General features: G+C 36.5%; 1 protein-coding gene, 1 long non-coding RNA gene and 1 gene segment (V, D, J or C); all 3 read left to right on the top strand.

Annotated features, from left to right (window-relative positions):
• The first annotated feature begins 28,642 nt into the window (after positions 1–28,642).
• Positions 28,643–31,835, top strand: LOC119263829. Its single transcript, XM_037540365.1, has 5 exons — positions 28,643–28,712; positions 28,933–29,271; positions 30,702–30,785; positions 31,402–31,442; positions 31,536–31,835. Exons 1-5 carry the CDS (start codon positions 28,643–28,645, stop codon positions 31,656–31,658), a joined length of 657 nt encoding a protein of 218 aa, XP_037396262.1. The 3' UTR covers positions 31,659–31,835.
• Positions 31,836–33,622: 1,787 nt separating this feature from the next.
• LOC108415510 lies at positions 33,623–34,127 on the top strand. The segment is given in 2 exon segments: positions 33,623–33,665; positions 33,769–34,127. Coding segments are annotated over 2 exon segments (402 nt in total).
• Positions 34,128–44,308: 10,181 nt separating this feature from the next.
• On the top strand, positions 44,309–45,199 carry LOC119263850. The gene is made up of 2 exons (XR_005130551.1): positions 44,309–44,368; positions 44,462–45,199. It is a non-coding gene; the product is annotated as an uncharacterized LOC119263850 (long non-coding RNA).
• Positions 45,200–72,089: the final 26,890 nt, after the last annotated feature.

Genomic DNA, 72,089 nt, shown 5'->3' with positions numbered 1-72,089 from the left:
AGAAAGGCACATACAGAACACTGAACTCTGCGGTCACCACCAGCCACAGGCTTCACTGTGACACGCAACACCCCCAATAAACTCACTCCCCAACACAGAACAACGCACAAAACATGTACTCATGTTCTAAACTAACAAACAACAACAACAAACAACAGAAAGAGTCTGTTTTCAGGAGGATGCACATCTACTGTGAGCCTGTGCATGTGGCCACCTGTATGGCCAAGCCTACAACATATAGGCTGATATAAACTATTCATTTATTACACAATATTTCCAGAATGTTTTAGGATTATTCTAGACTTGTATGCCTGTTGACTGAAGGATCTTGTAGTGTGATATAAAATTTAAGCAGTGCCAAACCATGTTATTCATTCTTTAACATGGCAAAGTGCATGAAGACACTCTCCATCACAGATACATGAAATTAAATTGAACATAAAATCGCGAAAGAAAAAAGATCACAGTTTCAAATTTTCATCACTGATGAACAACGGGAGCAAAAGTGACTAGATGTTTCAACTCCTCTGACATTGTAGGCCTACCTCTCTCTCTCCCTATCTCTATCTCTTTCCCTCCTTCTCTCTCTCTCTCTCTCTCTCTCTCTCTCTCTCTCTCTCTCTCCCCCCCTCTCTATCTCTATCTCTTACCCTCCCTCCCTCTACGTCTATCTCTCTCCCTCTGTCTCTGTCTATCTCTCACTTTCTTTCTCTCTCTCATTTAATCTGGAACTAGAGATGTTTTAAAGAGTCAAATGTGTTGACAGCATTAAGAAAATTAGTGGCATTAAACTGTATTGTGGTAACACATTAATAACACATTAAGAACACATAACTACTAAACTGATCTTTATTTCACTTGTAAATCATTACAGAACAAAAAAAAGGTATGGTGAAAATGGCTCCACTTAAAAAGCTGTCATGAAGACGTTTTCTGGAGATGTGCAGAACCCGCTGTGAGACACGTACACTGCCCAAGTGTGCATGATAATTCATTGAATTTTGTATGAATATTTATTTTTGATTGAAGGTGTGTACAATCTTGATCATTCATGTTCTTCAGAGCAGCCTCTGGATCGTGTAGTGATCTGGGGAAACTGTGACCACTGCAGTGATGAGTTTTCACTACAGTCACAAAACAAAATCCTCATTTTTTTTCATCAAAATGATACAATATGTGAAAAGTTCTGCTGCATCCAACTTGAGAACTAGACTTAGACTCCAACTTATACATGTGACTGAATCTGTTAAAAAAACAGTGATTCCAAACTTTTGAATGCTAATGTTTGTGTGAGAATGCAGCAAACATGATAAAGATAAAGTTTCTGACCTGCCTGTGTTTGAAATTTTTCAGAGAAACATAAATATTCATTCAAAGTGAAGACCACCGAACAGGTACTACACACAGCCATCATCACTTATAACATAACATGCACTAAATCAATGATATATAAGAGCTCTTGTTTAAACTCTCATGTCTGTTCCTGCAGGATGAAGATGCTGAGGAGCTGAATTATGCAGCCTTAATTTTCCAAAGGAAAACTCAAAGAGGAAGAGGGAAACAAGAACAGCCACAGGAAGACTCTGTATTCTGCAGTGAGGGGCTCCTCTGTTAAAGACAACAGAGTCACTCATTAACTGTAAGTCATTAATTCTCTTTTACTTATTTTTGATAGAAGCAAAGCTTAGAGAAATTCTACCTGCACTTTCAGTGTGGTGGAGGAGGTGGAGTCAGGTACCCTGATAAACATCAAAGTGACTGAAAGTAAAACTCCATGTCACGTGTTTGTGTTTCTCAACTTGCACATAAATAGAACATCTGCCTTCTTTAAAGACGCATAAACTAGTGATGCCTAGCAATAAATGACTATCAGTAATAGAAGGAATTTGATGAGACGGAGTGTCATTAGAATGTTTTTTTGTGTAGGAAAGAGCTGAATCATTACTGTTATAACTAATTTTATTCTTCCACATTTTTTATTATGACTTAATATTCACCTAAATTAAAGCTGTTGCCTTCTTTTAATTTTACTTTTGCTGAAATGCTTTTAGAAATATAATTTACTTCTGTATTTGTTTACAATTTGTCAATATATTTTGTACATTTTCTTATACACTGGTTATATATACTTATATATTCTTATGTATTCTGAGTCAGTTTTTAATGTCAGAAATGATTCTTTTTTAAATATTTTCTTTGTTATTATCCTTTCAAGGGAATCCCATGGATTTCAACTTAGTTCATTCATTACAATGTCAACAAAGTTAGATTTATTGTAATTTGTTACTCTGTGATTTCTCAGTACATCATTATGGAGGGTGGGGTGGGGGGACATTTGCTTAGGGCCCTCAAAAAGCTACAGTCAGCCCTGTGCATGACTAACCTCCTCCAGGGTCGGTTAAATTCATGTTTATTATCCTGTTTTTTCTCTGCTTTATTAAAGGGCTTGTATCCTACATTTTCTTGTATTGCATCTTTTACCCCATAATAAGTCCACTTATTACACATGTATGATTGTATGTAGTAAAAGCATCATAGTTTATTTTTACATGAGTATTTTCCAACTTCTCTTCATCCCTTAGAATTAAACAGGCTCTGCCTTTAGAATTGATATATGCAAATGATCTCTTTTCTAATTGGCTGCCCTGGTTTGCCCAGGTTAAAACACTCCTTATAACTTCAGTGTTAATGGACGGGGCTGATTAGGCAGATATGTGTGGGTAAATGTGTTGAGTTTTATTACATCACAAAAAAAGTGAACATGTATGGACTGTATGGGCTGGAGAGTGAAAGTGGAAACTTTAACTCTATGTATATACCAGATCAAACTGTTTAATCACAATAAAAGTGAGGCAAATTCAGTTTTCCATGATTTGGTCCCTAAGAATTAGAATAAAAAATATTTTTTTAAAGTGAGGTTTGGTGAAAGTTCTGGCAAAATCTAATATGAATGATAAAAATCAGAAACCTACTTAAGAGCTAAAAGCTCCCTCGTGTGGAAAGTCTTAGTTTGGATAACGAATTGACTGAGTAAGTAGGTGGGTAGGTGAGTGAGTGAGTGAGTGAGTGAGTGAGTGAGTGAGTGAGTGAGTGAGTGAGTGAGTGAGTGAGTGAGTGAGTGAGTGGGCGAGTGAGTGAGTGAGTGAGTGAGTGAGTGAGTGAGTGAGTGAGTGATTGAATTACACACGAGTTTCACAAGATGCTTCTGTAATCTTGTTTCTAAAAGTACAGCTCTATGTGCCTCCTGGTAATTCTTGTAGTATTAGAGCCATTTCATATGTTTATTATTATGTGTGTAAACTTCTATAAGGAAGTAAAATGCTGATAACTGAACTTGCTACTGACTCATGAGTGTGATCATCATTGTCTTGTGAATGTGATCAATAATTATTAATTACTGTGGTAAGGTTAGAAAGGAAAGCTGCCTCATTTGATTGTAATATGACCCTTCAATAGGTGAACATACTTTCTACAGGCTTCTCAGCCCAAGACTGTTTCCTGCTCCACCAGTCCCTGGTACTGGTACTTGAGTTACTCTGCAGTCAGAAGGTAAATGTACATCAAATGTATTTTCTGAAAAAAAAATCAGTGCTTCAAAAATGCTTGTGACTTTATTTATTTCATTTGTCTGCCTGTATAACATACCATAACAGCCAAAAAGACTTCTTAATTCATCATTTTTCATGTTACACCCACTTTGATCAGCAGAGGATAGTTTTGTTTTTGTTTTTTTTGCTAGTCACTTAATCTGTTGCCTTCTCTGTGGTCAAAGCTGAGAAACTTTATTGAAGATGGTATGAACCACCAAACAAAATGAACTTAAATAAGAATGAAATCAGACATTTTAAAACTCTTTCTAAATATGGACTCTGATCATCAAAGTCATGATAATAAATAAAAGTGATCTTATTAAACAAGAAACACAAGAGTTTACAGTGTCACATTTTTTACTAAAATGGTTAAAACAATATTTCTGTGATGCCTTTCTTGCCCTGCCTGCTTGAGATCAATGAAGTTTGATTGATGAGAATTTGTGAATGTGTGGCTGCAGGTGTGTTTACACATTTTTATTTCTCCTATTTTTAATCTGAGAGTTTAAAGTTCTTGTAAGTGGACTATAATTTTCAGTCCTCTAGTTTGTCATTAGAATGTGACAAAGCCTGTTGCTACCAGTATGAGGCAGTGTGAGCCCTGGCTGTGCTCTGGGTATCTATTGTGGTTTCATAGTTCTTTCTTCTCAGACTTCAGTGACTATATTGTATATAAGCACAGACATATAAGTTACAGCAACATTGTCTGACATACAGGACTCAGACTTGGTTATTCTAAAATACATACACTATATTGCCAAAAGTATTCACTCACCCATCGAAATCATTGAATTCAGGTGTTCCAATCACTTCCATGGCCACAGGTATATAAAACCAAGCACCCAGGCCTGGAGACTGCTTCTACAAATATTAGTGAAAGAATGTGTCGCTCTCAGGAGCTCAGTGAATTCCAGTGTGGTACCATGATAGGATGCCACCTGTGCAATAAATCCAGTTGTGAAATTTCCTCACTACTAAATATTCCACAGTCAACTGTCAGTGGTATTATAACAAAGTAGAAGCGACTGGGAATGACAGCAACTCAGCCACAAAGTGGTAGGCCATGTAAAATGACAGAGCGAGGTCAGCGGATGCTGAGGCACATAATGTGCAGAGGTCACCAACTTTCTGCAGTCAGTCGCTACAGATTTCCAAACTTCATGTGGCCTTCAGATTAGCTCAAAAACAGCACAGAGAGCTTCATGGAATGGGTTTCCATGGCCAAGCAGCTGCATCCAAGCCTTACATCACCAAGTGCAATGCGTCGAATGCAGTGGTGTAAAGCACTGCCACTGGACTCTAGAGCAGTGGAGACGTGTTCTTTGGAGTGACGAATCACGCTTCTCCGTCTGGTAATCCGATGGACGAGTCGGGGTTTGGCAGTTGCCAGGAGAACAGTACTTGTCTGCCTGCATTGTGCCAAGTGTAAAGTTTGGTGGAGGGGGGATTATGGTGTGTGGTTGTGTTTCAGGAGTTGGGCTCGGCCGCTTAGTTCCAGTGAAAGGAACTCTTAATGCTTCAGCAGAGCAAGAGATTTTGGACAATTTCATGCTCCTGACCTTGTTGGAACAGTTTGGAGACGACCCCTTCCTGTTCCAACATGACTGTGCACCAGTGCACAAAGCAAGGTCCATAAAGACATGGATGAGCGAGTTTGGTGTGGAAGAATTTGACTGGCCTGCACAGAGTCCTGACCTCAACCCCACAGAACACCTTTGGGATGAATTAGAGTGGAGACTGTGAGCCAGGCCTTCTCATAAAAACATCAGTGCGCTCCTGGAAGAATGCTCAAAAATTCCCATAAACACAAACCTAAACCTTGTGGAAAGTCTTCCCAGAAGAGTTGAAGCTGTTATAGCTGCAAAGGGTGGGCCGACATTACATGCCATACAGAATAAGAATGGGATTTCACTCAAGTTCATATGTGTGTGAAGAAAGATGACCGAATACTTCGGGAAATATAGTGTATTTCATTATCCTGGATATAATTTATATAATAATCTGCTCAGAAGTTTTTATAAATTGCTAAATGTATTTTTACTCATCCAGTACCGCAGCCAACATATTAGATATTAGAATATGTGAGATTATTGGAGTTAAATTGAGTTATTTTTATAATTTTGGTCCTGTTTTTTAAAATCCTACTTTTGATTTTTGTTGAATTCCACCTTTTTTTCAAACTTTCAAAGTAATTAAATTGTTGACATGTAAACAAAGTCTTTCAGGCTGGTTGATGTGAATTTGTTAACTGAAGAAAAAAATGTTGATCAGGACTTCATCTCACCCGATATTAATAAGTTGACTAATGTGTTTGTTTTCTCTTGTTTGGATTATTATAATGCATTATTTACTGGCATCTCCGAAAAGAGTTTAGACAAACTACAGAATGTACAGAATCAGCAGAAAGAGCTTTTACATCAACGGAGTAGAGTGGCAGCACTTTGCTTGCTTCATGCTCAGTAGAGAAAGTATTTTGAAGTCATTCAAATTTAAAACTGATAATGGAATTAGACTTCATCTTATATATAACTGCTACAAATATGTCTTAGAGCCCAGTGTGTACCACCTCACCATGAACGTATTTACAAAGATACATTTTGGTCCAAAACATTTTTTCAAAACTGTTCTTAAACACTTTTTCATTCATCATGTAATGTACATATTTATTAGTATTTCATGTGGTAACTTTCTGCTGGAGCTTTAAGAGGCTTTTAAAGGAACTTCTTGTAGCCAAACACGAGTAAAAAGAGCAGACAGGAAAAAGACCCTGTTACAGCCAATGAGCTCAGTCTCCTGAGCCCAGCCGGCTCATACAGTGTGCTGCTGTAGTTAATTACTTCCTTTCCAGTTTGTTTCAAGCAAGAACAGCTTCATATTAACACAATGGCTCTGATTTGGATGCTGATTTTGCATCTCTACATGATACGTTAGTTTAGGAGGTTTAGATCTTCATTTATTCTTATATTTTGGGTTTATTATTTACCGTATGTTGAAATATCATCTACTACTGTCTTTGTCAGCTGAGCTCTGATCTGATTCTATTTTATAGGTTCTGCTCAAACTGGGGATCTTTCTGAGGCATCATTTGTTTCAGCTGAGTCTGGTGAACCTGTTACTCTACACTGCAAATTTGTACAAAAGTTTCCTCTAAATAATTGGGTTTGGTACAAACAAAGATCAGGACAGGAACCTCAGGAAGTGGCAGTGAAGTTACCCTCTAGAGACCCCACTCTTTCATCAGACTCAAAAATCAGATTCAAAATAAACCAGCATTTTTCTCTGACTATTGAACAAACTACTAAAGATGATGAAGGAATGTACTTCTGTGGAAAAGGAGACAGGACCACCATTACATTTTCTAATGGTGTATTTTAGCTGTGACAGGTAACAAAATTAGTGTTTTAAAATTCCCATTATATATTTAAATCTTCATTCATGTACTTCTGTTTTAGACAATTAGATGAATCCAATTTACAGTGTATTGTATTGGTATCATCATCTTACTTACAGTAATAATACATGGTTTAAAACAGAGGTGCCCAGCCTGGTCCTGGAGATCTACCACTCTGCACAGTTTAGCCCAGCAGTAATCTAACACACCTGAACCAGGTAATGAAGGTGTTCAGGGACATATGAACACTAGAGCAAGTGCGGTGGATCTAAACCTCTGAGGATGGTAGATCACCAGAACCAGGGACGACCACGTACACTGATCAGTCCAAAAATCCATCTACAATATAACCATATTTAACAAGGTTAAGTCTTTAGTATTGAACAAGCTGATAGAGAAGCTCAACTGGGAAACCTAAATGGCTTTATTTTATTCATCAGGTCAACATCAGTTAAACACATCAGTGCTACAAACACCAGTACAGGGTTCAGTTTCTCCAGGAGAGTCAGTCACTCTGCAGTGCACAGTCCACTCTGAGATCAGAGCAGCAGATCTCCGAGTGCTCTGGTTCAGAGCTGCTGCAGGACAATCCTTTCCTGAAATCATTTACACTCATCAGAACAGCAGCAGCCGTCAGTGTGAGATCAGCTCTTCTACAAGTTGCTCTCTGTATGAGTTCTCTAAGAACATCCTCGACCAGCACCACACTGGAACTTACTACTGCGCTGTGGTGGCTTGTGGGAAGATCTTCTTTGGGAATGGAACATCAGTAGAACTGAGTAAGTGTCTTTTTTTAAAGGTTTTTCTACATTTCTTTTGTGAACTGAGTTTAGAGGTCAGTTTAAGTTCAATTTGCTATGCTGCTCTTCACCACTCTACTGTGGTGCAGTACCAGTATCTACAGTGGTTTGATTAATAACCAGCACACATCACCACAGCGTTTAAAATCCCACCAATAAAATTATAAATATTCTATTTTAGAAATCGTCATGTGGCAGAATATTATGGCAAAATTGGTTCTACTTCCAAATATAACATCAGCAGTAAGCCGAAATAAGGATTTATGCCAGACTATGTGGAATGCTTAAATACCGTAAACCGTCAGTTCCTTATGATCATCATCATCCACAGCATCCTTAGCTAATGGGGGATTTCAATAACCATAGTACCACTTTGCTAGCCCAGAAAGAGTCCTTTCTTTGAGGGAAGCTTTCAAGGCTGAACATGTCCTCAGCCACTAGGCAGAACATTTTTCCAGCATTCGAACACCACCAGTCCAGGCACCCCTTAGGTACAATGCAGCATCATCCAAGTGGGCAGCCCAGGCAGCCATGTAGCTGTGGTGTAATGTCACTTAGGCAGCCGGCCCAAGAGGCCTCATAGTTGGTCAAATTATGTTTCGTCCACAAAACATGTCATCTGTCCAGATGTGTTCAAACTTTTGCATATGACTTCAGCTATGAAGTATTATAGTGGGTAACATTACAGCCAGGGGTTTAAATCCCTGTTTGAGGAGTTAAGCTGGTATTTATGGCTGCTTTAGGAAACTCCAACACTTCTATGAATGTAAATATACAGTAGTGTCATGTTCTAATATCTTACAGCCTCTCCTGTGGATCCCACTGTGTTCTATCTGGGAGCAGCTTTGGGAATCTGTGTGATTGTGATCTGTGTTCAAGCCATTCGAAACTGCAGCGGCGAGTGTAGCTTAATCTGTCATATATGGTGTTATCATACTTTGTAAATAATGACTGATTAATGCATTTTAAACTGATCTTTTACAATAATGCCTTAAATTGCAAGATTTAGGAAACATTAACATACAGAATACATGTAAGGTCCTTTTTAAAAAACTATTAACAGAAGAACAGTATTGAATGTCTGACTGTATAACTGAACCTGCAGTTTTTATGTTCTCTTGCTTTTATTTTTTGTATGCTTGCTTTTATTTGCCTTTCTAGATGTGATATGAAAATATGAATGTAAAAGTATGAATAAATAAAGTTTATTATTACTATTAGTGGGCTTCATTCAATAGTATCTTCTTATGTTTTGTTCCTGAGAAAAGTCCTAAGATAAAGTTTCAAATAAGAAAACATTAATGACTGTCAGAATCTTGAGGGTTTTAAGAAGAAATTTCATCTTAAGATTGCTTAGTGAATGAGGCCCATTATATGAGCCCTAATAATGAAAATGAGTAAAATAATTATTCATTTTTTATTAATTAGGCTTGTGCAAACTGACTGTAACTAAAAGTGACCTGCACTGAGGTCATATTCTCTGATCTAAACTCTAAATATGACTTTGTGATCTTTCTATACTCCATCATAGGGAGAGATCACGATTTGTTGGTGGAGAACAAAGCTAGTCGGGTACTACATGTTCTCTCATCCACACTGACGCTGTTTAATTCTTATAGAGTTCTCTAATCTTCAGCCTTTAATATTTCATATTCATCTCTACAGGACTCTGCAGCTGTGGAGCTGAATTATGCAGCCAAAAGCCTGAGAATGAAGAGTGGACGCTCTGGACACAGTGTTTACTCTGAAGTCAGATACTTCTCAGTTACTGACCCCAACAATCACTAACTTCAGCAGAAGTGAAGTTTGGGGATGTTTTCTGTTACTGTCAGCTTTGTAATCTGTATCTGTTTATTTGTGTTTGTGCTGATTTCAGTCAGGATCTACAAACTTTTGCTTCACTTTGCTCTGTGCTCAAAACTGCATGGCTGAAAAAAAGCAGTCTGGTCTGGTATGAAGTGTCAGTTCTCTGAAGGAGCTGAATTAGAGCAGTTTTAGAGTCTGTGGTTACTCACAACTGTGGTTGAACGACTTAAAAAAAAACAGTCTAGTTTCAGGTCTCTGAAGGAACAGAATTTGTGGTCACTTTAGACATTTAAACGTGGCAAGCATGCGCTCAGATGGTGTCTGATATTGAGTTCATGAGGCTGTAGAAGACGTATTTCAGGCTGTGGTTGCTCTTCAGGCCTTTAGAGATTATGACTGATAACTTGAAACTGAATTCATGCTCCACCTGTTTATCTACGTTTAAAAACTTCTGTTAATAGTTTTCGATTTGTTTGTTGACTTTGACATATCGAAAAAAAAAAATTGCCATAGCTATTCACAAGTCAATGTTTTGTTATTTATTAGGTTTTTCAACGTGTTTAATTGAGCATATAAACAGTAATTGTTTATTAAAGTGTGCAGAAGTGTGTTCTCTGTAGAAAATCAACATTGTGATATTTACTTATTATTATTTTTACTTTACAAAGTATGACTTTTAGCAGCCAAATAAATACACTTCACATTTCAGGTGGTTGCAGGTTGCTTGCTGAATATAAATATAATCTTCTTATGATTTATTTGATTCTGAATAGGTAAACAGACTTGGTGACACAGAGAAAGCTCTAATTCTTCAAGAGGGCATATTTTAGTGTTTTTTGAAAGACAAGGTTGTTTAATTGTTTAAACCATCTTACAATGTCTAGACAACATACATTTTACATGAAAAAATATATTAAATCATTTTTTTCACTTTTTGTTTGAGGTCACAGGGCAGACATTTCAGCTTCTTACTGAGACTTGTTTTCTCCCCTTGGTAATGTAGAGTAAAAAGATGTGTGTGCTCATGGGCTTGTTTGTGCTCCACTGTAAGCACACTAGCACAGTGAGGAGTTTGTCATTATATCAAACCACACCACTCTTTTTTTTAAAGCTGATTTTCCAAGTGTGGCTCAGAGGACTCTTGGGCTGGTGGTCTGATGCAGCCTGACCGCTTCAGAGACCTGATTGAAGTGACGTCACAGCCTGGACTGGCTGCTTGATTGACAGGTCACTGCAGCTGTGGGGCTGCCTGGACTGCTAGTGTTTGGCTGCATGAGCAGCACCACGGCAGCACTAGAAGGCCTCTCAGGTTGGCTGCCTCAGCGGCGCTACATCACACCTACTTTGCTGCCTGGGCCAGCCACCTGGGTAATGCTGCATTGCACCTATGAGGCTGCCTTGACTGACGGTGTTTGGCTGCGGGAATATGCTAGCTCTTTGTAGCTAAGGACATTTTTGGTCTTTGAGGCTTTTGGCCTCCTGTGTGATGCAGTGTAGTTGCAGGACTAAGGACTCCTTCCATGCCAATGAAATGACTCTATACCATGGTCAGAGAAACCCCCACCCCCGCTACCTGTGGATACCATGAATTTGTGTGTGTGTGTGTGTGTGTGTGTGTGTGTGTGTTCTGTGTTGTGTATTTAGGTATTGCTGATTATGCATTTTGTTACTTTCTGAATGGAAAGCGTCTTGAGCATGGGAAAGGCACTATATAAATAAAAGTGATGATAATGATAATAAAGATATTTCATGATGAACTGATTTATATAAAAGTTGCCTGATATTTTTTTCTTTCTCTTATAAAGTTACTGCTTTAGAGATAAAGGGTTTTATTCAGACAACAAACATATCATTGCTGTTTCAATCCCCCACCATAGTATACATCTGTCTTTTATATTAGTACTGAATTACTGTCAGTATATTTCATAAACCTTATCATAATGATGAGCAGCAACATGATAGCGAGTTTGGTTTAGTGGTGTTAATTCTCATGTTGATAAATGCCTGGCTGGTGAAATTTGCCTGGTACTGGACCTTTTTTATTTATTAATGGCATTATTTTTAATACCATATTATGTATTAAATTATTTATCTGAGGTTTTCTAGTTTTTGGCTTTGCCATCTATACAAGGTAACATTACAATATTTATTAAGTAAAATATTAGTTATTTAGTTATTAAGCACTTAATGAAGATTTAAATAAATAAAATAGAACAAATTGAAAACAAAATGAATTGCAATCTAAGGCCAACCCTTACTCAAACAAAGGGAGACTGAATAAAAGAAAATGGCCATATGTTCTTTTACAATATATGAGAAATACATTGTCTACAAGGATGGAAGTAGTTGAAGGCAAGTAAATCTCTAACAGCACAACTGAAAACCAAAACAATCCTGCATTCTTTATTCTACAATGAAAACCTTCACAGGCAGATATTCTGAGCTGCTCATATATGACGGCTTCTCTATAGCGAGCTTATGACAGCTCCTGTTAAATATAAGACTATGACAACCAAAACTATTGATAAGAGCTCAAACAGAGCCCAGAGTACTTTTTATGGCCAAACAGATCAAGTCAAGCAGACAGAAAGACCCATGTGACTTTTACCAGCCAATGAGCTTCAGTATAAGACCCCAGGCTGCTAATGCAGTTTGGTGCTTTGGTTCCATCCTTGTCTACATATTTGCCTTCAGGTTATAGCTGTTGCTTTTTCAATGATGGTTCAAGCTGCGATTATCATCTTACTTCTCTACAAGATATGTAAGTTTCAAGAAGTTCAACGATAAAAAATATCCTTGTATTTATTATTGTTAATTCTGCTTGTTTTAAAATTAATCCACATTTTTTGAATTGACTGAAAGTAAACTTTGTTTTACAGACTCTGTTCCAGCAGTGAGAAATTCAGAGCCAGTAGTCATCTCAGCTGAGCCGGGTAAAGAGGTCACTATCACCTGCACATTTGTAGATGACTCTAGTGCAGGTGTTAGGATGTGGTACAAACAAAGACTGGAGCACGTTCCACTGGAAGTGGGATCAAAGCTTAAAGATAAGGACCCAGTAATGTCACCACGTTTCAATCAAACAAGATTTAAAATAGACAGTATAGTGAATGGCATTGCTCTCAGGATTGAAAATGTTACTAAAGAAGATGAAGGAATGTACTTCTGTGGGCTGGGCAGATGGAATGTGATGGACTTTTCTACTGCTACATTCTTGGCTGTAACAGGTGATATAATTGATTCATTGTTGTCAGTGTTGCGTTTATGTAAAATGTCTTTTTAATAAGTCATATTAACGCTTTGAGAATATTTAAAATCATATGAAGTCAGTATTAAATACATTGTTGGCATTGATAGTAGAAAATTTCTTACACTGTCTTTATTATGCTTTCCAGGACAGTCAGACATCTCAGTGCTCCAAACACCAGTACAGGGTTCAGTTTCTCCAGGAGAGTCAGTCACTCTGCAGTGCACAGTCCACTCTGAGATCAGAGCAGCAGATCTCCGAGTGCTCTGGTTCAGAACTGCTGCAGGACAATCCTTTCCTGAAATCATTTACACTCATCAGAACAGCAGCAGCCGTCAGTGTGAGATCAGCTCTTCTACAAACTGCTCTCTGTATGAGTTCTCTAAGAACATCAGCGACCACAACCATACTGGAACTTACTACTGTGCTGTGGCTGCTTGTGGGAAGATCATTTTTGGGCATGGAACATCAGTAGAACTGAGTAAGTGTTTTTTATTTTTTAAGTCTTTGTACATTTCTTTTGAGAACTGAGCTTAGAGGTCAGTTTAAGTTCAATTTGCTATGCTGCTCTTCACCACTCTACTGTGGTGCAGTACCAGCATCTACAGAGGTTTGAGTAATAACCAGCATGCATCACCACAGCGTTTAAAATCCCACCAATAAAAGAATAAATATTCTATTTTAGAAATCGTCATGTGGCAGAATATTATGGCAAAATTGGTTCTACTTCCAAATATAACATTAGCAGTAAGCCGAAATAGGGATTTATGCCAGACTATGTGGAATGCTTAAATACCGTAAACCCTCAGTTACTTATGATCATCATCATCCACAGCATCCTTAGCTAAGGGGGATTTCAATAACCATGGTACCACTTTGCTAGCCCAGAAAGAGTCCTTTCTTTGAGGGAAGCTTTCAAGGCTGAAAATGTCCTCAGCCACTAAGGCAGAAAATTTTTCCAGCATTCGAACACCACCAGTCCAGGCACCCCTTAGGTACAATGCAGCGTCATCCAAGTGGGCAGCCCAGGCAGCCATGTAGCTGTGGTGTAATGTTACTTAGGTAGCCGGCCCAAGAGGCCTCATAGTTGGTCAAATTATGTTTCGTCCCCAAAACATGTCATCTGTCCAGATGTGTTCAAACTTTTGCATATGACTTCAGCTATGAAGTGTTATAGTGGGTAACATTACAGCCAGGGGTTTAAATCCCTGTTTGAGGAGTTGAGCTGGTATTTATGGCTGCTTTAGGAAACTCCAACACTTCTATGAATGTAAATATACAGTAGTGTCATGTTCTAATATCTTACAGCCTCTCCTGTGGATCCCACTGTGTTCTATCTGGGAGCAGCTTTGGGAATCTGTGTGATTGTGATCTGTGTTCAAGCCATTCGAAACTGCAGTGGTGAGTGTAGCTTAATCTGTCATATATGGTGTTATCATACTTTGTAAATAATGACTGATTAATGCATTTTAAACTGATCTTTTACAATAATGCCTTAAATTGCAAGATTTAGGAAATATTAACATACAGAATACATGTAAAGTCCTTTTTTAAAAACTATTAATGGAATAACAGCATTGAATGTCTGACTGTATAACTGAACCTGCAGTTTTTATGTTCTCTTGCTTTTATTTTTTGTATGCTTGCTTTTATTTGCCTTTCTAGATGTGATATGAAAATATGAATACAAAAGTATGAAAAAATAATGTGCATTATTACTATTAGTGGGCTTCATTCAGAAGTATCTTCTTATGTTTTGTTCCTGAGAAAAGTCCTAAGATAAAGTTTCAAATAAGAAAACATTAATGACTGTCAGAATCTTGAGGGTTTTAAGAGGAAATTTCATCTTAAGATTGCTTAGTGAATGAGGCCCATTATATGAGCCCTAATAATGAAAATGAGTAAAATAATGATTCATTTTTTATTAATTAGGCTTGTGCAAACTGACTGTAACTAAAAGTAACCAGCACTGAGGTCATATTCTCTGATCTAAACTCTAAATATGACACTGTGATTTTTCTTTACTCCATCATAGGGAGAGATCGTGATTCGGTGGTGGAGAACAAAGCCAGTCAGGTACTACATGTTCTCTCATCCACACTGATGCTGTTTAATTCTTATAGAGTTCTCTAATCTTCAGCCTTTAATATTTCATATTCATCTCTACAGAACTCTGCAGCTGTGGGGCTGAGTTATGCAGCCAAACGCGTGAGAATGAAGAGTGGACGCTCTGGACACAGTGTTTACTCTGAAGTCAGATACTTCTCAGTTACTGACCCCAACAATCACTGACTCACTGGACTCTCTTCTCTTGTAGCAGCAGAAGTGAAGTTTGGGGATGTTTTCTGTTACTGTCAGCTTTGTAATCTGCATCTGTTTATTTGTGTTTGTGCTGATTTCAGTCAGGATCTACAATCATGTGCTTCACTTTGCTCTGAGATCAAAACTGCATGACTGAAAAAAAGCAGTCTGGTCTGGTATGAAGTGTCAGTTCTCTGAAGGAGCCGAGCGAGAGCAGTTGTAGAGTGTGTGTTCACTCAGACGTGTGACAAACACATTCATGAGCTCAGATGTCTGATATTGTTCGCTCTCAATGGAAATGTAGAAGACGTCTTTCAGGCTGTAGGGAGAACAGATCTATATACACAGTTACTGTTTATTTGCTTTGTTTAACATACTGGGAGAAAAGTAAAATAAAATGTGGCCTCCACAAAGTTATGGAAGTTAACCTAAGCAAATAAAGTCCAGTCTAGTTTGGTATGAACTGTCAGTCCTCTGAAGGAGCTGAGTGAGAGCAGTTTTAGAGTCTGTGGTTACTCACAACTGTGGTTGCACGACTGAAAAAAAACAGTCTAGTTTCAGATCTCTGAAGGAACAGAATTTGTGGTCACTTTAGACATTTAAACGTGGCAAGCATGCGCTCAGATGGTGTCTGATATTGAGTTCATGAGGCTGTAGAAGACGTATTTCAGGCTGTGGTTGCTCTTCAGGCCTTTAGAGATTATAATTGATAGCTTGAAAATGAATTCATGCTCCAGCTGTTTATCTACGTTTAAAAACTTCTGTTAATAGTGTTCGATTTATTTGTTGACTTTGACATATCGAAAAAAAAATGCCATAGCTATTCACAAGTCAATGTTTTGTTATTTATTAGGTTTTTCAACGTGTTTAATTGAGCATATAAACAGTAATTGTTTATTAAAGTGTGCAGAAGTGTGTTCTCTGTAGAAAATGAACATTGTGATATTTACTTATTATTATTTTTACTTTACAAAGTATGACTTTTAGCAGCCACATAAATACACTTCACATTTCAGGTGGTTGCAGGTTGCTTGCTGAATATAAATATAATCTTCTTATGATTTATTTGGTTCTGAATAGGTAAACAGACTTGGTGACACAGAGAAAGCTCTAATTCTTCAAGAGGGCATGTTTTAGTGTTTTTTGAAAGATGAGGTTGTTTAATTGTTTAATCCATCTTACAATGTCTAGACAATATACATTTTACATGAAAAAATATATTAAATCATTTTTTTCACTTTTTCTTTGAGGTCACAGGGCAGAGTTTCCAGCTTCTTACTGAGACTTGTTTTCTCCCCTTGGTAATGTAGAGTATAAAGATGTGTGTGTTCATGGGCTTGTTTGTGCTCCACTGTAAACACACTAGCGCAGTGGGGAGTTTGTCATCATATCAAACCACACCACTCTTTTTTTTTTAAAACTGATTTTCCAAGTGTGGCTCAGAGGACTCTTGGGCTGGTGGTCTGATGCAGCCTGACTGCTTCAGAGACCTGATTGAAGTGATGTCACAGCCTGGACTGGCTGCTTGATTGACAGATCACTGCAGCTGTGGGGCTGCCTGGACTGCTAGTGTTTGGCTGCATGATCAGCACTACCGCAGCACCAGAAGGCCTCTCAGGTTGGCTGCCTCAGCGATGCTACATCACACCTACTTTGCTGCCTGGGCCAGCCACCTGGGTAATGCTGCATTGCACCTATGAGGCTGCCTGGACTGACGGTGTTTGGCTGCGGGAATATGCTAGCTCTTTGTAGCAAAGGACATTTTTGGTCTTTGAGGCTTTTGGCCTCCTGTGTGATGCATCATAGTTGCAGGACTAAGGACTCTTCCCATGCCAATGAAATGACTCTATACCATGGTCAGTGAAACCCCCACCCCCGCTACCTGTGGGTACCATGAAGTTGTGCGTGTGTGTGTGTATGTGTGTGTGTGTGTTCTGTGTTGTGTATTTAGGTACTGCTGATTACGCATTTTGTTACTTTCTGATTGGAAAGCGTCTTGAGCATGGGAAAGGCACTATATAAATAAAAGTGATGATAATGATAATAAAGATATTTCATGATGACCTGATTGATATAAAAGTTGCCTGATATATTTTTTTCTTTCTCTTATAAAGTTACTGCTTTAGATATAAAGGGTTTTGTTTAGACAACAACCATATCATTCCTGTTTCAATCTCCCACCATAGCATACATCTCCTGTCTTTTATATTAGTACTGAATTACTGTCAGTATATTTCATAAACCTTATCATAATGATGAGCAGCAACATGATAGCGAGTTTGGTTTAGTGGTTTTAATTCTCATGTTGATAAATGCCTGGCTGGTGAAATTTGCCTGTTACTGGACCTTTTTTATTTAATAATGGCATTATTTTTAATACCATATAATGTATTAAATATTTTATCTCAGGTTTTCTAGTTTTTGGCTTTGCCATCTATACAAGGTGACATTACAATATTTATTAAGTAAAATATTAGTTATTTAGTTCTTAAGCACTTAATGAAGATTTAAATAAATAAAACAGAAAAAATTGAAAACAAAATGAATTGCAATCTAAGGCCAACCCTTACTCAAACAAAGGGAGACTGAATAAAAGAAAATGGCCATATGTTCTTTTGCAATATATGAGAAAGACATTGTCTACAAGGATGGAAGTAGTTAAAGGTGAGTAAATCTCTTTAACAGCACAACTGAAAACCTTCACAGGCAGATGTCCTGAGCTGCTCATATATGACTGCTTCTCTATAGAGAGCTTATGACAGCTGCTGTTAAATATAAGACTATGACAACCAAAACTATTGATAAGACCTCAAACAGAGCCCAGAGTATTTTTTATGGCCAAACAGATCAAGTCAAGCAGACAGAAAGACCCATGTGACTTTTACCAGCCAATGAGCTTCAGTATAAGACCCCAGGCTAATGCAGTTTTGTGCTTTGGTTCCATTCTTGCCTACATATTTGCCTTCAGGTTATAGCTGTTGCTTTTTCAATGATGGTTCAAGCTGCAATTATGCTTACATACCTTTATGTAAGCATACAAGATATGTAAGTTTCATGAAGTTCAATGATTAAAAATACCTTTGTATTTATTATTGTTAATTCCACTTGTTTTAAAATCAATCCACATTTTTTTAATTGACTGAAAGTAAACTTTGTTTTACAGACTCTGTTCCAACAGTGAGAAGTTCAGAGCCAGTAGTCATCTCAGCTGAGCCTGGTAAAGAGGTCACTATCACCTGCACATTTGTAAATGACTCTAGTGCAGGTGTTGGGATTTGGTACAAACAAAGACTGGAGCATGTTCCACTGGAAGTGGCATCAAAGTTTAAAGATAAGGACCCAGTAATGTCACCACGTTTCAAACAAACAAGATTTAAAATAGACAGTATAGTGAATGGCATTTCTCTCAGGATTGAAAATGTTACTAAAGAAGATGAAGGAATGTACTTCTGTGGGCTGGACAGACAGAATGCGATGGACTTTTCTACTGCTACATTCTTGGCTGTAACAGGTGATATAATTGATTTATTGTTGTCAGTGTTGCTTTTATGTAAAATGTCTTTTTTAATGAGTTATATGAACACTTTGAGAATATTTGAAATCATATGAAGCCAGTAGTAAATTTGTTGGCATTGATAGTAGAAAATTTCTACACTGTCTTTATTATGTTTTCTAGGACAGTCAGATATATCAGTGGTCCAAACTCCAGTACGGGGGTCAGGTTCTACAGGAGAGCCGGTCACTCTGCAGTGCACGGTCATGTCTGAGATCAGAGCAGCAGAACTCCAAGTGCTCTGGTTCAGAGCTGCTGCAGGACAATCCTTTCCTGAAATCATTTACACTCATCAGAACAGCAGCAGCCGTCAGTGTGAGATCAGCTCTTCTACAAGTTGCTCTCTGTATGAGTTCTCTAAGAACATCAGCGACCAGCACCACACTGGAACTTACTACTGCGCTGTGGAAGCGGTACTCAGTGGTACTCAGTAGAACTGAGTAAGTTGTTCTGTGTACTACTAGGCACTCATGTAGTGTGTATATACTTACAAACACTTTATATATCAACTTAAAATTTGTAAAGCAAATAAAAGGTTCATAAAAGAAATTGACAGTGGATTAGAGCTGTATAGATGTACATTCTACCAGAGATGTGGGCTTCAAAGTCAATGATATGTGTCTACATCAAAACTGAAAATATGACAGAAGCAGGTGTTGTAATCCATTTCATGAGACTATAAATCATAGAGCCTTGCTAAACTATAGCCATGAGTTTACAGTTTTGATCCCAAACTTTTGTTGCACCTTAAAGGAAAATTCTCCAGTTGTTGATCTTAGATGAAAATAAAGAAAACAAAGTCATTCAGAGCAGTTTAATGTGGCATGACTCACTTCAGAGACACTTAACTGAGCCATATTTCTTTACAGTGGTGGTGATAAAAACCAGGGACCAGGGACCATGAAATACAACGCAAAGTTCACTTATTATCCAAAATAAATATTTATACAGTACTGTGCAAATATCTTAGAATATCGAAGAATATATGAGCTTCTTGTGAATAAACAATACTACTTAAGATACATGCAAACAAGCATAAATATATTAAAAACCAACTAAAAAATGAACATTACTGTGTCTGGTCACAGATTTCTCATTGCCCCCAGTCATTTTGTAGTTTATATATAATATATATATATATATATATATATATATATATATATATATATATATATATATATATATATATATATATATATATATATATATATACATATATATATATACATTTAATAAATATATTTAATTCTGTCACCAGGGCATTTGATTTAACATATTGAGGTACTGATGAGCAAAATCTAAAATATTGGATGACAACTACAATTACTACTGGACTACTTCTAGGAGAAGTTTGGAAAGGGTTGAACAAACATACTGATAGCTGTATTAATGTTATTTGTATTTATTCTAATGTTAGTGTTTGTCCGAGTAGATGCTTGCTGACCAGATAAATAGCCTTTTAAATCAAATTTTCTCAGATGCTTAAAACTTTTGCACAGTACTGTATGTGATAGTCATGAAGGGAAAATAGAAGTGAAGATTCTTTATCATTATTTATTTATTTATTTATTTATTTATTTATTTATTTATTTATTTATGTACGGGGATCTATGTTGTAACCCTGCACATATTTCCCAACCATTAATGGAATTACAAAAAAATTATATTTCACATCAAAAAATATATCAGGCATTTCATGCAATAATCTTCTGTGACATTAAACATTTACAGTCTCTGGTTTCTATCACCACCACTGTGAACAATTCTGTATGTTTCTCTACAATACTCCACCCACTGCAGCAAACCCCTTACAATGTGTTTATGTATTTTTTAATGATGCAGATTTTATTTTAATGGTGGAATGCCCCTGTACTGAGAGAAAGATGCGTATAAGACCCAACTGAACTAGCAGACCCAACTCAGGTCTGTACTGTGAGAAATAAGTATACAGCAGCTTGAGGTACAGGACGATCAGGGAGGCAGAGAAAGAATATAAACTTCAAGCAGACACAAAACTAAAATGTCTTTGATCATGTTTAAAATCAACTTTCTCAACACATGTAAAATTACTTGGTCAAGATAAAAATGTTTACATGTTTTCATGGCTTGAACTGCTGTGTTCATGTAAACAGTATTTTAATAATTCCTGTCTGTAGATCCTGCAGGTCATATAGTTCCTGTAATGCTGACCCTGGCAGTTTTCTCAGCAGTGTGTGTGGCTGTAATCTGCGCTCAAACCATTTTAATCCATAAACTGAGAAAATCTGAATGCCGTGCTGGTGGTAAGAGTTCATTCTGAGATTCAGCTGAACATTTTAATAGAAGGAAAATAGAAAATATTGTTAATACTTATTAATACCTTTAGCCACATTAAACTGTATCTGAAAGTGACTAAAGTTTTATATCCTCTACAGAGAAAGCTCAAGAGGGGGCTGTGAATGAGAGGACCACCAGACAGGTACTCTTTATACACTTACTCTTTACTGCTATACGTTAGTTTCAACCAGCAATAAATCTGCCTATTTCTATTTTCATTATGCTCTGGCTTTCAACTGAACTCTCCAATAATTAGTCATCACAATGTAAAATAAATGCTTGAATAATGTAGCTATATGCAAAAGTTTGGGCACCCTGGTCAAATGATGTCTTTTGCTGATCTGTGTGACAATATGTTACACAAATAAGAAAACACTTAAATATGGAACTTGTATGCTACTTTTTTCCCAGTCTGTTAAATTTGTCAAATTAACAGTAAATGGGTATTAAAATGTGCAGACGTCTGTTCTGAAAATCAACAAAACATGTCATTTGACCGAGGACATCCAAGCTTTTGCACATATCTGTACTTTTAATGCAACTTATTTAGCATGAAGCACAAAATACCACCTAGGTTCTCATATTATTGGTATGAAATTTTCATCATTTCTTTCTTTTATGCTGAAGGTAGTGTCAGGTGAACTTTGGAGCTTATTGCTTTAGAGCTAATACGAGTTTAATAAGTCAATATAATAAGTTGTGTTCCATAAACTAGAAAGTAGAAAGTTTTGATCATTACTACTTAGAGGCTAAAAAACACAATGAGTTTTAATAATTTGTCAATTTCTGACTGAAATTCCAAAGTAAGTGTCATTTCACAGGCAGTTAACAGAGAAAAGTTACAACCAAATGTAGTAATAATTTACACAAATCTAGTTATTAAAATGTGATTAATGTCTAATTACACACTCAAGATCTAAGCCGTTTATCTTTCTGGGTCATGGGAGCTGCTGGAGCCTATCCCAGCTCTCAGTGAGCAAAAGGCTGGAAACACCCTGGACAGGTTGCCAGTCCATAACAAGGCAGACAGACACACACACACACACACACACACACACACAAAATGGCAATATTATGCTAATACGATGGTAGAACTAATTTGCATAAACAGATTAAGTAGATGTTATTATTTATAACTGTTTATGATTACAACAACTAAAGCCATTCAGTTTTTATATAATAGACCTCTCTGAATAAACTATGCCTTAATTTATTGAATAAAGAATGAGACTTTAATAATCCCCAATATTTAATCCTTAAACTAAAGTGTTGCCTTCACAATCAGGAGTTGACAGTCTGTCCTGTATTTGACAGACATTTTTCAGTTTCATGCTAGAGAACTTTCTTCTGTATTGTTTTAAGACAATTGTGTAAGTCAGTGAGTAAAAGTAGATGGTCTTTTGAAAAAAATAAGTCTGTCGTTCATCAGGCAACTTGAAATAACTCTGGAAATTCAGTGTTTTTTAAGAAGAGTTTTTATTTTTTTCTCCATAATTACATCATTGTTTCAGTAAACGATTGTATTTATTTCCTAGGAACAAAATCCTGAGAACCTGCATTACGCTGCCATCCACATCAAAGAGAAGAAAGCCAAAGGTGGGAGAGTGAAGAGAGAACAGCCTGAAGACGTTGTTTACTCTCACGTGAGAAGCTCCAATGCTGCTGCTCAGCGCTCACATCGCTAGTTTCCTAAGATGATCATGAGCGAACATTTGGACCTTTTCACACCTAAAATGAGCTCCAGTCTTTAATCTGTAGCTTTTATTTCTTGTTAGTGATTGTTCTGCTGATTGAAATTAAGTCACGGTTCTCTGAAGGATGATGTGAGAACTGAGCTTTAGAGCATGTGGTCACTATGATCACACAGACTGATGGGCTCTGATACTGCATTGTCTTCATGTGAATTTTTGATATTGGCCAGAAACTTATGCCTCAATTAATGCATGAAAGATGACAGTGATGTGCCAAAGTCTAAGCACCTCAGGTTAAATGACATGTTCAAACTTCTGCATACGACTGTAAGCTTGTAAGTGGTTTAGCTTCAGATAAGTAGCTGATGACCAATTGGTCATTCACTTTAAATTAATAGTTTGTTTTTCTACCCCAAGTGCTGTTTTAATCACAACTTTACATTAAAGACAACAATAATGTTTTGTGTGTAGTGTTTTAATAAGACATCCTGCTTGTTTAGAAAGGGAACCAATGATTTTCCTATGTATATATATATACATATATATATATATTTCCAAATAGATTGGAAACACTATGAATGCAATAAAAACATAATAACAAGTACTTTTAAATTAAATTACTTTTAATTATTAAATCCAATAACATTGTAATTATTTCTAATGTTATTCAGAATCAAATGATGATGTAAAAATAGAATGTCACACATCATTCTTCTATTCACACATATAATATTTTAGTCAGTGGTGTTTTCCGTTCATTTTCCACAAAATATTTTTATCAGGGGGGCTTGGATAGTCACATCCACTAAACTCAGAATGGGAACAGGATTCAATCAGTTCTTAGTTGGAAGACATGGAACTGAAATTCCACTCTCCTGCTTTAATATAAATAAAACTGTAGTAGATTATATTTTATTATTTTATTCATATACATTCACATTCATGCCAGATTTACATAAATCCATATATGATGCTGTTTTCTCTTCAGTGCAGATTTCAGCTGGTTTAACTGGTCATTTAAGCAGATTTAGATTCAAGCAAGTTAAATGTTTTCTAAAGTTCTTAAAGGACACATGACATTTTACACGTCAAACTCCTTTTCCTTTGTGTTTCTTTAAGGAAAACTATGATGATGCAATTGTGATTAAATGTATATTCTATATGTCGTGTTTATACAAGAATCCAAGAATACAAGAATTTGTTCATTCTTTACAAGCAGTCAGTATTAAAATAGGAAAGTCATAAATGATTAGAATTATAACCGGAAATGTTATTATAACGATTTATTTCCAAAGAGTTACCAAAACTCTGTATTCTTATTTCTAAATAAAATATAATTGAAAGACATAATTAGATCAAGTGAATGAAGCACATCACTTGATTCTCTGATGATTCATAAGTCATGTTTCATTAAATATTACTGAACAGACATTTACAGAATAATATAAACAGGATAACATGACTTTGTGATTGTGACAAAACCAAATCTCCATTTATTTATTTATTTTTATTTTATTTTTGGAGTTGCAGTTTACATGCGTTAAACTAGTATGATCAGCAGACAAATAGAAATGGTCCAAAATTACTTTAAAAAATCCATTGTATTAAATTCTATTAAAACTATAAAGACTTTTCCTCTTTTTCTGTAAAGTTTGTATGTTGGAGATACAGTTATATGCAGAAGCATGTGGAGGCTTTTTCGGTCGTGTGTTCAGTAAGTGAGGCGTTCTCAATGTGGTTCAGATTTAATAATTGACTTGGTATTTGAATAAAATTCTGCTTTTGAGCACCGAAAAACTCCACAGTTCTTTTAAGTATGGATGCATGTGAAACTTTCAGAGTGTGGCAACATGAGTGTTTGCATTTTTTTCTGTATTTGGTCCCAATTTATATTAAATGTCTAAGACAATGTAAATACAACAATAAATGCAACAGCAATGTAACTGCTGGGGATGCATTCAGTGTCCAGTTTATGTAAACACCGTTTATGTAAACACATATATGTATCAGCTTTAGTTCACTTCACTCATCAAATAGTTGCAGCAGACAGCATCATGTAGTTATATATGTAGTTATATGTGTAATAAAGTGAACTGCTATTTTTCCAACAATACTGTTCTGATTGTAAGAAGAGATGCTACTGTGCATAGTATTAGAGTATTTTCACTGAATCTGCTCAGCAAAAGCCAACTTTCCTAACATTTAGCTAGTTATAATAGAAAACTTTGGTTTAAATAGCCAAAGTTGTGGGTTTGAACCATTCTGTAATATAATGGTAACAGCACATCTTTAAGTGTAGCATTTATTAATGCATCTAATTATTTGTGTCGTATTATAATCCCAAAAGCTATGTCTGGATTATTTAATTTCACTGTATCTACAGGGCAGCTATATTTTCAGTTTTTGACATAATTTGAAAATACATGTTGGTCTTTATAATGTGTGTAAATTTCATGAAGGATGGACCAAAATAAATGGCAAAAAATTACTTTAAAATATCTGGTTCCATTCACTTATAGTTGGAATGGGTGGAATGAAACATTGTACTCACGGTCCAGTTAACTCCCAAAGTGACAAACAATAAACAATAAATAGAAGGTGCATAAAGGGGAGGACAGATAACAGCAGCATGGACCACAGCAGTATGAATATGAGGTAGAAGGTGTACATCTTAATACTGGTAATGTATAAAGTGACATGCGTAGGCATGATATAGTGGAGGCATTGATTCAGTACAGCAACAATAAAATAAATAAGTGGACATGAAGTGCCATTGCAGTGATTGTTCAGTTGGAATTTGAGAGTCTTACAGCTTCAGGGAAGAATCTGTTCCTCAGATTGGTAGTTTTGCTCTTAATGCTCCATTAATGGGTTCAGCAATGATGAGACGGTGTGACATTGTCTTCTTTACTGAGACACATTTTTACTGTAAAACTGTAACAAAAGGAGAATCCAGGATGTACATAAATGGTTTGTCATAAAATAAATTCACTTCCATAAACATACTGTCACAAGTCCTTACACGAATAAACTCATAAACGAACATTCACGTGCCCTTTAGCCAAAACTAGCATAGACAGAACTGAAGCCTAGTAGCATTAGCCTATTCTCACCTACGCTAGGAAACTGGTCTATAAACAGAATCATAAAAGAAACTACAATCAACACAAAATGCTACATAACATTGTGTGGTTCTTACACTTACAGATTATGAATTGCCATGGCTCACAGCTGATACGAGGATTGGTTTTGTGTTCGAAAGCTTGACCATGACACGGCTGCTTCCCTAACCTACTTGCTGCTTATAGCCACTCGCCATTAGATGGCACTAAGAGTCAAAAGCGGAAAAACAACAAATGTAGCAACCTCCTACCTGAGGGAAGCGGTAACTTGATCAAATTCATCAATCAATTTCTTGAATTTTGAAGATAATAATAAGAAAATATGCTGTTACAGATATCAAAATATTTATGTAAATTATGTAATCGTAAGTAAATGTAATTAAAAACTAGCTGACAGCTGATTCCGTGTTTTCCTTACTGCTCCGCTGTTTTCACGGGACTGTGTTGTGTGTGTGTGCGTCGGTTTATTGATGTGGCCTAGTGCAAGTTTAAGTCCCTGGCACTGATAGTCTGTTGGTTTTCCTTTATTTACAACTCTCTCTCTCTCTCTCTCGCTGCTGCTGCTGTGTTTTCTTGGGGTTCTGGACAGGGTAGAGGGGCGCGCTCATACATATTACGTCACGTAGCGGCCCAATGTATAGACACCGTAGGTAAGGGGCGGCGCCAACCCGTGTATTTCGGGTTTGTGTTGGGGAGACTAGTGCAGTCAGTGATTTGTTTTTCACTAGGTAACTGACGCAACGAACTAGGGTAGTTTTATTTTTCGTTGGTTTTGATTATTTCTTTCCTTTGGCGCCGTCCGGGTCCAGAAGTCCATTTGGTTTTTCTTTTGACCGATATAAATATTGTAAATATTGTAAATATTGGTGGTTGTTGTTATGAGGGGAGGGTCTCACTCACTCGTATCCGGTGCGGTGTGAAATAAACAGCACAAAAGACGCTGAACTTGTTGTGTCTTGTTCCTTCCCGGTTTGTGCTACAAACATCACATCGAAACCATATGTTGCTGGCCCCTTTTCCCCTAGGCTTAACTATGGGGTCGTAACACAATGATGTTCCATGTACTATTAATGTGTAATTACACAGTTATTAGAGGTGCTACAAATAAAAAGATTTACGTTTTTGTTTCCTAATTTTGAATCTGACTTTTTAAAGGTTTTGGCAAGTGGACTATAATTGTAATTTCACTACTTTTCCATTAGAATGCACAAAAGCCTGTTGTTACCAGTAGGTGGCAGTGTGAGCATTGGCTGTGTTTTGGGTATCAACTGTAGTTTCATACTTCTTTTCTCTCAGACTTGAGAGACTATAGTGAATATAAGCCACATCTTCTGTCTAATGACTTCATTTCAACCCCGTTTTACAGGAACATTGTCAGACATACAGGACACTGACTTTTAAAAGAGTATCATGGAGAAAATTCTGTAACTGTTCAAATGTTTTTATTAATGGCTCAAAGTATTTATTGCTCACTGTTGTGGTCACTGTTGTATGGTATATATGATTGAGAATATATGTGAGATTCTAAGAAAACATGCGTGGAGTTATTTTTGCAGTTAGCCTGTTTTTCCAAATCCTGACTTTGATTAAAGACGAATTCCACCCATTTAAAGAACATTCTGCATAATTCAAGTGAGGGGAAGTAAACTAAGTCATTCAGAGTGGTCTGATGTGAAATGGTTCACTGTATATGATACTGCACTGCGTTGGTGTTCTGACTTGGCCTGAATTAAAGGCCTAGCTCTAATAGTCTCATTACACATTCATGTCTTATATTCTTACATATCTCACATATATACATTCATTTCTTTGTAGACTCCTGATCATTCAGTGTTTCTTCTGAAATCAAAGCTATTTGAAAACTATTTGAAAGCCATTACTTATTACATACTAAGTATTATTCTTGAGTAACTACAGGGACTTCATTGCAAAGTAGCTGAGCTATTCTTAGGTTATAGAAGTGTGTAATAAAACTTTGCGCCCCAGCCCTGGAAGAGGTTACACAACAAGCAGACCCAAAAAACTCAAATTTTAGCAGCCAATGACCTTTGGATTTGATCTACTGAGGCCAACCAGCTGATTGTACTCTGTACTTAAAATAAAAGCTGTGTTCTTCTTCTATGTTGAGTGTGAGGTTAAATTAATTAAGTTTTTACATATCTTCACTAAGGGCGCTAAGAATCGACTGGAGTGGACTGTTTTTTTTTAATGGTACATAAATCATTATTAACAAGGAAGTCAGAAGAATGACTGGTGGGAAGAAAAAAAACAAAAAAACAAAAACTTGTGACATTTCCCAGCCAATGAGATCTCTTGAGCTCAGCATACTAATACAGTTTCCTGCTTTGATAATAAGGTCCCTTTTCAAGTTACTTCAGATAAGCTTCTTACAATGAGGATGATGATGATGATGATGGCTCCAATGATTCTCATTTTATCTCTCTACATCATATGTAAGTTATGAATTTCACAAAAGTTATTTTTAAATTCTGCACTTGTGTAACTTCTGTTTGTAGAATGTCATCCACTGTTTTTCTTATTGCTCATAATTGATTTCCTGTCATTTTGCAGGTCTTGTTGAAGCTGTGCAGCGTAATGAGCAGTTTATCTCAGTTAAGACTGGAGAAAATGCTACTCTGTCTTGCAAAGTTGAAAAGTCTGATACTCACGTTAAGGTTTGGTACAAACAACAACTGTGGCAGAAACCTAAAGAAGTGGTATCAAAGTTAGACCAGAAACCTCCAGTTATTAAAAATGGTTCAAAATTCAGTGTAAATGAAGATTTTTCTCTGACTATTAAAGAAACTTCTGAAGATGATGAAGGAATGTACTTCTGTGGGAAAACTGATGGAAAAACATTCACATTTTCTAATATCATAGTCGTGGCTGTGACAGGTAATCATATTACTGCTTTTAACATATAATCATTTAAACTCATTTAAAACTTTTCATAATAGCTTTTTTATAGTAATGTTGCAATCATATTACACAGGATTTATTATGTTTAGAACAGAACATTGGGTTAATGTCTTACATTTTAAATGATTAACATAATACCATTTTTGATCATGACATAATGTATCTGTAAGTAAGACATCCTTATTATATTCACCAGGGCATCCTCAGGTAAACATATCAGTGCTCCAAACTCCAGTACGGGGGTCAGTTTCTCCAGGAGAGTCGGTCACTCTGCAGTGCACGGTCCTCTCTGAGATCAGAGCAGCAGATCTCCGAGTGCTCTGGTTCAGAGCTGCTGCAGGACAATCCTTTCCTGAAATCATTTACACTCATCAGAACAGCAGCAGCCGTCAGTGTGAGATCAGCTCTTCTACAAGCTGCTCTCTGTATGAGTTCTCTAAGAACATCCTCGACCAGCACCATACTGGAACTTACTACTGCGCTGTGGCTGCTTGTGGGAAGATCATTGTTGGTAATGGAGCATCAGTCCACTTAAGTAAGTCTGTGTCTGTTTATGTGCCTGAAAGTTTTAAATACTATAAAGCTGTTGGTTCCTGGTTAACAGTGAAATGAAGGTGTATCACAAAGTCTAAAATTGTTTTAAATTTGACAGCATTCTAAAATCATGTGGACTAAATTCATTAGTTTATGTATGCTGCCATAAACCGAACATTAACTAGATTTAGCCCTGGTTCTGTGGGACTTTAAAAGTAGGCAAAGAACTGTCAGAAAAGCTTTGCTGAAAACACATTTAGCCAGCCCACCTTACTCATACCAAAGACCAGTGCTGTAGTGTGCAGATCACCTTTCTGGTATGTAGAACGGCTCTGACAAATTATACTTCTTTTTTCAAAACATTAAAGAAAAAATAAAAAAAATAAAAATCTGTAAATTCACAATAACTTAAAGTAGGTACTGTAATAAATATGAGCACACAATATAAAGTATTTTCTAATAATAACTTCTCGTGAAGTATTTACTAAACATTTCACTAAGAATCTGCAGGAAAACATGTTACATACAACATACAAGCTCCATAATTAAAATGGAAGCTGCAGCTATATAGTACTAAACGCAATGTGGGAGAGTCAATGTATGCCTGCGTTAGCTTGGCGCTATCATAACACTGCAAAACCCAAACACTCTTAAAACAGAAAGTCAACTTGAAATTGTAAAATATAACTGTATACACTGCTTTTCACTGCGTTCATCTAACTCAAACTTCCTAGTTCAGTCAAACGTTCTAGTAACTTTGAACAGCAACACTTTCATTTGTTGTGCAACTTTCTAAGAGTTCACCCCACCATCAGGAGATTGTAAGTTTGAAACCCAGTGATCCCACATTCATAGGGATCCCTGTCCATATGAGAAAGCCCAATTCATGCCCCTGTTGCCCTTTCTTCCCCTTGAAACCCTTGATGCATGAGCCTGTTTGCATCTTCTGTTATTGGTCCTGATGTTTACTTATGTTTACTTATCCAACTTATCCATGTAAAGCTCTTATATCATGTTATTCCTGTGAAGCACTCCTCTTCCACAGAACCTTGTTGTGTTTTTGTCTTGTGGTTGTAAACTCCACAGAGTAAGTTAAAGCCTGGATTTTCCAGTAGTTTTGATGATATATTCACAAACAATTTCCAGCTGGCTTTCCTTCTATTTTTGAATAACCATGCATCTTTGATTTAATACATTCATTTGTTTGTGATGCATCCACTCTTTCTGAATGGACGTCATTGGAGTCATGCTGAACAGTATTTTGTTAGCAACATTAATGTAAAGAAGAACTTTATCTCTATGACCTGTGCATCATTCATAGATTGAACTGAAGCTCTTTTCATTGCAGTGAAAGATCATGATCTGCTGCTGTCCAGGTTTGAACATCTGTGAATGTTAATATACAGTAGTATCAATTGTAATGTCTTACAGCGAGTCCCACTGTGTTCTATCTGGGAGCAGCTTTGGGAATCTGTGTGATGGTGATCTGCATTCAAGCCATTCAAATCTGCAGGGGTGAGTGTAGCTTAATCTATTATGTACGATGTTATTATGCTTTTGTAAATAATGATTGATTATGAACTTTTAACAGATCCTTTACATGTCTCTCTTAAAAATGCAATGGTTTGGTAATATTTACTGAACATGTACAAAAGAAAGAAAACAAAATAATAAAAATCAAAAACTTTGGTCAGGCCTGACCTCACACTGCATGATGCTAAGACAGTATATGTTTGTTTTCTGCAGTTCAGGTTATTGTAATACATTGTTCTCTGACATCTTCAAAAAGAGTATAGACAAACTACAGCTTGTATCGAATCAGCAGAAAGAGTTCTTACATCAACGCAGGAGAGTGAATATATTACTCCAGTACTGGCCGCACTTTACTGGACACATGTTCAGTATTAATAGACTAGCACCATTTATTCAGTTGAGCTCAACATCTGCTCCCATTTCTTCATTTATACTGGCTTTTATTTGCCTTACATTTACAAGCATTTCTGCATTTTAATGTATGAAAGCTGCTATCTAACTACAAACTGAGTCTCAAAAAAAGTGACCAGCACTGAGGTCATATTCTCCGATCTAAACTCTAAATATGACACTGTGATCTTTCTTTACTCCATCATAGGGAGAGATCATGATTCGGTGGTGGAGAACAAAGCCAGTCAGGTACTACATGTTCTCTCATCCACACTGATGCTGTTTAATTCTTATAGAGTTCTCTAATCTTCAGCCTTTAATATTTCATATTCATCTCTACAGAACTCTGCAGCTGTGGGGCTGAATTATGCAGCCAAAAGCCTGAGAATGAAGAGTGGACGCTCTGGACACAGTGTTTACTCTGAAGTCAGATACTTCTCAGTTACTGACCCCAACAATCACTGACTCACTGGACTCTCTTCTCTTGTAGCAGCAGAAGTGAAGTGTGGGGATGTTTTCTGTTACTGTCAGCTTTGTAATCTGTATCTGTTTATTTGTGTTTGTGCTGATTTCAGTCAGGATCTACAATCATGTGCTTCACTTTACTCTGTGCTCAAAACTGCATGACTGAAAAAACACAGTCTGGTTTGGTATGAAGTGTCAGTTCTCTGAAGGAGCCGAGTGAGAGCAGTTTTAGAGTGTGTGGTCACTTTAGTCATTCACACGTGGCAAATGCTCATGAGCTCAGATGGTGTCTGATATTGTGTGGATGGAAATGTAGAAGATATGTTTCAGGTTGTAGTGAGATCAGATCCATATACACAGTTTATTTGCTGAATTTAACACAATAATAAAATGTGAACTGTGTAACTGCTGTGCATGTCCTCATATACACTCTTTAACCTTAGACTCTAGTGTTTTATTTTATTTAATTATTCCCACCTTTTAATCTCTTGATGCAATTTTCTTAAAACTTTTGCTCAAATATTTTGATGTGAAAGCTGAAATTCTGTTGATATGTTTCATTTTTTACAAAATGTGGCTTTCAGGAGGAAAAATGCATTTAAATGTATTATTTTCTGAATAAATTAACCGATGATGACTTTGGCTTGCAGCACTCTGGTGGTGTTATGTTTATTATCAATGAAGCATTAAAAATGTTACTGTAACTGATTTTAATGGTAATATCTGAAAGAAACCTTTTGCAATAGAATAGTGGTGAAAACTACTGAATAAGTCTTGAGTGTAAATGTGTGTAGCTGGTTTTGAGAACTTGCTGTCCACATAATGAAGCCATGTTTATATCCTGCACTGCTGTGAACAACTAAAGTGTGTTTAATGTGTAAATGTTTTAAATGTGCTTGTTAAATAATTTTCATGAAAGGTTTTTGTTCTACGACCATGTGAAGATTTTTTTACATAAAATAAAATAATGTAAGATGTCAAATAAAATGGATTAATGAAGTAATAAAACATTTAATAGCTACAAGATTTAATAAAACACTGTATTTTACATGAATATAGTGTTTCTCTGATGTGTTTGTTTACGTGTTTGTTTACATGAATCCATGTATTATAGCTCCAACACAAACAATATAAACATGTTTAGATGCAGATTCTTATTGAAACCTGTCTTTCTGTACTTTGTGATGGAGAGTTAAAAGGTCATTTTCCACAAATTCAAACCACACAGCTGTGCATCATTGATTTGAGGACAAAACTTTAAATCTCCATATTTGTTTTTGTTTAATTTTGTGCAAATTTTGAAAACTTGTTTAACATATAACATATTTAAATAAAGTAAATGTCTCTTATGCAGTTATTTTGATTTTGAGAAAAATCACAAATCATTACCGTGTAAAATCATTTTGTAAATATCACAGCTTTATCACAGCGTTAGTAACTATATAAAATAATAATGCAATAATAAATCTAAGTACAACAACAAAATCAAAGTTAAAAACAAAGGCAGAATCTATGTTTTGTTTATTAATGTGTTTAAGACCAAAATTCTTTACAATGTCTAAAAACATTCATGTCTGAAAGAAAGAAGTATAAGAATTCAGAGACAATTAAATCTCTCTAACATTGTTACTGAAACCAAAACAAGCCAACATCCTTTTTCTAAAATGTATCTGGTCTTCAAACTTTCACAGGCAGAAATTCTGAGCTCCTCACATTTTACTGCTCCTCTGTAGAGCTGATAGCAGAGACGATGACAACCATAACCACTGATAAGAGCTCACACAGAGCCCAGAGCACTTTCTGTGGCCAAACAGATCAAGTCAGAAGACAAAAAGAACCATGTGACTTTTACCAGCCAATGAGGTTCAGTCTAAGAACCCAGGGAGCTAATGCAGTTTGATGCTTTGGTCAGTTACAGCCTTTAGAATATTTGCCTTCAAGTTGTAGCTGTTGTTTTTCTGATGATGGATCCAGCTGTGATTATCATCTTACTTCTCTACAGAATAGGTAAGTTTACCCAAAAAAAACCTTCATATTAATTATTGCTGATTATCGTTTGTGTCTTAAGTTTCATTGCAAGTTTTTTGTTATACTGAACTTTGTTTTACAGATTCTACTCAAGCAGTGAGAAATTCAGAGCCACTGGTCATCTCAGCTGAGCCCGGTGGAGCGGTCAATCTCACCTGCACATTTGTAGACGACTCAGATAAAGAGGTTAGGATGTGGTACAAACAAAGACTGGAGCATGCGCCACTGGAAGTGGGATCAAAGTTAGAAGACAAACCGGCTGTGATTCCAGGTCAATTTGACAAATCGAGATTTAAACTCAACAGAATAGCGAGTGGCATTTCTCTCAGTATTGAACGCGTCACTAAAGAAGATGAAGGAATGTACTTCTGTGTTGAGACTGGAAAGAAAACGCTGGACTTCTCTACTGCTACATTCTTAGCGGTCACAGGTAACATTTAATGTTCTCTGCTTCAGTTTGCTGCTTATTCATTCAGCTACAGCAGAATGTAAAGGACATTGAATTGTTCTTGTGTATGTGAACTTACCTTTTCATTGTACATAATGTTACAGCTTTTACCAGAGGCCAGTTTAAAATATAATATTGTTGCTTCTAGGGCAAATATCCATATTATAATGCTGTAAATATCTATAAATTAGCACCATCACAGTCTATATTCATAATAGAACACATCTCACAGTTATGCTATTATTATACTGTCTTTATCCAGTGATGATACTGTTACAGTTGAATACAAATATGTACACTGTTTATATTATATTTTCCAGGGCAGTCAGACATCTCAGTACTCCAAACTTCAGTACGGGGGTCAGTTTCTCCAGGAGAGTCGGTCACTCTGCAGTGCACGGTCATGTCTGAGATCAGAGCAGCAGATGTCCAAGTGCTCTGGTTCAGAGCTGCTGCAGGACAATCCTTTCCTGAAATCATTTACACTCATCAGAACAGCAGCAGCCGTCAGTGTGAGATCAACTCTTCTACAAGCTGCTCTCTGTATGAGTTCTCTAAGAACATCCTCGACCAGCGCCACACTGGAACTTACTACTGCGCTGTGGCGGTTTGTGGGAAGATCATCTTTGGGAATGGAACATCAGTAGAACTGAGTAAGTCTTTCTGTGCACTTCTAGGCACCTGTGTAGCAGATATGATTATACTTTCTATTTTTTATTTACATTTGGTCTCAGTTCAAAGACAAATGACTACAGCTAAAGAGACTGGCAGTTCTGTACAATGTTAAAGATGGAATTACATTCTTACATTGGTTTGGGCTTCAGTGATCAAAACGTATATCATGTATCAGCATCAAAACAGAAAATAGAACATGTAACCCAGCCATGGATCATAGACTGTTGATACAGTGCAGCCAATAATTCATAGTTTTGAAACCAAAAATATGTTCCACCTGTTGAAATGAAGAAAATAAAGTTAATCAAAGTGATGCAATGTGAAAAGTTTAATTGTAAAGAAAATTTCAAGAATTATTTTACTGTGGTGTTGATAAGAACCAGAGGTCATGATATCAGCAATATACATTTTATTTACTATCTAAGATCATGAGAGAAGCTACATGTTTTCTGAACTTTTACTAATTTAATGTTGGTGATGAAAAAAAGGCTGAATCATTTTTTTTTTTTTTTTTGCTTTTTTGTAGCGGGAGGGTAGTGACCTGATAAAGGCATTAAACGCTTCAACTCTCTGGTTCTTAGTATCAGCACCATGAACACATTTTGTCTTGACTGTGAGAACAGAAAGTTCAGCAGCTTTATGTGGAGAACAATCAGTGAAATAATAGAATATTGACATGAATTTCAAGCTAAAAAAGATTAGATGGAAAATGCTTTTTGGGGCTTGAACTTTGTTTTCATGTATACAGTATGTTTATAATTCCTGTTTTACAGAAGATCCTGTAGGTCCTGTAATGCTGACTCTGGCAGTTTTCTCAGCAGTGTGTGTGGCTGTAATCTGCGCTCAAACCATTTTAATCCATAAACTGAGAAAATCTGAACACAGCGCTGGTGGTAAGTGTTCATTATGAGATGAAGCTGAACATTTTGATAGAAAGAAAATAGACTTACTAAATAAATGTAGCCTCCACTGTATCTGAAAGTGACTGTGACGTTTTATCTTCTCTACAGAGAAAGTTCAGCAGGGGGCTGTGAATGAGAGGACCACCAGACAGGTACTCTTTATACACTTACTCTGAACTGCATGGTTTCTACTGAGGATCTTATATGGTTAACATTTCTTCAATCAACAAATCTGCCTTTTTCTGTTTGGAGCTCTTAGTGATCATGCACAATAATTATTTGGATAATCTTTCATATTCAAAAGTTAAAAAAAAATTAAATAGCACGTATCGCTGATTTCCTAAGGTAACATAAGGTAACACATCTTCAACAGAGAACAAGGTGAAATATATGTATATAAAATCTACATTTTAATGCAACTTTTTAAATGTATTTTCTGAGTTTAATGTATGGGAAAAACTATATCTAAGACTTTTCACACAGGCCTCATGTTATGTTTTTATAATATATATAATATCTTAAATTAATAAAAATAAACACAGTTATGATTTATTACTTCCATTAAAATGTGTAGAAGTGTGTTGTATGTGGGTGATTAGTATCACCTACAAAATAAACAAAACATGTCTTTGACCAGGGTGCCCAAACATTTGCAAACAACAATATGCTGTCACATATAGCTAATTGTCATCATTTCATTCCTATAGACTCTATTGGCTCGACACGGAGTCAGGTTGATTTTTGGAGTTTATTTGTTTAGAGTTCATATGAGTTTAATAAGTAATTAAAACTTAAAAAAAAACATAAAAAACACAATGTGTTCTGTTTTAAAGTGTTAAACAATGTTTCAATAATTTGCCTATTTGTTACCAATTTTCTAAATTAAAGAGCATTCCATGGATTTTTCATAGTCAAAAACATTCAAAGTAGAAATATTTGAAAATTCAAATTAACACATTACCAACCAAATGTTGATTTTTTCCCCCATATATCAGGAATTGGCTTTGAATTTGTGATTTCTCATGTCTGATGAATGATGACTAAAACATTATAATATCAGACACATTTTGGAATATTAGTGACCACTACTACTACTACTACTACTGCTAATACTAGTACTACTGCAACTACTGCTACTACTATTAATAATAATAATAATAATAATAATAATAATAATAATAATAATCAACTTCAGGCACTTCACTTCATCAAGTAATTTGCATGAATAGGACTTAAATGTCTATTTTGCTTTTTATAACTAATACTACTATTATATGTGATTTTCCCAAAACAGAGCTCTAGTTATGTATTAATATGGATCATTATGACGAGACTTTAATGTAGGAATAAATTATGTCTATTTTGAGTTTATTGAATGTACAAGATAAACCGCAAATATTTGTTTAGTAAAAAAAGTGTCCAGTAGAGGAAAGTTTGGGTCCAATTTTTTCTGAACTTGCTGCCCTGATTATTTTAAAACATATTACATACAATGGATAGAAACATTGTTCAGTCATTTTTAATAATATCTCTAAAGCTTTGCTACAGCTGACCATTCCAAACTTTTAAAAAGTCTACAATACATTGGTTTTGACCACAGAACTACCAGCTGGATTAGAAATGATCTCTCTGGTACATCGCAATGTGGCAAAGCTCTGGCACAGTAACTGTAGTAACACAGTAACTGAGGAGGTCCTTCAAGTTCAATCTTTGAGCCAGTAATACTTAATGGCTTAGCCACGTTGATTGTTGATTGCAAAGTATTTTTATATGGTGTTGACCCCATTCTACTTTTAATGATAATTTTATAGTGCCTTAAAATCAGTCTCAAACAATCATAAACAAGTCATAAATGTTGACAAAAATAATTTTTTGCTGTTGTCCAGAGCCTCTAATAGCACTTTTAACATCATACCCCTGGCTTTGGCACATGACTCGATGAAATGCACTTACATATTACACATTATGTTAGCAAGCTTACGCAAAAATAGATGCAAAAATGTGACTTTCTGAATTGTAACAAAATGTGTTTCTCGAAGTACTCGAAGAAAAAAGATATACAGATGTGCATCTGCTACTAGTCTTAAACCTATAGACTCTGTTTACCACTCTGCCTTAAGATTTATTACTAGTGATGCATGATCTCAGACTTGTTCCAGTGATTTTATCACCCTTCAGGTGTCGAGAGCTTTTAGCTACAGAGCACCCAAGAGCTGGTATTCAATACAGGAAACTCTGAAGCTTCACTCACTGACACCACATTAACATTTTAAACTTTAGTTAGTCTTTAACCAGCTTCAATCAGCCTGACAGTTTCTTTAGATTCTAGTTAACTTTCTATATGATTTCAGTGATTTACCATATTATTTACTATGCTTTTTATTTATTTTATTATCAACTTTTACTTCAACTTTAGTTATTGTTTAAGTTTGTTTTTTTTAATTTTCCATACTGAAATGTATTTATTTTCCATTATCCAGTATTGGTTTAATCTAATTTTAAAAGTTTTTTACTCTTACATTTTATTATTATGATTGTTAATTTTTTTATTATTATTATTATTTGTACTGTATTATATATATGAACAGGCTTATATATTATGATAAATGTGTCGTTGTTGTTGGAACAAAACCTTGTATCTCCAAAATGATAACTTTACAGAAGAAAGCAAAAAACCTTTTTTACTTTTAATGTAAGTCAGTGGAAGTAGAAATTTTTCCAATTGATTTTCGCGTCATTCTTCATGAAATTTACATACAATGTAAAAGACAACAGGCATTTTCATATTATGTCATGTTGCTTTGCTCAATGATACAATCAGGAGTTTGCAGTCTGGCCTGGATTTGACAGACTAATATTTCTTTTCAGTTTCATGCTCTACATTATTTTAAGGTGATTGTCTGGGTCAATGAGTAAAACATTTTACCTGCAATAGAAAACTGATTCTCTTTCATCAGCCAACTTGAAGTACCTCAGCAATTTCTCCAAGTTTGTATACATTTTTGAGTGGATGATGATGTTCATTCTTACAGGAACAGAACAGTGAGAACCTGCATTACGCTGCCATCCACATCAAAGAGAAGAAAGCTAAAAGTGCGAGAGTGAAGAGAGAACAGCCTAAAGACATTGTTTACTCTCAAGTGAGAAGCTCCAAAGCCGCTGCTCATCGTTCTCATCACTAGTTTACTAAGATGGTCATGAGTGAAGATTTGGACCTTTTCACACCTCAAACGAGCTCCAGCCTTTAATCTGTCACTGTTTATTTCTTGTTAGTGATTGTTCTGCTGATTGAAATGAAGTCTCGGTTCTCTGAAGGATGAGTATGTGGTCAATATTGACCTTCATTGCTATTTTCATATTTAATGAAAGTAACATACTGGGGGAAAAAATAAAAAACATACAACATGGTCTGTAAAACTTAAACAGAACAATCAGTTTTATTTTTTTCCCTGTTCTCTGAAAATGTGTAAACATATTTTTAATAAGAAAATCAACAATACGTCATGTGACTGCGACTGGTATGTATCTATACTGATATGACTGTATAGATGTTACTGGTCCAGCTTCAGACTGGTAGATGATGACCAGTTGGTCATTTTCTTTGATTGGATGGTTTGTACTGATACAGAAGGTACTGTTTTAATGACAACTTCAAATTAAAGATGTTTAATTCTCGTGTGTGATGTTCTTCATAACTCATAATCAGTAGAATGGAGATCTATAATTTTCCTAGCAAAAACATTTTTCAGAATACATTGAGCTCTGTATATCATAACAGCATAAACATAAATAAAACTTTTTTTCTTTTCAGTGTTCTAGCAATTTGTGTATGATATTAGTCTGATTTAAATGATGTAAAATTATCAAAAAACATAAGCCCCCAATTAAAAAGAAAAAAAACTAAACACATTACACAGTATGTTAAACATTAGTCATCTGCTCACAGATGTAGTATATTAGTCAATGGTGTTAAATGCATTTTCTAATAAGTTGGGAACAGAATACAGTCAGCTCCAAATTCAAAGACATGGATCTGGAGTTTCACTCTCATATCATTAACATAACTGCATTAAGATATCATAAGATATCTTGGGTCAACCGTCCAGAGCAATAGACAGTATAAAAAAGAGGTGAGGAAGAGGGTGCAGGCAGGATGGAGTGGGTGGAGACGGGTGTCAGGGCTGATGTGTGACAGAAGGATAGCAGCAAGAGTGAAAGGGAAGGTTTACAAGACAGTAGTGCGTCCTGCTATGATGTTTGGTTTGGAGACTGTGGCTCTGTCTAAAAGACAGGAGGCTGAGCTGGAGGTGGCGGAGATGAAGATGCTGAGATTTTCGTTGGGAGTGACAAGGATGGACAAGATTAGAAATGAGCAGATCATAGGGACAGTGAAGGTGGAGCAGTTTGGAGATAAAGCCAGAGAGGCCAGGTTGAGATGGTTTGGACATGTGTTGAGGAGGAATAGTGGATATATTGGGCAAAGAATTTTGGAGATGGAGCTGCCAGGTAGAAGGAGAAGAGGTAGACCTCAGAGAAGGTTTAAGGATGTAGTGGACATGGAGATGGTTGGTGTGAAAGTAGAGGAGGCAATGGACAGGGCAAGATGGAGGCAGATGATCCGCTGTGGCGACCCCTAAAGGGAGCAGCTGAAAGAAGAAGAACTGCATTAAGATGTTATAATGTAATGGATGATATTATTTTGTTTTCATCAATTGATATTCATGACTTCTGTGTTGCTGTTTTCTCTTCAGTGCAGGTCATTTGTTCTTGTTGGATAAACAGCATTAAAGACCTGTAAAATTAGTAGTAGTGTGTCTTCAATAGATAATGTGTATTTATTGAATTAACTAATATTTTTTGGTCTTTTTTCTTCCATTGAGATTCTCATTTACAAGCAGTCAGTAAAGTGGGAAGATGAAGGCTCATCATAAGAGAGAACAGATAATAACTGGAAATGTCATCATAACTAATTCAGCAAGTTATCAAGGGCTTTTGTTTATACCACATGTAATATATTAAATATAATATAAAACATAAAAAAATAAATGTTTGTCTAACTTTTTAAACTCAGTTTGAAAGCTCCATTTGCCCTTCACAGTGTGTTAAAATGAATGTACCAACTGAAATGCTACAAAAATGATCTCACATTAAAGTATATTAAAAGCTTAGAATATTTCAGTTATTATTCATGAAAAAACACAACAATGTTTTGAAAGTTGTGAAAGTACATTTTCTTTCATGACATTAAAACATGTAAAAAATCAAACTACTGTGTTTCTAACAATGTTTTATGATTGTAACAGTAAGTGTAATAACTTATAATATGAGAGTATTTACAGTGTATCTGCAGGAAATGTCAATTTACCTAATATATAGCAATTAAGCACATTAATATACTTTCATGCACCCAACCAAATTGTTGGCTTTAAACCATTCTGTAATATGATGGCCATACATATTTATGTAATTCATTGAATGATTGTTGTATTGCACATAAAATCAGAAAAGCAATTTATGGATTACAAATCTGTATTTTTTGTAATCTGTCTGTAACAATGAATTCATGTCTAGTAGTTACATCATTTAATGTTATTTTAAAGTTTTTATATGTGCTCTAGTTTTTGATTAGTGTGTATAAAAGCTTGTTGTTACCAGTAGGAGGCAGTCTAAGTCCTGGCTGTGCTCTGGGTCTCTGCTGTGGTTTCATAGTGTTTTCCTCTCTTCAGAGACTACAGTGAATATAAGCCACGCCTTCTGACTCATCATGTCATTTAACTCTGTTCTACAGGACCATTACCTGTCATACAGGAAACTGACTTGGTCATTCTACATTACATATCTCAGTATCCTGCATATAATCCTACATCTGCTCAGAGGTTTTTATTAATGGCTGAAAGTATTCTTTACTCATCTAATAAACTGGAAAATGTATATTGAAGAGAAATGTACAATTTCTGTAGTTACATAAATTTATTTTTATAATTTTGGTCTTGTTTTTTAAATTTCCCAAATTTGAATTCCACTTATTTTCTGTGAAATTAAATTGCTGAGATGTAATCAAAGTTATTCAGGCTGTTTTGATGTGAATCTGCTCATTAAAGAAGAAAACTTTGGTCAGGACTTCGTCTCATATGGCACAATATTAAACAGTTGACTGCTGTGTTTGTTTTCTCTTCTTTGGATTATTGTAATGCATTACTTACTGGAAACTCCAAAAAGAGAAGAGACAAACTACAGCTAATGTTCAACTTTTGTTTATTGTATCATTTGACATTTGGACACTTATTTATAAATGTGTGTCTGAACTGCAGTTTATTTCTTTCACATGTATTATTATTATTACATGTTTGTTATTACTTTAAGGTTTCTTTGGGGACTTCCCATGGACCACTCCACCATGAATGTACTTTAATAAATGTGTTTCAAACCAAAACATTATCTCAAAACTTCAGTAAAACATTCTGTATGCATTAGTTACCATTATATGTAGCAACCTTCTGCTGGAGAGGCTTAAGAGGCTTTTTGATAAGAGGTCAAGGAACTTCTTGTGACCAATCATGAGTGAAAAGAAGAGCAGGCAGAAAAAAATCTCCTGTGACAGCCAATGAGCTTAATCTCCTGAGCCCAGCCAGCTCATACAGTGTGTTGCTGTTGTTAATTACTTCCTTTCCAGGTTATTTCAAATAAGACCAGCTTGAATTTAACACAATGGCTCTGATTTGGATGCTGATTTTACACCTTCATATGATATGTAAGTTTAGGAGCTTTTTGGATCCTCAATTACTCTTCATTTTTGGATTTTTTGTTTATTGTGTGTGTTAAAATGTCACATGCTATTGTCTTTATTGGCTGAGCTCTAATCTAATCCTGTCTTATAGATCCTGTTCAAGCTGTGGGACTTTCTGAGGCGTCATTTGTCTCATCTGAGTCTGGTAAAACTGTGACTCTACACTGTAAATTTGTGGAAAGGTCCGGTCAAAGCGTTAAGAGTTGGGTTTGGTACAAACAAAGAGCAGGACAGGAACCGCAGGAAGTGGCAGTGAAGTTACCCGAAAAAAGAGCAGCTACTTCATTAAACAGATTGAAAATAATCCAGAATTTTGATCTGACTATTGAGCAAACTAATAAAACTGATGAAGGAATGTACTTCTGTGGTGTAGTCGGGAACACCATTACATTCTCTAAAGGCACGTTCTTAGCCGTGACAGGTAATAAATGACCATTTTACATTTAATTACCATATAAACTAATGTGCTTGTCTGAGAAAAGTATATATATGCACTAAGATCTTACAATGTCTTTATTATATTGACCAGATAGACCTCAGTTAAGCATATCAGTGCTCCAGACTCCAGTACGGGGGTCAGTTTCTCCAGGAGAGTCGGTCACTCTGCAGTGCACGGTCCTCTCTGAGAGCAGAGCAGCAGATCTCCGAGTGCTCTGGTTCAGAGCTGCTGCAGGACAATCCTTTCCTGAAATCATTTACACTCATCAGAACAGCAGCAGCCGTCAGTGTGAGATCAGCTCTTCTACACACAGCTCTGTGTACAACTTCTCCAAGAACATCTTCGACCACAACCACACTGGAACTTACTACTGCGCTGTGGAAGCTTGTGGGAAGATCCTTTTTAGCAATGGAGCTTTAGTACAACTGGGTAAGTCTATCTGTGTGCTGTGTTTATTCCAAATCTGACAACATTCTATGGACTTGTGGATTCAATGGATTAGTGCATGTCATCATCAACTGGACATTAATGGAGTTTCAGTGAAAAGTATATTGCCATGAAACATAAATGAAAAGAAAAAAAATGTTTGAATTTTTATTTTAACATCATTTATAGATCGAACTAAAGCTCTGATCACCTTTTTGTTCAGTTAATGTTATTTTAAATGCATGAGGTTAATTGATTTCATTCCGGTGCCATAACATGTGACAGTCATTGTTGCTTAGCAGGTTTTTAGTGTACTTTGATTATTAATATCTTGCAGAAGTTCCTGTGCATCCCAGCGTGTTCTACCTGGGAACAGCTTTGGGAATCTGTGTGATTGTGATCTGCATTCAGGCCATTTAAAAACTGCAGCGGTGAGTGAAGATGAATCTGCTATTTATGATGTTATTATTATGCTTTTTATCAATAATGACTGATTATGCATTTTGAAATGATCCTTTACTAGAATTCAACATAAAAAACTATGACATTAGTCATAATATGTCACATGGCACTGAGCTAAAATGATGACTGAAGAGTGTGTTTTCTCCAGTTTGAGTCATTGTAATGCGATTTTCTCTGGCATCTCCGAAAAGAGTATAAACTACAGCTTTTACAGAATCAGCAGAAAGAGTTCTTACATCAACACAGGAGAGTGAATATATTACTCCAGTACTGACAGCACATCACTGACTTAATAATAATAATTATTATTATTATTATAATTATAATAATTATTATTATTATACCACATTTGAAAATGTCTTGACAAAAGAGTAGTAAAATGATCATTCAGTGTTCATTAACTAGTCAAACTGACTGTAATTAAAAGTGAAAAGCACTGAGGTCATATTCTCTGACCTAAACTCTAAATATGACACTATGATCTTTCTTTACTCCATCATAGGGAGAGATCGTGATTCGGTGGTGGAGAACAAAGCCAGTCAGGTACTACATGTTCTCTCATCCACACTGATGCTGTTTAATTCTTATAGAGTTCTCTAATCTTCAGCCTTTAATATTTCATATTCATCTTTACAGAACTCTGCTGCTGTGGAGCTGAGTTATGCAGCCAAAAGCCTGAGAATGAAGAGTGGACGCTTTGGACACAGTGTTTACTCTGAAGTCAGATACTTCTCAGTTACTGACCCCAACAATCACTGACTCACTGGACTCTCTTCTCTTATAGCAGCAGAAGTGAAGTTTGGGGATGTTTTCTGTTACTGTCAGCTTTGTAATCTGTATCTGTTCATTTGTGTTTGTGCTGATTTCAGTCAGGATCTACAATCATGTGCTTCACTTTGCTCTGTGCTCAAAACTACATGACTGAAAAAAAGCAGTCTGGTCTGGTACGAAGTGTCAGTTCTCTGAAGGAGCCGAGCGAGAGCAGTTTTAGAGTGTGTGGTCACTCAGATGTGTGACAAACACACTCATGAGCTCAGATGGTGTCTGATATTGTTCGCTCTCAATGGAAATGTAGAAGACGTGTTTCAGGCTGTAGGGAGAACAGATCTATATACACAGTTACTGTTTATTTGCTTTGTTTAACATACTGGGGAAAAAAAAAGTAAACTAAAATGTGGCCTCCACAAAGTTATGGCAGTTAATTTCAGCAAATACATATAGATGTACACAAAAATTGGTAGAAAAAAACCCCAAACAGATTTAAATGTGTTCTTTGTAGAATTTCTATACGTGTGATGTGTTTTAAGGTGGAAGGATTTTTTATTACATGCTATGACTCTCAAGATGCAAATAAATGCTGAGTTTTAAAGTGTTCTGAATGTGTTCTGAATGTCTTCTGATAGGTAACTTAGAGGCCACTCTGGTGATGTTATATTTATTTCCATTTGAAGCATTAGATTTGTTACTTTACCTGATTTTAATTATAATTTGGAAGAAAAAGATAAAACACTTCAAACAAATCAAACCCTTTTGCAATGAGACAACTATATATAGATTTCAAATTCAGATTTAATGGTATTTTAAACAAGAATAACTGTAGAATATGTTTTACTCAAAAGTAAAATTGCTATAAATGGTTGTTTTACTCACTAGAATAAGTCTTTACTGTTTACTTCTCTTTGCAAAAGCATCTAGTTGTTTTTGATTAACTTGCTGTGGTTCCACACAATCAAGCCAAGTTTATTTGCTAGTTTGCAAGTGTAGTGAACATAATTGGCAAAACACTGTGCTATGAAGATTCACACTGAATTAAATGGAAGTATGTAAATCTTACATTAAATAAATGATTACTACAAATGTTAGTATTACACTGTATGTATTTTACATGAACTTACATTTAGAAAATTTAGCTTCTTCTTGAAGCTTGTCTTCCTCCAGTTTGTCATTGAGGGGGTATTTAGACTGTCATATTACATTTACCAGTTTCTAGTTGAATATCATCACTGTCAGGAAAAAATGTTAAATCTCCATTTTTATGTGTTTTATTTTTTGCATATTTTGAAAAGTTCAGTTTAAGTTGTGTGAACATGTGGTGAATCAATCAAAATAAACAGATTGAAAGTATTGAATTAATGTCAGTCTGTATCACAAACATTCCCTGAATTTTAATTATTTTTTTATTTTTAAAATAATACAAATCAAATACAAATACAAATTATTTTGTAATTCTAAAAGTCTACTAATTAAATATAATAAAATAATAATAAAATGATAAAAGAAATGAGAAGTGGGTCAAAAGAAACTGGCAGAAAGTAACCTATATGTAGAGCAAAAATGATAATTGTATTTTTAACAAACATTTGTTTGCAGCCTAAAGTTGTATATTAATTTCTAAAACAGGGGTGAAGTTTTACTGTTTTAATGAAAACCAAAACAATCCTAGACCCCTATTTCTGCAGTTAATCTGGTCTTTAAACCCTCACAAGTTGATATTCTGAGCTCCTCATATATGAGCGTTTCTCTGTAGAGCTGCTAACAGACTCTGTTAAAGACTAAGACAATAATAACCACAACTACTGATAAGAGCTCATGCAGAGCACAGGGCATGTTTTGTGGTCAAACAGATCAAGTCAAGCAGACAGAAAGAACCATGTGACCAACAGCCAATGAGCTTCAGTATAAGACCCCAGAAGCTAATGTAGTATGGTGCTTTATGCAGTGCCACAATTTATAATATTGGCCTTTGAGTTATAACTGATGTTTTACTGATGATGGATCCAGCTGTGATGATCGTCTTACTTCTATACAGAATAGGTAAGTTTCATAAAGCTACCATAAAAAAGTTTTTGTTTTTAATTATTTTTAAATATATTCAAGTTTTTTTTTTAATTCACTGAACTTTGTTTTACAGATTCTGTTCAAGCAGTGAGACATTCAGAGCCATTGGTCATCTCAGCTGAGCCTGGTGAAGCGATCAATCTCACCTGCACATTTGTAGACAACTCTATTAAAGATGTTAGGATGTGGTACAAACAAAGACTGGAGCATGCGCCACTGGAAGTTGGAACACAGTTAGAGGGAAAGGCGGCCGTGATTTCAGAACAATTTGACAGATCAAGATTTAAACTCAACAGAACTGCGAGTGGCATTTCTCTCAGTATTGAACGCGTCACTAAAGAAGATGAAGGAATGTACTTCTGTGTAGAGTCTGGAAAGAAAACGCTGGAGTTCTCTACTGCTACATTCTTAGCGGTCACAGGTAAAATATTAATTTATTGTTTTCTGCTTCAGTTTTGAGTCTAAAGCATTGAGTCATTCTCGTGTTTGAAATGTTATGAATAAACCTGCCTTTTCATTGAACATACTTACAGTCTGTTATTTGAGGCCAGTTTCAAATGCATTATTGCTATTACTAGTGAAAATATCCATATTATGATTCTGTAGATGTCCATTAGTTATTATAAACACACTTTAGCTTCTTAATATCTGCACTTTTTTACTGTTATGCTGTTATTGTACAGGTTTTATCCTGTGATGACACTGATACTATTTAATATAATTACTTCCACTGTCTGTGTTCTATTTTCCAGGGCAGTTAAACACCTCAGTGCTCCAAACTGCAGTACAGTGGTCAGTTTCTCCAGGAGAGTCGGTCACTCTGCAGTGCACGGTCATGTCTGAGATCAGAGCAGCAGATCTCCGAGTGCTCTGGTTCAGAGCTGCTGCAGGACAATCCTTTCCTGAAATCATTTACACTCATCAGAACAGCAGCAGCCGTCAGTGTGAGATCAGCTCTTCTACAAGCTGCTCTCTGTATGAGTTCTCTAAGAACATCCTTGACCAGCACCATACTGGAACTTACTACTGTGCTGTGGTGGTTTGTGGGAAGATCATCTTTGGCAATGGAACATCAGTAGAACTGAGTAAGTGTTCCTGTGTACTACTAGGAAATTGTAGTATATTTGTTTTATTTATGTGTAATTCTATCAACGGTTTGGGCTTCAAAGCTTCAAGTCAATGATATGTATCAACATCCAAAGAGAAAATAGAAAATGTGACAGAAACAGGTTTTGTAACTTGTGTTGTAAGACCACACATCATACATTATTTATACAGTATAGTGTAGCACTTACTACAATGTTAAAAGACAGTTGTTGTTGTTGGACTAGATCTAGGTTCGTAAAAGAGCAGTAATTGTTTAAAGAGTAATTGACCATAGAAAACGGAGAAAACACCACAGACCAAAAGTTAAGTTTAGAATTGCCGGCTTTATCAAAAATAAAAGAGTAGAAATGTATTATTAAGAAATATGATCCTTCAAGACATTACAGACACGACATATAACAGAGATAAATAATTGCATATGAATGCAAAGAGAGTCAAACAAGTCTTACTCAGTTACCCTTTAAGTTAGGAAAACCGATTTTTGAATTCTTAACCTCTAGTTAACTTAACTTAGTTGGTTTTAGTAGTTTAATTAGTATCTCAGTTGAGCTTTTATTAGTGTTCTAGTAGTAGTTTGCAGTTATTTGATATAACTATTTTTTTTTTTTTTTTTTTTTTTAATTATCCATCTTCAATGTTAATCAATTTAGGCCTATTTTTGTTATAACTAAATCAAAAGCATTTGGTATTACCCTCTATCAGTAGGTTATTACAACCAAAAAAAAAAAACATAGGGCATCTCACTAAGCCCGCATGAGAAAGTTAACACCAGTAAATGTAGTATCAATCAACCTTACAGTTAAACACGTTCAAAGTATTTACATAACATGAACCATAAAACGATTAACTGTATCAATGTCCATTAAATCGAGTCCTTAGTGCAAAACAGTCCTTTAGCAAATGAAAAGGAGACGCTCCCTCTCACTCAGCAGCGCGAGCACTCCACGCACTGCTCACGTGATTCAGAGAGAAAGTAACGGTTCAAACTTGAACAGTCTTACCACGGTTGGTGATAGATCCTCAGCAGGGAGAGGAAGGGAAAGGCTGAAGCACCCGGCCTTCTCTGCGATGTCCACTCTCCCCGGATGGGAGAAAAAAAGACGTTTCTTTCGACGCACAACACACAGTTCAGTCGTAGCTCCTACCTCTGGTGGCTCGCCATCTATTTTCCCTGATCACGCGCTGGATGCGTGCTCCTCAAAACTTCACTTTTCTTCCGCGATTCTCGAGAGTAATTCAAACTAAAACGCTGAACAAAACCACAGTCTATCGACATAGACAGAAGGGTAAACAAAACTCTTACAGAAACAAAATAAATAGTCAAATACACTTAGATTTCTTTCTTCTTACTGGAGCTATTCTCAACGCGACTTCACCCGTTCTTGCTTCCTCGATTCTACACCAGAATCCTCCGGGAGAGAACGACTATCAGTGCGGTGATTTGCTGATATATATGATATATCCATATATAACTTCAACCAATGATAAAATAAATGACCAAAACCATGAAATAATGTTTTTAATTCTATTTATCTATTTTAGATGTTTTTAATATCACTAAAGTAAATTATTTAATTGATGAATTTCTGCTTGATATTTATTCTTATTTAATAACTATTTAATAACCAATGACTACTTTCACCTGGGTTACAATAGACATTAGTTCATAGTTTTGATTTCAAACTGAACTTGAAATGAAATGAAAATGAACGAAGCAAAGTTAGTCAGAGTGATGGAGTGAAATGGTTCATTGTAGAGAAACTTTTTATGCAAATTTATTTACAGTGGTGTTGATAGGAACCAGGGGTCATAATATCAGCAACATATATTTTATTCACTATCCATGACCACCAGTCCAACCACACAAGTTTATGAATATTTGCTCATTTTATTAATTTAATGTTGGTGATGAAATAAAGGCTGAATCAGATTTTCTTTTATGCTGTGGAAGGTAGTGACTTGTTAGAGACACTAAACACTTCAAGTCTTTGATTCTTGTCATCAGCACTGTGAATAAATCTGTCTGTACTATGAGAGATAAAAGTAAATGATGGAATATTAACATAAAATTCAAACTAAAATAGTTAGATGGGAAAAGGCTTGAATTTCTCTATTCATGTTTACAATATGTTGATCATTCCTGTCTTACTGAAGATCCTGTAGTTCCTGTAATGCTGACTCTGGCAGTTTTCTCAGCAGTGTGTGTGGCTGTAATCTGCGCTCAAACCATTTTAATCCATAAACTGAGAAAATCTGAACACGGCGCTGGTGGTAAGTGTTCATTATGACACGTAGCTGAACATTTTAATAGAAAGAAAATAATTGTAATGCTTTCAAACGAGTTACGCCTCATTAAATTGTATCTGAAAGTGATTGTGAAGTGTTATCTGCTCTACAGAGGAGGTTCAGCGGGGGACTGTGAATGAAAGGACCACCAGACAGGTACTCTTTATACACTTACTCTTTTTCTACTGAGGATCTGATATGGGTGAAATTTCTTTAAGTGATAAATCTGCCTGTATATGTTCTCCATGCTTTTAATAATGAAGCACAATGAACACTTGGATAATCAGCCATGTGTAAATCTTTGAACAGTCACATGACATTTTTCTGATTTTCTAAGTGAAAATAAGTTAACACATCCACAGACAACACAATAAAATAAAAATATGCAATTTCAATTTGCTTTAAGATGTGAAGAAAAGAAATAGAAATAAGAAAATTAAAGAAAAAAAAATGGCCATATTTTTGCCATAAATGCATCATTATATAGCTATATCTTGTTACGCAAATTGTCCAGCATAAATTATTATCTAATTTCCCATTTTATAAATGTAAAATTGCCGACATTTGTTTTCCTATAGGCTCTAAATAGCGGCAGATATTTAATAAGAGTTTAATGAGTCAATGACACTTTAGTAATTGTTCCATATTCTGTAGTAGATTTGTATTCATTAAATTGTATTCAAATTCATGTATTCAAGGCTCAAAAGTGCTTAAGAAATTTTCAATAATTTGTAACTCATATCTTAAAGTAAGTATCACTTCGAAGATTTTTAATAACCAGAGACATAGAAGTTGGGAATACTGTTAGACTGAAATTAACCGAATGTGTATTTTGTTTAACTTATTTTTTTTATTTAACTTTAGTTAAATTCTAACTGATGCATTAACTTTGCATAAATGTTCATGAAGATACATTATAATATGGAACAAATCTTGACATATTAGTGACTTATTAACCTCAATGCAATAAACTCCAGACCTGACACGGCCTAAAACTGATGAAATTAAAAGAAACTAAACATACCTTACAGTATATATGGTAGGGTAGGGTATAGGGTAAAGGTCATTTTCATATGAAAGTGTTTATTGTGCATTACTACATATAATACTACATAGAATAATTTATTATATAACAAATACAAAAACACATTAATAAACCCACAACATGCGTTCCTTCAAATAAAGCTTTGTCTTGCTGAAGGGCAAAATCAGGAGTTCTCAGTCTGTCCTGTATGTAACAAAATTTAATATTTCAATTTTTATATATCACAACTTTTATATAGGAATCAAACAGTAAAACATTTAATCTTCTATAGAAAAATGATTCTCTTTGACATTCATTCAGTATTTTGAAGTAGCCCAGCAAATACTCTTCAAGTTTTATATGGAGTATATTTCAGTAAATGATGATGTTCATTCTTACAGGAGCAGAACACTGAGAACCTGCATTACGCTGCCATCCACATCAAAGAGAAGAAAGCCAAAGGTGGGAGAGTGAAGAGAGAAGATCCAGAAGACGTTGTTTACTCTCACGTGAGAAGCTCCAATGCTGCTGCTCAGTGCTCACATCGCTAGTTTCCTAAGATGATCATGAGTGAAGATTTGGACCTTTTCACACCTCAAATGAGCTCCAGTCTTTAATCTGTAGCTTTTATTTCTTGTTAGTGATTGTTCTGCTGATTGAAATTAAGACTTGGTTCTCTGAAGGACGATCAGCAGATATGAGCTACATTCACTGCAGTGTAGTAAAACATTGAGATTGACCAGCAACATATTACTAAATTAAGGCCTGAATATAGTCTCATGAAAAAGTTCTGGCTTTATGGATTTTCAAAGTGAGAATAAGAAGCAGAACATCTTCTATAGAGAATCACACATCTCTCATTTTAAAGCACAGTTACTGTTCATTTGTTAAAATAAACACATTGAGGAAACACAATATGTGATCTGTGCTAATATGAAGGTACATTTTATGGTTTATTTATTTGGGGACCTCTCTGGTCTAATTATACACAGTTAGTACCGTTCACTGTGAAATGGTGAGTCTTTGTCTCCTATTCTCTCTGGTGGATTTGTTAACTTATTTTCACTTTAGAAATCAACATTCAGGTGGATTGTGGGTAGGTTGAGGATGTACTCATCCTTCAGAACCTGTAAAGAACTACGACTTTATATGAATGGCTGATATTTGTAGGGCTGAATTCCAGTAAAGAGAATTGAATTGTGAAATAATGAATGTTTGAAATGAAAAACATTGCATTGAAGAAAAGATACGTTAGATGAGAGTCAGTCAGGGTGGAAGCCACGTGTGTCCTTTGCAGGAGTAAAAATATTCAGAAGTATAAAAAAAGTCTATAAAAGTTGTAAAATGTCATGTTGCTGTTTCTGGGTTTAATATTATTGCAGTGTGTTTGAAGTATAATTGTATGCATTACTCTGTGTGTTCTGGTCAAATTCTATGTTTTGCTGATTAATTAGTTATGCATCTTCTACAGAGAACACACTTATGCCATTTCAATTACTGTTAGTTTGCTAAATTTAAAATATTAGAATAAAATAATACATACCTTGTGGCATGTACTGTGTTTTATTTTATTTTTACAATATTAAAACTGCAAGGTCAATGAGATTTATCAATAGAAACATATTAAATGAATATAAAATATGTGGAAGTCACCTTTAAGGTGGACCTTTTCTTAACTTATATATTAACTTAGAGCATAACCAAAGCACTTATTTATTATTAGTGATTTTCACATATCAAATTACAAAACATGTACTAATTCGCATCAAAATAAATAAAAAATAAATGAGTTATATTTACTTAATTTCAGTGTTTAACTAAATTATATATAATATTGGTTTGAATCATGAAATATCAAAATTATATTAAAAATGTTCATAAAGACATGCACACCCTCCTCGTCTACAAACATATCATATAGTATGTTACATTTTGTTGGCTACCAGAAACTAGAAGTGGAGATCTACATTGGGCATTCCCAAAACAACTGACTTTGTCTGTAGTGTCTCTGTCCATGGTGCTGAAATATATGAATGTTGTTGTCCATGGTTCTGAAAACCACTGGCCTCATTTTTCAAAGCTGAATACATTCCCATCCAGCCTTTAGACTCTCCTTTAAAACCTTTTACTCTCTTTTAATCTCACTCTGTCTCTCCAGTGAGAGAAATATAAGTTTTGAGATTGAGGAAGTGCTGCGCATTTGGCTGACCGCATTGGTGTATAGCCACTAGAAATGTTTGGATGTGGATAACTTCTTATATCTTCCAATGAGACTCTGGATTCTGGTTGAAGGTATTTTGGACCATTCTTCTCTACAAAACATCTCCAGTTCAGTCAAGTTTGATGGTTTCCGAGCATGGACAGCCCGCTTTAAATAACCCCACAGATTTTCAGTAATATTCAGGTCTGGGGACTGTGATGGCCATTCCAGAACGTTGTACTTGTTCCTCTGCATGAATGCCTTAGTAGATTTTGAGCAGTGTTTAGGGTCTTTGTCTTGTTGAAGTATCCAGCCCTGGTGCTGGATACTTCAATATCTGCTGATATTGACTGGAATCCATGCAACCCGCAACTTTAACAAGATTCCCAGCACCTGCACTGGCCACACAACCCCACAGTATGATGGAACCGCTACCAAATTGTCCTGTGGGTCTTGGAATGCTTCTTCTGCATTACTCTCCCATATAGCCTCTCCTTGTGCAAAGAGCGCTGAATAATTGAACAATGCACAGTGACACCATCTGCAGCAAGGTGATGTTGTAGGTCTTTGGAGCTGGTCTGTGGGTTGAATATAACTGTTCTCACCATCCTTCGCCTCTTCCAATCTGAGATTTTTCTTGGCCTGCCACTTCTGGCCTTAACTAGAACTGTGCCTGTGGTCTTCCATTTCCTCACTATGTTCCTCACAGTGGAAACTGACAGCTGAAATCTCTGAGATAGCTTTTTGTATCCTTTCTCTAAACCATGATGTTGAACAATCTTTGTTTTCAGGTCATTTGAGAGTTGTTTTGAGGCTCCCATGTTGCCACTCTTCAGAGAAGATGCAAAGAGGAGAAACACTTGCAGTTGGCCACCTTAACTCTTTCTCATAATTGGAATCACCTGTGTATGTATGTCAAGGGTCACTGAGCTTAAAAAAAAAATTTGTGTTCCAATACTTAGTGCTAAAGGTATTCAAATCAATAAAACGACAAGGGTGCCCAAACTTATGCACCTGCCTAATTGTGTTTAAATAATTATTGCACACTTTCAAGGCAAATCATGAAAATTATCAGAGGTGCCCAAACTTTTGCATACCACTGTAAATGCCAAAGCCAATGACAAGGGACAACCTATCTCTAATTAACCCCACCCCCTCAGGCCACCCACTAAAACGAAAAATGTGCTGTTCCATAGAGAGGACAATAATATGAGTAGTTCTTTCCACCACCACAAGGGGGTGCTCCCCACACTTTGACTATTAAGGCATCAACTGTTAAAACCTGAGGGTGTGAGGAGGAGCTACAGTCCACATGTTCCTCCTCTTGCTAATAAAAGTTTAATACCCCTTTTAATGAGTGAGTTCAGTTATTTTGCTGACAAAGGCACGTGACTGTTCAGCCATGTAGTTTACAACCTTTCCAGAAGAGCAAAGGCTGTTACTGCAGAAAAGGGACGCAAAGTCCCTATAAACACCTTATACAAGCCCTTGATTTCAGAAGAAACGAGGCCAACATCATGAAGTGGCCAATAAGTTTAAGTGCAATCCATGGCCACAGGTGCATAAAACCAAGCACCTAGGCCTGCAGACTGCTTCTACAAACATTAGTGAAAGAATGGGTCACTCTCAGGAGCTCAGTGAATTCCAGCATGGTACCATGATCGGATGCCACTTGTGCAACAAGTCCAGTCATGGAATTTCCTCACTACTAAATATTCCACAGTCAACTGTCAGTGGTACTGTAACAAAGTGGAAGTGACTGAGAATGACAGCAACTCAGGGTCAGTGGATGCTGAAGCACATAATTTCTGCAGAGTCAATCACTAAATACCTCCAAACTTCATGTGGCCTTCAGATTAGCTCAAGAACAGCATAGAGAGCTTCATGGACTGAGTTTCCAAGGTTGAGCAGCTGCATCCAAGCCTGACATCACCAAGCACCAAGTGTTGCATGCAGTGGTGTAAAGCACCGCTACTGGACTCTAGAACAGTGGAGATGTGTTCACTGGAGTGACAAATCACAGTTCAGGGATGACCCCTTCCTGTTCCAACATGACTGTGCACCAGTGCACAAAGCAAGTTTGGTGTGGAAGAACTTGAATGGCTTGCACAGACTCCTGACCTCAACCTGATAGAACATCTTTGGGATGAATGAGAGAAGAAACTGTGAGCCAGGCCTTCTCATCTAACATCAGTGCGTGACCTAACAAATGTGCTTCTGGAAGAATGGTCAAAAATTCCCATAAACACACTCCTAAACCTTGTGGAAACCTTCCCAGAATAGTTGAAGCTGTTATAGCTGCAAAGGGTGGGCACATCATATTAAACCCTATGGATTAAGAGTAGGATATCACTCAATTGTGTGTGTGAAGGCAGATGTGCGGATATTTTTGGCAATATAGCATATATGTATGTATGTAAAGGTATTAGGCCGCACCTCAATCATTAAATTTAGGTGTTGTATTTAGTCCTATTGCCACAGGTATATAAAATCAAGCACCTAACCCTGCAGTTTGTTTACAAACATTTGTGAATAAGAGAATCATTCTAAAGAGCTCCCTGAATTCCACCATGGTGCTGTTATAGGATGCCACCATTGCAAAAAGTCAGTTCCTGAAATTTCTTTCTCCTAGATATTCCTCAGTCAACTGGCCTAGACCCCTTAGTTCCAGTGAGGGGAAATTGTCTTGCATCAGAAGACCAAGATATTTTGGACAGTTGTGTGCTTCCAACTTTGTCGGAACAGTTTGGGAAAGAACCTTTTTTGTTCCAGCATGACTGAGCCAATGCACAAAGCAAGGTCCATAAAGGCCTGTTTGGGTACGTTTGGTGTGGAAGACGTTGACTGGCTCACTCAGAGAGTTGAGGTCAACCCCAAAAATCACCTTTAGGATCATCCAACATCAGTGTCTGACCTCACAAATGCTCTTCTGGATAAATGGGTAAAAATTTTCCCAGAAGCTCTCCAAAATATTGTAGATAGCTTCCCAGAGGACTGGAAGCTGTTATAGCTGCAAAGGGGGACCCACTCAATGTTATGATTATGGATTTAGAATGGGCTTCTTAAAAGCTCCTGTAGGTGTAATGTGTAGGTGTCCATATATTTTTGTCAATAGTGTATATGGGTAGATTTACAGTATACCCACATTTTTCTTATTGGTTTGAAGAAGTCTTGGGCCATCACAATTATTTAAAAATAGTATTTTAAAAAAAATACAATAGTAGAATAAAAAATAAGTTTTTCTTGATACTTTGCTGATTGTTTTACATTTTACTTCAGCTCAGAGTAGTTCCAAGATTTCAGAAATTTCATTAGTACCACACCAGATCAGCACACTGTGCATTTTATTCCATTTTGATATCATTTTAATACAGCAGCTTCTCTCTCACTCGATACAGAAGTCAGTTTGTCAGACACTCTAGAAAATTCAAACAGTATGTGAGCAGTGCAGAAGTACTAATGTGGTTTTTTAATAATGGCAAACTATGAGATCTCACACCGTGTCGTCCTCTGCTGACTGTGAGCTTTTAGATTTCACACCTGATTACACACCAGAGACGCTTAAGGTGGAAAGAGAACAGAGCAAAAGAAAAACGTTACTAGACCTGTGTGTGTGTGTGTGTGCGTGTGTGTGTGTGTGTGTGTGTGTGTGTGTGTGTGTGTGTGTGTGTGTGTGTGTGTATGTGTGTGTGTGTGAGTGCACGCGCGCGTGTGTGTGTCTGTGTGTGTTTGTAGTGTTCTGGCCAGTGACAGCTGGGACAGCCAACAAGCACCCCCTGAAAGGTATTGTAAATAAGAGGCTGAGATAAGGAGTGTGTGTTTGTGTGTTTTTTGAGCAACAAGCATTCTGATATATTCAAGAAACATCGTAAATGTTTCATGCCTTCATGCTTGAGAGTAAAAGGAGCATGCAGGGAAAAAGGCCCCGTCCTTCAAGAGCTAAGGTGGATTGAAGCTTACCAAAAAAAGCATCAGTAAATAGCAAACTGTTTCAGAACAATGTTTCTCAAAAAGCATTTACAAGTATTTTATGCCATACAGCCTGCATAATATCATCAAAAAGATTCAGGAATTCTACAGAAGTATGTATGTTAAAAACAAGACCATGAACCACAATGAATGCCCGTGACCTTTGACCCCTTGACTGCGTTAAAAACGAATATGGATCTGTGATGGATATCACCACGTGGGCTCAGGTTTACTTGATAGACTGTCAATAAACAGTGTTTATCCCTGCATCCAGAAATGCAAGTTCAGGCTGTCCTATGCACAGTGGCCATATGTGGAGAACATTCAGAATCTTTAACAGGCCGTGTTTTTGATACACTGTACTGTTCTTGCAATATATGAAGTCATATCATATAATTTCTACTTTTGCTGAAGTGAAATATTAATGGTGAAAATCTGCTGGAGGTATGATTTCTCTTCATTTACATTTATGTACACAGTATTAATAAACTGGACCTTTATGCTGTATGCAGATGTTTAATATATGCATGTTGTATCTGAAAATAACCGGCGCATGTCCTGTGACAAACAGCTATAGCTGAGTCGGGAGGGGGGGGGGTGCTTTTCTGAGAAACCTGATCAGAAGTGGTCAAAGTGGTCTGCAGAAATAGCAGTGCAGTAGGTGAAGGAGCGAGGCGTAGAGGAGAAGAGCAGGGCTGCAAAAACCACCAACAGCCTAAACAGCACCTACAAGCAGAGGCATCCACTGACACGTCAAAGACTGAGTTCTAAAATACACACAAACACATGACCACACATTCTACATGCAGTATTTCCAGATCAAAATATATCAGCACATGCTTTACCCTAGAAATTCAGATCTGAAAATATTAGCATGTGTTTCTGTAATTTAAAAAATAACTATAATCAAAAGAGTTAATCAATATTGTTATCAACAAACACATTGCGCTTATCGTGGATGCTGTGCAATGTGAATATTTAATGTGTATGTGCTTGCATTCAACTCAAATTTAGCACAATTTTACAGTTGAATGTTAAACACATTCATGTACAAGTACACTGTGCGCCAAATTTACTCAAACTGAGCTGCCGAAACTCAGCTACTTGATTCAAAGAGAAAGTTTTCTCTAGAATATCTTAGCATTCTAAAAAAGGAGGCTGCTGAAAGATGAACAGTTTGGAAAATCATGACCAGACATCATGACCATCATTATATGACCAAAAGCATGTTGTTACTTGATCATCACACCTACATGAGCCTTTTGGACATCTCATTCCAAAACCATGGACATTAATTTGGAGTCTGTTCCCACTTTGTAGCTAAAATATCCTTCAGTCTTTCCAGAAGATTAGAGTCTGTCTGTGGGAATTTGTGCCCATTCTGTCAAAAGAGCATTTGTGAGGTCTGATGTTGGGCAAGAAGGCCTGGCTGGTGTTTGACAGTCCTACTCATTGTCATACTCATGTGTTTAGTGGGGTTAAGATCAGGGCTCTAAGCAGGCCACTGGTGTTCCTCCACACCAAAATAATTGAAATCTGTGTTTTTTGCCCATCACAAACCCTAAAATATAGCCTCCATCAAACTTTACTATTGGCACTGTGCTTTCTGGTTGGTAGTGTTCTCCTGGAATCCACCTGACCAAGATATGTCTTTCAGTCTGTCAGATAGTGAAGCATGATAGATGAAGCATCACCTTGGACAAAGTGCAGTGGTGGCATCTTTTATACCACTTTAGCCAAGGCCTGGCATTGCACTTTGTTTTTGATGCACAGTTTTTGTTGTGATGTTTGCAGAGGCTGTCTGAAACTCTGTAGGGAGTAGACGTAACAGGGGATAGGTGATGTTTATGTACTATGCATTTCAGCACTTGGAAGACTCACTCTGAGTTTACATGATATGGTATTCCGTTGCTGAGCTACTGTTGCTCCTAGATGCTTCCATTTCAGAGGTGGAATTCTATGAAACTGCCATATAGTGTATGTAGTTCATATCTGTCTTCTCTGAATTTGCAAAGGAATTGCACCCATTTCAAAAATGTTGGTCCAGTTCAAGTTCATAAATCGCTCTGATTCATTTAGATGAATTAATCCAGTATTTGTGCCGCAACACTGTTGGTCCCTGAAATGCATATTCATGAAGTTAGGTTTGATAACATCTGAAGCTCAGTGGAGCCCTCGTGTGCATGTGCAAAAAGGCCTCAGCGCACCTGCAGTGCAAAAAAGTGCATCAATGGCAATGCAAATATTTAATAAATCTTGCACTATATGTCCAAAAGTATTCCGATATTTCGATTAATGAGTGAATTCAGCTACTTTAAATTGCACTAAAATGCTGGCAGGGATGTGTTCAACCTCTTACTTTATTGTTTACACATACCTTGTATTGTCTCCAAAGCAAAGGACTGTCAATATAGTGGTACATTCTGGAGCAGCCACACACATAAAGCCCCATATAAAACCCTTGCATTGGATTGTGGAGCATTGGAGCTGAGATCTCTGAAGTAATGGAGCACCACCTAATAACTTTGGGATGAGTTGAATTATCCAGAACTGATCATCCAGCATCAGTACCTGACCTCAGCAATGCTCTTGTGGCTGAATGCAATCAAATCCTCATAGCAATGTTCTAGCATCTAGTATAAAGACTTCACAGAAGAACAGAGGATGTTAACACAAAAAAAGGAAAACAAACTCCCTATTAATACACTTCCATTTCATTACATTGCATATTTTTCCAAATTAATGATTCACTCAGGATCAGTTCCAGGAAAAATTTATTTTATTTGTTATGAAGTTTGAGTATAGGAAGTATGACTAAGTGAGAGAAGGAGCAAGAGACAGAGAGAGAGAGAGAGAGAGAGAGAGAGAGAGAGACTTGGAGGATGTGTGAGTAAGTGAGAGGGGAGGAGCGAGAGAGAAAGAGAGAGAGAGAGAGAGAAAGAGAGAGAGACTTGGAGGATGTATGAGTAAGTGAGAGGGGAGGAGCGAGAGAGACAGAGAGAGAAAGAGAGAGAGAGAGAGAGAGAGAGAGAGAGAGAGAGAGAGAGAGAGAGAGAGAGAGAGAGCAATATATGATTGGTGGAGGAGCCCCAGTGAGAACTGAAGCTAACCCCACCCACACCGTCCCAAACATCTTGCACACAACATGGAACAAGTCTGTATAGGTTACACCTTATGATCAGAATCAGAATCAGGATCATTTTATTTCACCAAGTATGTTACACAGTAAGTCCAGCTGAGTGACACGTGTATGATATTTAACACTGAACAGTCCAGAGGAGCACAGACTGTTAACAGGTATTTCTCTTAGGGGAATAGAATAAGGAATAGTAAAGAGTCAATGTGAAAGGAACTAAAAAGATGTGTGAATTTCTGTTTATATACAAAAATTAATATCTATACTATGCCGGTTTAATAGACAGATAATACAATAAAGATTATATACAGAATATTACAGACTGATATGAACGTTAAAAAAAATAACATCTATATAGTCATGTAAATAAGCATTGTGTGATCATTATGTGATCAAGCATTATCAAGGCAGTAGTGGGTAATTATATGATATGATATATATATATATATATATATATATATACTTCCAAATACTTCATATTCATAAATGTAATCAGTTATTTTTGACCAGATTCTGCAAGCATACAGTATGTCATGTGCACCAGAAGCCCTCAATGAATGTATGTGTTAACCTTGCTTTAGGCCGGTGTGTGTCAGGCCCATGGGGCAAGTTAGGCCTGTGACACAGTCCTTTACTCGGTCCACGAAATCATTTAATTTTCTAATCTATTAGCCTGTTTTACTCTGAGATGCACTACAGTCCTCAGCATGCACAACAACATAGTATGTGTTCTGACCCCCTTTCCCCAACTACAATCTCTGGGCCAGCAGTTACATAAAAATAAAAGATGTCTGGTGTTCAAGTAAATAGGCAGTTTCAAAAACTCTAAATCTATTTATTTATTTAAAATGATTTCTGAATAAGTATTTAATGCCTATTTTGCTGTTGCAGTTTTGGCATGTTTTGAATAACCAATGGCAGAAATGTTAAGTAAAAATTAAATAAAACCACAGCTGCCCGGCAGATTTGCTGAGATTTTTTATTATGGCCCTTTTAGTGGTTGAGTTTGACACAACTGCTTCAGCTTGACTGATAAATTAATATCTTTGAGTTTAGTAGTTTATATTTTATCCTTTTTTTAAACCCTATACTTTTTACATTAAAAATATGATTTTAGTATTCAGTGTATTATTTAAATAAATTGCTTAATCATCCATTATTCAGTGCTGGCAGTGATGCCTGTAGAATGATTTTTTATTCAATTATATTTATTTAAAGCTGAAATATCAGATCTAATAACCAACAGCTTAATAGTTTGTTAATGACTGTAATAGTTATGTAATAATTATGTTACGGATGCATTAATCAATGCACCATTTTAATTTTTAAACAAATATCACTATTAAATGAAAGTGACATTAAAGTTTAGGTATAATTCACACGTCTGATTAGACGGGGGATGATACTGTCATCACTCCAGGGCTTCTTATTTTACTTTTCTCTCCTAAAACTGTAGGTTATGAAAAGCTACCATGATACACTTTCGCCGTCATAAAGTGAATGGAGTGAATGTTTAAAACTCATTTAAGGTGCACAATTGGACCTTAAGACCACTGTAATACCTTTGAGGGTGCATTTCAACAAACATGTACCTGTACTGTATCTTACAGTGTACTGACACCTAGTGGAGATTTACAGTACTTTTAAATACGCCAACATTTTGGATTTGAAAGTGTCACTGCTGTGCTGAGAATGACCCACCACCCCATGATATCTGGTCCAATGATAAATGAGGAAACTGACTAATGATAAATGAGAACTACTGACCACAGAATCATCACAATACATAAGATATAGTCTGTAATTGAACATCTACAAAGTGGATAAATAAATGAGTTGTAGAAGTGTTTTTTTTTTTTTTAATTTAAGTGGACCAGTGTCTTTATATTCTACATGGTCAACTGTACATTTAGTTTTATTTACACTGTGTCTCTGTTTTTGGTCTTGAAGCAGAACTGTGTTGCTCTCCATGGTGATGAAAACCATAGACTGCTCTGGAGAACAGATTCTTTTATTTATTTCTCTTATTAAATGAAAATGATTTCTATTATTCTCTGAGTCTTATTCTTTTTCTCTCTTTTACAGCTCAAGAATCTGTAACATTTAGTGTTACAGTGTACGAAGAGTTTGTAAAGTAAACTGTTTGCATGTTTTCACTGAATAAAATGTAAAAACAGGGTAACTCTAGAAATGAAGAAGACAGGGAGAAAGAGCAGGAGCAGTGGTAGCACCACACTGAGCAGACTGACCTGCCACTTTTAAAGAGGAAAAATCTCTTCATTTCAAGAAAACACAAAATAGGTGAGGTAAAAGACATTTAAAGGAAATTCTATTCTTTCAGGTCACCCACAAAAAAGCAAGAATCGTGTCTAAAAAAGCACTGCTCCATGGTCCAAAGAAAACAATAACTAGAGTTCTGTCCTCAACCTGAAGGGGGCGTTTAATCTCCACATACTTCAACTCATCAGCACATGCACTGGAGCAATAATAAAGAGGCCAACTGTAAAAATCACAAAATCATAGGCACATGGAAAACACTAAAACAAATCAAACACACACACACACACACACACACACACACACACACACACACACACATGACAAAGCACATGAATTTTTAAAATATCTGTAGTAATACAACAAAACAGTTGCACTGGTATGACTGATATTTTTAGGCTTTAGATCTCTTTTCTTCCTAATAAAGAGACGAATCTGTGAGTGATGGAAGCTCATAAGCTGTTTCTTCAGATGTAGACAGTAAAGGTCTGTTATGCTGCAGGTGAAATAAAGTTTTAGAGGTAATATGATACATATTTAAATACTACTCTGCACATTATAAAACAACAGACTTTCCCTTCAGTTACTGCAGGCAGCGAGACAGAAACTGAATAGCTGTGAAGGCTTTAGGGATCATTCAAACTCTTCTAACTAGTGTTTACAGAGGCAGTAAAAACTTTTCTCCTGTTATGATGAACTATGATTTGAACTATTAGGATATTTCTGTTGGTCTCTCTGGCTCTGTTGAACTCGCTCACACGTCATGGGCTGGTTCTGTGTTTTCGTGGCAGCCTCCGGTGCAGCCCCTCATTTGCATTTCAGGGTAGTTATTAGGTTTTAGTAGTCCAGCTTTAATGAAATTCAGAATTAATTCGGTTCTCAGCTTCTGCGTTCTACTTTATTATTCTAATAGTTTAGATCAGTAACACTCACTAGATGTAGAATGAGTTTTCCATTTTCAAATCTGCTCCAGTAGGTGGGCACTCAAGAGGTCCTCCCTGAATCCAACAAACTACAGGCCCCCTTCACTCGTGCTGACAGCAGGAACATCTTGTCCTGACAGCAGGGATGGAAAATACTACAGTCATGGTGACTGGGTTACCAGACGAAAAGGGAAACAGGCACATTTGGCTATTTGAGTAAATCGGTTTATGAATTTTACATGAAATAGCGATGCATAACTTGCGGCAGATGAGGGGGTGTGGCCATGCTGTGCAGTGCAGATATAGCCACACCCTCACCAAGCTGAACCAACACAGATGAGCTCGGGGAGCTTCATAGGTTTATCTTATATTTTGGATGATTTGTACTTTATTTAAGTAGCTATAAAGTTAGAAAGATATGAAGAAAAGAAGAAAATATAAAGAAAAAGATAAACTTGTTACTCCTGTGGGGGTTATGATAATGTCACACTATGCAGGCCAAGTTTACCCTTGTGTTTAATTGTGTTTGAGTCCACATCAGTGCATTCGGTTTGTATTTGCATTTTACACAGCATCCAAACTTTTGGGGAAATGGGGTTGTATACGCCTTCTGAGTCATACTAGTCTTTTTCACTTGTAAAGGGGATATTTTTTATTTACTAGGATATCAGTACCTCTGCTACTGGACTTAACATCAGGATACTTCAAGAAATTTTCAACACAAATAATAAATATCACAGTCTTTTGTTTTTCAGGAATTCACTCAGTTGGAACATACCAAAGCCCCAGCATTGCCACATATTAAAAGTGGTTTTTATTCAATATTTCACATATCAGACTTAACTAAATCCAGTTAAACAGGACTAATTATGCTCTTTCAAGTGAAAATGTAGTTGTTCACTGTTCTGTAAGCACTGATAATCTCTGCACAACTGTAACTCACAGACATCAACAGCTTTTTGCATAGAATGACAAATCCTACCAGCGTACTTTGATGTGAAATGCATACAGGTGGGCAGGTCTCTAGTTACAGGTTGTAAGTTGTAATATAATTTCTCTGTGACGTGAGAGTTCAAGAGCAAGTTCAAGATCAGCAATTCAAACACAAACTTGAATGCAACTCATTTACTCCACTAGTTAAACGTTCTTTTTTATATCTATATGTTCATCTTTGTTTAGGCATCTGAGGTTCTTTCCTCTACATTATATAATTAAATAAAATTAAAGATTTGAAATGATGTAGTTTGACATGATTATGCGGTGCGTTATCATGTCAAATCAGACGTCCAACTGACAGAAATTAACAAAGGCATATAATGGCTGGAATACAGTGAGAAGTAAGGAAGAGTTTTAAAAACTATTCTTGTTATTTATATATATGTATTTATATTTGTGTATTTATTACAATGTAATAAGTTGTTGTACAATCAAGGCACACTGACTGCAAAAATAAACAGTTTCAAGACTTTTGTACAGAGCTGTAGGTAACTGGGAAATTAAGCCCTTACCAAATCAAAGCTTTATTACATATTTGTACAACTTAAGAAAAGCATCATTAACATGCACTGAAGTCCCTAAAGTCATGAATAACAAATGTTAGTATGTCTCTCTTATAATATATACTATATATATATATATATATATATATATATATATATATATATATATACACTCTCTTATAATTTAACACACAAGCACCTTTATTGCATTCATTCACACCCATTTAACTGCATCAACTACAGTGTTGATTATTGTCTTCATGGGTCAGTGACATCACAATAGGTGACCTTTTCACCTGATGGACCAGGATTAAAACATTGTGATGTCATATTGGCTATGATACAGACAAATTCCACACGCACTGCCACTTCAAATCATTCTATATAGATGCACGAGAGAAGACCAGCAGCACAATGAGCTGTCTCTTATTTTGGTGTTGCAGAGGCCGGCAGTCCGAATCTGACACGGAAAATGAAGCAAATGAAGGTGAAGTCAAGAAAGACGGGGGCAAGATTAAGAGGAAGAAAATGTGGAGAACAAGAAAAATGAAGGGACAGCAGAAAAAATGGACAAAGGATGTAGAAAGAGCAGAGGAAAGCCAAGCAAGACAACAGCCAGCAGCTGGAGAGAAGCAAAGTGATGCGCCACACGTCCCAGCAGGTCTTGGCTCTGGCAACTTGGAGTCTATTTCTTCTGTGATTTCCTCTGTGACTCCTCAACATGACGACCTCAAGATCGAAGCTGAAGCTGAGCAGATAACAACCAACCTCTGGGTAAGAAATGGACCTTAATATCTGCCAAAATAAAAAAACAGGACTAAAAACTAGTGATAATAATGCTAAGATGAATTAGTCCAGCTCTGACCACCAAACATCCACATAAACATATTCAATCATCAATATCACTAGAGTTTCACAACTACTATCAATATATCTCATAAAGCAACTCTTGAAAATATAAAACATTAATCAAGTGTTAATGTAATCTTTGTTCTTATTACAGAAAAAATGGAAAATCATTAAGTTAATTACAGTCATTAAAAACTGATATCATGAAAATGACAAAGTTGCAGAACTGATAGTGTCTATTCCTGTAAAAACAGAGAATGAGAGGCTGGACAAGGCGGCTGCTGAAGCCGAGGCCGAGGCCATCCAGGAGCTGATGAACATTCATCTGGATGAAACAGAGGAAACAGTGGAGAAACATCTTGGTAAGTTCAGGAACAGATGGAATGATGATAACACAGCGGGAAACTGCTGATACCCAGATCATGTAAAATCATTTGGTTACTAGGGTGTTGCTAGGTGACTGAGGGCACCATGGAGAGACATCTGGGTACAGACAGGAACTGAGCTGATGGTGTAATGATAATACAGCTGAAGAACTGTTGATATTATATTAATATAAAAGCAAGAATTCAACTTAATAAGAAAACTAATTAGCAGAGGTCATAAAAAATGACTGCACAATGACCTTCAGGAGGCAGAGACAGAAAAATCTGGGCAAAAAACCATAACAAGCTAACCATCACAGAGATATCACTTTAAAAATATAAATTTAAAATGATATACTGCAATGTATTTGTTCATTTGTCTACAATGAAGCTGTTTACATGGTTGTTGATTCTATAATTGTGATATTTATTCATGTTAAAGTAGGAGATGAGACACCAGAGGCATTACTCACTGAAGCTGAGGTTGAAGCCGTTAAAGAACTAATGCTTCTTTTCATTGATGAGCTCGAGGCCAAATTGCTGGGTAAGAATAAGAAATTAATCACACATAATAAACCTAAAAAGATGTTGATTTTTTAAAAATATTGATTAATAAAGTTGTGCTGAATAAGAAATGCTTAATAAAACATATGACATGTTCATGTGACATCCATGACATTTGTAGTATTACAGTCCTCTAGTGCTTAAGAAAGGCATCAGCTCATTCACAGATTCCTGCACTTTACCATTACCGTTATATTACAGAGATGTAATATTAGTTTTTGGAGATGTTTAATCAAGAATTTATAGAAAATTCTGTTCCTGTATCTCTGAATCAGGATGTGAAGTGATGAGCGCTGCTGATGAGGTTGAAGCATCAACACACAACATGCAGACTCATCTGGACGTGACTGACCCATCTACAGACCAACCACTGGGTGAGTAGACCAAATGAACACTAGATATCATGAAGAACCAACAGCTAAACTGTTAAAAATGTCAAAACAGGATTTAATATAACGATATCAGCACCTCCTCCTCCAACAACCATTTTCAGCCTTCACCAACTCATACTACATAATACTGCATACATAATCCTAAATATCTAACTTACATCAGGATTTAATGACTGATTCTGTCTCCTGCATGAAAAGATGTGGAAAAGAAGTCCAATGACGAGGCAGATTGGAACACTAATAAAGGTCTGATGGCAGATCTACTGAATGATGTCCAAAACAGTTGACAAGAGTCTTGGTGAGTAAAAGAAACACAGATATTAAGAACATTAGAAGCTGTACAGCTACTAATTCTTTCAACATCTGAAGCAGGAAATGAGATGCACAAGGACGCTGACGTAGAAGTTGCTGAGGACATAAACAAACTGATGGACACTCAGCTAAACAACAAAAAGACTACTTTCAATCAAGCCCTTGGTACGTAAGACCAGAGTTGTAAAGTTCAGGTCCAGAAAGTAAAAATCCTTCCCAGGATTTTGTTCCAACTGCCTGGACAGCTCTGCTGGAGGTTTGATCTAACTAGAGAAGCCAGGCTGTTAGAACAAAATCCTGGGAAGGATTTTTACATTCTGGACCTGAATTTTACACCTCTGCGTAAGACAAACCATCATTTATTAAGAATGAAGCAGTTGAACTCTGGCTAAGAAACCAAAAGACCAAAACTGAAATAATCAAATCTCTTTTTATTGGAAAATCTGTTTTATTGCAGGAAAAGACGTTGGAATGACTGTTGATCCTGAACACATTAAAAGTTGGGCTGACATTGTGGATGAGACTGAAGGAAACATCAACCAGTCTGGTGAGTAAGATGTACAGGTGGCACTGATCTGATACGGGGTGTCTGTATCGGTAATCAAACAAACATGTTAACAACTTTAATCATTTAAATATTAGTCACAAATTCTTCCAGATTATATTATTGGAGAAGAGCTTTGTTACTGATTTCTCAGTTTTTTTTCTACCAGCTGAAATCGAAACATTGAAGAAAGACATTCCTGAGAATGAGACCAAAAGACTTCAACAAAAGAAAAAAACCCAGAGAGGAACACGCGGCAAAAGTCGAAAAATACATTACAAAAAGGACTAAGAAGAGAGAAAAAATCATGTAGATAAAGAGGAAAAGAGCGCAAGACCAGCAGCAGACAGAAGCATCCGAGTGGGAGCTGTACATCAGTGGAAACATCAACTAGGATATGGAATGAGAAGAACACAGCAAGAGAACTCAGGAACCTGTGGAAAAGCACCTGAAAGTGATCCTCATCAGCAGAGGAGGGCACAGAGAAAGGAGGCGAGGCGAGAAACATAACATTTGCTGAAGACCCTACAAGCCCCTCCTGAGGAAAAGACTGCTCCACAGAAAGACATCAGTAAGATGGGAGAGTATCAGAGAGTGGATAGGGCTGAAATCAGGCAGAGGGACAGAGGAACCCATTCAGTCGGACGCAGAACTGATGAGTATGGCTGGAGACGAGTCCAGATTCCAGAGGAGGGACGCTCCACAAACTCCTTCACACAACAGACAAAGTGTTAGCGAAAGAAAAATGACAGGACATCCTGCTCAATCTGCTCCTGCATGCATTGACAGAAATACCCGGACAGTGAGAACATCACACCGGTGGCAGCATGATGACCGCTCTGCGTGATGACCCTGATGAAATACAGACTGGAAAGAGACACCAGAATAAGGAATGGAGGAGTGGAAACAGGCAGTGGAAGAGTGGGAGAAGAACTAATGCTTAATACTGACCACTGAAGAAAACCTTTAGAGCAGCCTAAGAAGTAAGTCAGAACACAGTCAGAAAACTAAGGCACCTGTGAAAGAACACCTGAAACTGATCCTCATCAATAGATGAGGGCACAGAGAAAGGAGGATAGGAAAGAAATACATTACTTGAAAGCAGAACATCTGCAGAAGCATCACCAAACCCCTCCTGAGGAAAGAGTGCTACACAGAATGACTGCAGAAAGAACAGAGAGCAAGCATATGGAGAATACAGGTTAAGAATGTATTATGTACTGATGAAGTCAAATGACACTAATACACAGAAAAAGCACCGGCTTCTCTGAGGTCCTCTAGTTGTACTTGTTTGGGGCAGTCGTTGGGCTGGAGGTTAGGGATCTGGCCCTGTGACCGGAAGGTTGCCAGTTCGATCCCCAGGGCTGACAGTCCATGACTAAGGAGTCCTTGAGCAAGACACCTAACCCCCAACTGCTACCCAGGCACCGTGGATAGGGCTGCCCACCTCTCCGGGCAAGTGTGCTCACTGCCCCCTATTGTGTGTGTTCACTAGTGTGAACTTCTACTTGTTTTATATAATGATCAAATGTTCAGGCTGGATCTATAGCAAAAATATTCAGCTGAATAATTCAGGGGATGAATAGGGAGCTTCTCCTCCTTTGCTGCAGTAACAGCCTCTACTCTTCTGGGAAGCCTTTACACCACATGTTGGAACATTGATGTGAGTATTTGCTTGCATTCAGAAGAGCGTTAGTGAGCTCAGGTACTACTGCTGGATATTATTGGATACTATTGGATAGAGCTCCATCCCTTAAGAGAACACCCCAGTACTGGCAGGGCACTTGATATTTGCTGCTTGGCTATAGGCTTGGTGACCTTAAGCTCTCGTGTGGTTCCTCCAGAGCATCACATGCTATTGGTCAGTGATTTTCTGTGGAGATTTTACAAGCAGTCACCAATGGGTGCACCTTAAAGTAACTGAATTGACTTCAGAAGCATTTTATTCATATGTTTAATGTTTTGAGAGAACTTTTTTTATATAATAAACCTCAAATTGTTTTAAATGAGGTCTGAGGAATGCTGGAGGCCTAACATGAGTTAAAACAAGAGAGAAATAATAATAAAAAAAAAAACACCTTGTGACATTTGGCAGCCAATCAGCTTAATCTCCTGAGCCCAGCCCACTAATATAATGTGGCGCTCTTACTTCATTTCCATTTTGCTTCAAACAAGAACAACTTCTTTTTTATGCAATGGCTTTAATTTGGTGGCTCACTTTCCATCTTTACATGATATGTAAGTTTATGAGCTCTAAATTAAATTTTCATTTTATTTAATTATGAATAATATCACTGTTTACTGTGCTTGTTGAACTTTTATCTGTTCTTTTCTTCACTGGCTTAGCTCTTATAGATCCTGTTCAAGCTGTGGATCTTTCTAAGGCATCATTTGTCTCAGCTGAGTCTGGTGGAGAAGTTACTCTACACTGCAAAAATTTGGAAAAGTCTGCTCAAAGTGTTAAAGTTTGGGTCTGGTACATGCAAAGAACAGGACATGAACCTCAGGAAGTGGCAACAAAGTTAACTACCAGAGAAGCTCCTACTTTAGTAAAGAGATACAAAATTAGCCAGATTTTTAATCTAACTATTGAACAGACCACTAAAGCTGATGAAGGAATGTACTTCTGTGGAAAAGGAGACGGGAACACCATTACGTTTACTAATGGTGTATTTTTAGCCGTGACAGGTAACAAAATTAGTGTTTTAAAATTCCCATTATGTATTTAAAACTTCATTCATGTACTTCTTGTTTTAGAAAATTAGATGAATCCAATTTACAGTGTACTGTATTGGTATCATCATCTTACTTACAGTAATAATACATGGTTTAAAACAGAGGTGCCCAGCCTGGTCCTGGAGATCTACCACTCTGCACAGTTTAGCCCAGCAGTAATCTAACACACCTGAACCAGGTAATGAAGGTGTTCAGGGACATATGAACACTAGAGCAAGTGCGGTGGATCTAAACCTCTGAGGATGGTAAATCACCAGAGCCAGGGACGACCACGTACACTGAGCAATCCAACAATCCATGCTACAATATAACAATATTTAACAATGTTAAATCTTTAGTATTGAACAAGCTGATAGAGAAGCTCAACTGGGAAACCTAAATGGCTTTATTTTATTCATCAGGTCAACATCAGTTAAACATCTCAGTGCTACAAACACCAGTAGAGGGTTCAGTTTCTCCAGGAGAGTCAGTCACTCTGCAGTGCACAGTCCACTCTGAGATCAGAGCAGCAGATCTCCGAGTGCTCTGGTTCAGAGCTGCTGCAGGACAATCCTTACCTGAAATCATTTACACTCATCAGAACAGCAGCAGCCGTCAGTGTGAGATCAGCTCTTCTACAAACAGCTCTCTCTATGAGTTCTCTAAGAACATCCTCGACCATCACCACACTGGAACTTATTACTGCGCTGTGGCTGCTTGTGGGAAGATCATTGTTGGGAATGGAACAGCTGTAGAACTGAGTAAGTGTTTTTTTGTACATTTTTTGTACAAGTTTTTGTACATTTCTTTTGAGAACTGAGCTTAGAGGTCAGTTTAAGTTAAATTTGCTATGCTGCTCTTCACCACTCTACTGTGGTGCAGTACCAGCATCTACAGAGGTTTGATTAATAACCAGCACGCATCACCACAGCGTTTAAAATCCCACCAATAAAATGATAAATATTTTGTTTTAGAAATCATCATGTGGCAGAATATTATGGCAAAATTGGTTCTACATCCTAATATAACAGCAGTAAGCCAAAATAGGGATTTATGCCAGACTATGTGGAATGCTTAAATACCGTAAACCCTCAGTTCATTATGATCATCATCATCCACAGCATCCTTAGCTAATGAGGGATTTCAATAACCATGGTACCACTTTGCTAGCCCAGAAAGAGTCCTTTCTTTGAGGGAAGCTTACAAGGCTGAAAATGTCCTCAGCCACTAAGGCAGAACATTTTTCCAGCATTTGAACACCACC

This window comes from Pygocentrus nattereri, chromosome 8 (genome assembly GCF_015220715.1).
Source record: "Pygocentrus nattereri isolate fPygNat1 chromosome 8, fPygNat1.pri, whole genome shotgun sequence".
NCBI classification, from domain to species: Eukaryota; Metazoa; Chordata; class Actinopteri; order Characiformes; family Serrasalmidae; genus Pygocentrus; species Pygocentrus nattereri.
This window is presented reverse-complemented; position numbering and strand designations above follow the sequence as displayed.

Excerpts from the sequence above, each read along its gene's own strand:
- LOC119263829 (XM_037540365.1), top strand. The coding sequence starts at position 28,643 with ATGTACTTCTGTGGGAAAACTGATGGAAAAACATTCACATTTTCTAAT. Across the intron at positions 28,713-28,932 it reads CATAGTCGTGGCTGTGACAG|GGCATCCTCAGGTAAACATA; the intron begins GTAATCATATTA and ends TATATTCACCAG. Across the intron at positions 31,443-31,535 it reads TGGAGAACAAAGCCAGTCAG|AACTCTGCAGCTGTGGGGCT; the intron begins GTACTACATGTT and ends TCATCTCTACAG.